This window comes from Balaenoptera ricei, chromosome 14 (assembly GCF_028023285.1).
Source record: "Balaenoptera ricei isolate mBalRic1 chromosome 14, mBalRic1.hap2, whole genome shotgun sequence".
In the NCBI taxonomy this organism is placed as follows: domain Eukaryota; kingdom Metazoa; phylum Chordata; class Mammalia; order Artiodactyla; family Balaenopteridae; genus Balaenoptera; species Balaenoptera ricei.
The window spans coordinates 53,479,470-53,551,558 of record NC_082652.1 but is presented as its reverse complement, the minus strand read 5'-3'; positions in this window follow the sequence as shown (position 1 = coordinate 53,551,558).

Below are 72,089 nucleotides of genomic sequence, written 5' to 3'. Positions count from 1 at the left end.
CAATGTGATACACCATATTAACAAATTGAAGAATAAAAACCATATGATCATCTGACTATATTCAGAAAAAGCTTTTGATAAAATTCAACACACATTTATGATAAAAACTCTCCAGAATGTGGGCATAGAGGGAACCTACCTCAACATAATAAAGGCCATATACGACAAACCCACACCAAACTGTCAATGGGGAAAACCTGAAAGCATTTCCTCTAAGACCAGGAACAAGACAAGGATGTCCCCTCTCACCACTATTATTCAACATAGTTTTGGAAGCCCTAGCCACAGCAATCAGAGAAGAAAAAGAAATAAAAGTAATACAAATTGGGAAAGAAGAAATGAAACTGTCACTGTTTGCATATGACATGATACTATATATAGAGAATCCTAAAAATGCCACCAGATAACTACTAGAGCTAATCAATGAATTTGGTAAAGTTGCAGGATACAAAATTAATGCACAGAAATCTCTTGCATTCCTATACACCATTGATGAAAACTCTGAAAGAGAAATTAAGGAAACACTCCCATTTACCATTGCAACAAAAAAAATAAAATACCTAGGAATAAACCTACCTAGGGAGACAAAAGACCTGTATGCAGAAAACTCTAAGAAACTAATGAAAGAAATTAAAGATGATACCAACAGATAGAGAGATATACCATGTTCTTCGATTGGAAGAATCAATATTGTGAAAATGACTATACTACCCAAAGTAATCTACAGATTCAATGCAATCCCTATCAAATTATCAATGGAATTTTTTGTGGAACTGGAACAAAAAATCTTAAAATTTGTATGGAGACACAAAAGACCTCGAATTGTCAAAGCAGTCTTGAGGGAAAAAACGAAGCTGCAGGAATCAGACTCCCTGACTTCAAACTATACTATAAAGCCACAGTAACCAAGACAATATGGTACTGGCACAAAAGCAGAGACATAGGTCAATGGAAAAAGATAGAAAGTCCAGAGATAAACCCACGTACCTATGGTCAACTAATCTATGAGAAAGGAGGCAAGGATATACAATGGAGAAAAGACAGCCTCTTCAATAACTGGTGCTGGGAAAACTGGACAGGTACATGTAAAAGAATGAAATTAGAACACTCCCTAGCACCATACACAAAAATAAACTCAAAATGTATTAGAGACCTAAATGTGAGACCAGACACTATAAAACTCTTAGAGGAAAAAATAGGAAGAACACTCTGATATAAATCACAGCAAGATCTTTTTTGATCCACCTCCTAGAGTAATGGCAATAAAAACAAAAATAAACAAAGGGGTTTAATGAAACTTAAAAGCTTTTGCACAGCAAAGGAAACCACAAACAAGACGAAAAGACAACCCTCAGAATGGGAGAAAATATTTGCAAACCAATCAATGGACAAAGAATTAATATCCAAACTATATAAACAGCTCATGCAGCTCACTATTAAAAAAACAAACAACCCAATCCAAAAATGGGCAGAAGACCTTAACAGACATTTAACCAAAGAAGACATACAGATGGCCAAGAAGCACATGAAAGCTGCTTGACATCACTAATTATTAGAGAAATGCAAATCAAGACTACAATGAGGTATCACCTCACACCACTTAGAATGGGAATCATCAGAAAATCTACAAACAACAAATGCTGGAGAGCATGTGGAGAAAAGGGAACCCTCTTGCACTGTTAGTGGGAATGTAAATTGATACAGCCACTATGGATAACAGTATGGATGTTCCTTAAAAAACTAAAAATTGAATTACCGTATAATCCATCAATCCCACTTTTGGGCATATACCCAGAGAAATCCATAATTCAAAAAGACACATGCACCCCAATGTTCATTGCAGCACTATTTACAATGGCCAGGTCATGGAAGCAACCTAAATGTCCATTGACAGACGAATGGATAAAGAAGATGTGGTACATATATACAATGGAATATTGCTCAGCCATAAAAAGGAACGAAATTGGGTCATTTGTTGAGACGTGGATGGATCTAGAGGCTGTCATACAGAGTGAAGTAAGTCAGAAAGAGAAAAACAAATATCGTGTATTAAAGCATATATGTGGAACTTAGAAAAATGGTACAGATGAACCAGTTTGCAGGGCAGAAATAGAGACACAGATGTAGAGAACAAACGTATGGACACCCAGCGGGGAAAGTGGCGGGGGGTGGGTGTGTGTTGTGATGAATTGGGCGATTGGGATTGACATGTATACACTGATGTGCATAAAACTGATGACAAATAAGAAAAACAAGAAAATAATAAGGTAAAATAAACTAAAATGTAGACAAAAATATAAAAAAATAGAAAAGATGAAAGTTAGTTATTTGAAAGGATCAATACAATCAATAAACTACTAGCAAGACAGATTAGGAGAAGAAAGAAAAAATAAGTTGTTAATATCAGGAGTTATCACCACAAATCTTGGAGATATCATAAGGGAAATAACAGAATATTTGAGGGACATTATGCAAACAAACTTGATAGTTTGGATGAAATAAAAGAAACTATTAATAAACAGCCTACCAAACTGGCATGAGATTAAAATAAAAATTTTGAATAGTCTCTTATTTTTCAAAGAAAATGAACTTTGTTAAAGAAAATTACACAAACACACAAGTCCAAGTCCCATCATTTCACTAGAGAATTTTACCAAACATTTAAGAGGAACTCCTTTCAGACAACAGAGTAGTAATAAAAATCTTTTAACCCATTTTTTGAAGGCAGCATAATTACTGTTGCAATATCTGAGAAATACATTTTAAAAAAAATATTAAAGACAGACATTATTCAGAAACATGAACATTAAAATATATTCAATAAAATAATATCAAATATAGTTCAGCAATACATTAAAAAAGGCAATACAACTTGAACAGGTTAAGTTTAACCCAGGAGTGCAATGTCATTTCCTATTTAAAATCCACTAATGTAATCTTTATTATAATGAAATAAAGAAGAGAAATTGCATGAGAAGTTCAATAGGTGTGGAAATAATTTTTGACAAAATTAAACACACAATCCTAAGTTTTAAAATTTCTGGGCTTCCCTGATGGTACAGTGGTTAAGAATCTGACTGCTAATGCAGGGGACATGGGGTCAATCCCTGGTCCAGGAAGATCCCACAGGATGCAGAGCAAGTAAGCCTGTGCACCATAACTACTGAGCCTGCACTCTAGAGCCAATGAGCCACAACTACTGAAGCCTGTGTACCACAACTACTGAAGCTCGTGCACCACAACTCCTGAAGACCATGCACTTAGAGCCTGTGCTCCACAACAAGAGAAGCCACGGCAATGAGAAGCCCACACACTGCAACGAAGCATAGCCCTCACTCGCCACAACTAGAGAAAGACCACACACAGCAACGAAGACCCAAAGCAGCCAATAAATAAATAAATAAATAAATAAATATTTTTTTAAAATAAATAAAAGAAATATAAAATTTCTAAGCAAACCAGGAATCGAGGGGAACTTTTTAAAACCGTTAGAGGACAACTATAAAATCATACATGCTTAATGGCGAAATAACAAACTCTTTTTCCCTAAGATCAAGAACACGGCTATGATTTTTACTTTCATCTCCTCTATTAAGCATTATATTAGAGTTCTTGGCCAAGTAACAAGGCAAGAAAAATAAATACAAATTATAAAATTTGAGAAGGGAGATGCAAAACTGTTTTTATTTTCATATGCCATAAATTTTTAAAGAAGAAAATGTTAATGGAGCAACAAAAACTATTAGAAATAGTGAGTCACATGGTCTCAGGGTACAAAATTAATACAAAAATATCAATTATAGTTTTGTATACTGGTAGCAACAACTGGGATATGAGCTAAAAATTCAATTTATGTTGGCATAAAAATACTTAAACAAAATGTAGTAAACACTGTTCAAAACCTCTAAACAGAAAACTACACATTGATGACAGGAAATAAAAAATGTAAATAAACAGAAAAATACACCATGTTCGTAGATTGAAAGACTATAGTTTAAGACTTTAAAAGATGTCAAATTTCCCTAATTGGTCTATAGATTATTAGCAATCCCAATCCTAATCCCAGCAGGTTTTGTATAGAAGTTTACAGGATAATTCTACAATTTATATTAAAATACAAAAAATATAGAATAGCCAAAATCATTTCAATAAAGAAGAAAAATATTAGAAGACTTATGCCACGTGACATCCAGAGTTATTATAAAGTTACAGTATTAAAGACAGTATGGAATTAGCATAAATATACATGCATAGACCAAATAATGTACAACCAAATTTCCAAAGCAATTTGCAGGGAAAAGGAAGGTCAAATGATCCTGCAACAATTGAATATACATACAAAAAGAAAAAATGAGCTTCAATTTCCACCCTCAAAGCATATTACAAAAATAAAAACTTACACAAAATGTTACAACTTTTATAAAGCATTTTAAGGAAAATATAGAGGGATGTTTTTGTGTGCTGGGGATAAGGAAATATTTCCTAGATGAAATCCAGAAAGCAATAAGCATAAATGAAAAAAAAATCTGAGATTTTAAATTTCATTAAAGTAACTAATCAAAAGGCCATTAAGAAGATGAATATGCAAACCACAGTCTGGAAAAAATATTGCCAAAAATTTTCTGTGACAGAGAACTTGCATACAGTACCAGTAAAGAATACATCAAACTCAAATTTAAAGTGATAAGCAACCAACTCTTTTAAAAAGCAAAGGACCTGAACAGATATTACAAAGAAAATGTATCCTAATACTCAATAAATATAAGAGAAATTCTTATCATAGCAATGTAAATTAAATCCACAATGAGATGCTACCAAACACCTACTAGAATGACTAAAATTATGAAGACTGGCAACAATAAATGTTGATGAGGATGCTGAGTAACCTCAATGGTCATATATTATTTGTGGAGTGTAAAATTACTCAACTACTCTATAAAAAGTTATGGAAAGCTTTTATAAAGTGAAACATAAACCTGCCTGTAATCCAGTCTTCCTTCTCCTGGATATTTTGCCAAGATAAATGAAAACACATGACCCTAAAAAGACTAGAAGAATAATTTTTGTATCAGCTTAATTGACATTTTCCAAACATTCTAAACAACCAAATGCCTATCAATAGAATTGATAAACTGTGATATATTCATACAAGGAATACTCAGTAATTAAAAAATAAGCTAATGATAGATGCAAAATATGAATGAATCTCAGACTAGTGGTGGTCTTTAGGTGAGGTAAGGGATTGATTTTGAAAGGACATGAGGGAAATTTCTGTGTTGATAAAATGTAATTTATCTTGATTGGAGTATTGTTTACACAGATGTATCTATTCAGCAAAAATTGTACACTTAGAATTTTTGCCCTTCAATGTACATCAATTTTATCCAGAAAATAAAAGTCGAAAAATAATTGAGTGGTGTGATAAAGGAAAAAACATAAAACATTTTTGTTTTTCTGAATTGCTGTCTAGGCATTTCACAGTATGATAACCCTGCTCACTCCCAGAGACTGGACTTGAATCTAGGATTTCTGCTATAAATTCCCACTTTGCTTTTCCCCGGGGTGTGGGGGGAGACCACTTAGAGTTAAGCCTGCAAAAAGTTAGTGACCTCCACCCCTTATAAGTAATAGGCGCTTGCTGTCCTGCTCTCCATCCCCTTCTCCCCCATGACCAGGGACAGAGGACTGCCCTTCCCCTGGCTCATTTCAACCCAACGTCCTTCTAGGATCTGTAAGTAATAAATCTTGTGACTCTAATTCCTTTTCGTGGGTATGTTGAAACCTCACCTTCAATCAAAATGCCCCATGTTTTCCATGTCCCCAAAGTAGGAGATCAGATGCTGAGGGAGATACCTGCCAACCAGTAAGGGTGGTTGGTACCCCCTCATACGGCAGGTCATAACCTGCATGTTCTTAATTCAGTACACCAACTGCAGCTACTCAATACAACTGAGGGGCAGGATGGGATTGTGGGCGCAGTTTGTACCTCATGTGATGCCTTGGAGCTGCAAATGGTTCCCTAACTTCCTCCCTCAGACCGCTCAGCCTCTCTGGGAAGGAACCACTGCTTGCCGGCAGTCAGTGACGTTGCTCTGTTCTGCTGCGCATTGCTGCTGCCGGGTGCTGCTGTGAATCCCCACCTTAAACTGTTGGTGCTTTAAAAAGTCAGACTGCCCTGCAGAGACGTCCCAGCGCGTTGAGCCAAGGTGAGTTAACAGGGACAATCCGACTCTGCCTCTTTACCCCAGGCACGGATTGGGGCGGGCTATGAAATCCTAAATTAGTGCTAGAGGGGAAGGCTCTCTGCTGGGCCCACTATGTCGGTTCAGGACTGGGTGCTGAGCTTGGGGAGCTGGCCTAACCCATGAGGAGGCAGCTCTAGCAGGGCCATCCTGGCATCCCGGGAGGCAAACGCTGTGAGGCAAGTGCACCATATGTTGCTGAAAGAGAAAGCTGGGTCCCGAGAGCACATGGTACCAGCTCCTCTCAAGTTCCCAGTGGAGGTCGAAAAAGTACTAGATGCTTGTAAGACCCCTGCCCCATGGCTCGGACGTTACTGAGCGTGGTAACATATCCACAGGTTAAGTGGTGAGTGCTACGTTTTCGGGGCTTGGGAGCTTTCCGAAATACATCGGCTAACGTTGCACTGGTGGAGGTGGACCCTGATCCCTCGTCGGAGGTCGAATGGGACACGCTAGAACAGGAGGCAGCAGCATATGAGTTAGGGAAGAAGCAAGCTCTGTCCCAGGCGTTCCCTGTTACTACCAACGTACCACGATGTCTGACAGCCAGTGTGAATGAGAAATAGAGACGCATAACTATCTCACGATAGAAATGCAAGGTTTCCTAGAAAAATAAATGTCCAAAAGGAGAGAGAGAATGGCACTGATTGGCTCTTAGGGGTCTTTGGAATTGGTTCTAAACTTTGCTTACAGCAGCTGAGATGCGCCAGCAGGCCGAATTGGACAAAGACCCCGACATTCCTAATTTGTTAAAAACACCAGGGTATTGAGGGCCCATTTTATCAGACACCTTAAAGGAGTCCCAGACCTGTCACCACAGGGAGGGGGCTTCTGAATGCGTGGAGCCACCAGGGCAGGAGATGCAGACAAAATTAAAAAGCTGATGGTTTCTGAGGAAGAGAACCCACCCCCACCTTCCAGACCTCGGGGGCCCACAAGGTAAAAAGGAAGAAGCTCCTGGTGTGGATTTTTACACCTCAGCGCCGGACCCACCATCCATGGCAGCTACTACAGCTAAGGCTTACTGGACAACCCTAGAGGAATGTGAAATTGAGGTGGTTCAATGGGTATATCTTGCTCCCACAGAACCCCCTAACCACTTGCAACCCAGAGGAGGTGCCCTGGATTCACTAAAGGCTGTTTCCCGAGTTAGCAGCCTACCTGGCTGATTTTTTGACCCTGTCCCCGTTTGCCCAACAGAAGGCATCCAACTCCTCTCTGAGGCTTGTCCTGCAGCTCTCCATGGTGCTCAACTGCTCTGTGCAAGACACTTCGCAGTACAACAGTATGGGGCATCCAGCAGGAGCCCTTGCGCCCTTTATAATGCTCCATATCTGCCCAGACACCAACACCACATGGAGGAATATGACCCACACCTCCCAAGGAGCACAATCACGCTGGTCTTGGGCTTCACAGCTCAGCCATCCAGGGAAACCCCGACTACTTTGGTTTCTCGGATCACACAGTTGGTGCCCATTGTGGGCCATCACACGTGTGGTTCTCCACACAGCACTATTCCTTCCCTCCACCTCCAACACCTCTGCCTTCCTGTGCCCTAGACTCCTGTCTGTTCACACCAGTGCACTTCAGTCTCTCTGGGACCACCCACATCACTGATCAGGTCCCCAGAACCATCTCTCTTTGTGCCCCCTCATGTCAAATGCATGTGATATTCAGCCCCATTATATTGGGAGTAGGCCTTCTACTACCCTCACAGGGACTGGACACAAAACAACATGTCATTAAGGTGAACCCCGACCTGTGAGCCACCCCAGCCAAGCACACTGGGCTGTTATACCAAAGCCCAGCCTTAATGCAGCAGCAATGGGATTCTTTACCACAGACAGCTTGGATAACTGTTTAGCTCTAGATTACTTACTGGCCCAGGAAGGAGGTGTATTGCTGTAAGGGACACTACCTGCTTCATATATATTAATAATTCTGGATAAACTCAGACAAACTTACAAAAGATGGCTCAACAGGTACAAGTATTCCACAATCCACCCAAGTTTTTAACCAAATATCTACCTTAACCTTGTCCAAGGGCTTTGATTTATTTTCTTGACAGGATCACAAGCAGTGGGGAGATGGTTACGAACAGGATTTCAAACTCTCATTTTTCTATTGATATTGTTGATCAGCATTTTTGCTCTGCTCAAATGTTTCATGTGCCAGATGACCAAAACCCTGCCAGGGGTTTTTAATATCTACACCAAACAGACAGTGCCTATGATTTTGCCTAAAGATTATTGCCAAGGCATCATGGGGTCACTTATGATGAGAAAAGCAACTTTGGTTTTACTGAGTTGCTGTCTAGGCATTTCACCTACTCACACCCAGAGTCTGGACATATAGATAATGTTTTGTGTTTAGGATTCCCACCATAAATTCCCACTTTGCTTTTCCTTGGGCACCTTTTAAGATAATGACTTAGAGTTACACCTGCAAAAGGTTAGTGACCTCTACCCCAACCACCTTATAATTAATAGGTGCTTGCTGTCCTGCTCTTCATCTCCTGCTCTCACATGACCTGGGACTGAGGATTGCCCTTCCCCTGGCTCATTGGAACCCATCCACCTTCTGGAACCTATAAGTAATGAATCTTGTGACTCTACATCCTTTGTGTGGATGTACTGAAACTGCACCTTTAATCAAAACATCCCCTAAGTGGAAACTCGGATGCCAAAGGACCTACCTGCTGACACTGTGTGAGTGGCTGGTGTCCCCTCATTCAACAGGTAATAATCTGTACATTCTTAATTCACTATACAAGCTCAGGCTTCTCAACACAAGTGGGGAGTGGGAGAAGTTACATAAAATAAGGACAGAACATTGATAGTCATTGAAGTTGGGTGATGATTACAAGGCAGTTCATTATATTATTTCATTTCATTTATATATGTTTGAAATCTCCCATAATAAAACATTTGATTTTTTTAAAAAACTTGAGCATTTTTGGTATAAAAAATTGGAATAAGTCTGGCATTGGGAAGACTAAAAAGAAGCAGGCTATGCAAGCAGTTGAATTAGAATGAATTTTGGACACGTTAAATTTTAGATGCTTACTCAGTATCCATTTGCAGATGTGTAGTTCATAGCATTCATTGATGAAGTCGGTATTTGAGACATACAGCTGAAAGTTAATAGTGTAGAGACTGTACTTGAAGACATGAGGCTGGTTTAAATCACCTGGGGAATTTGTATAGGTAGAGAATAATGGAGTTCCAAGACCAGAACTCTAAAATTTAGAGCTAATGAGACAAAGAAAAAACAGAACTTTGAAACACAGTAGTCAGAGAGTAGGAAGCAAACCAGATGAGTATGGGATCCTGTAAGACATAAAACACGTGCATAGTTTTCAGTGAAATAACAACTATAGAAGTCTAGGTTATTTATAAGAAGCAGGACATATAAAATTAATTTTTGTTTACTGAGGTAATACTTTAGCAAAAGATTTGCCTGTCTTGGAGTTTCTTAGACTATTATTAATTCAATAGAGACTGGTGGAGTGATGTAATATAAGTTTACATAGGATAAAAATAAATGCTCCATACACAAAAATTTATGTTCTAATAAGAGAAACTAGGTTAACATAAATGGGAGGGTATTCATACAAAGAAAATGAATATGAGTGCAAGCCACATAATGAGAAATGTCAGAAGGTACTAGGTAAGTATCAGATAAATGGTTCAGAAAGTCAGAAATCAGAATTTCAGAGAAATTAGAGTTCACCATGCATGGGAGTTGCCAGCAAAAACTTGGTAGAGCAAGTTTAGATTGAACTGGGCTATATAAAAAAAGAGTAGGTGTAAAAAGAAGAAAACACTAAGAAAGAGCCTTCACGATAGAGAAATGGTGAGGAAATAAAGCCCATGTGATGTACAAAAGATATTTTGGAGATGAGTATGTCGGTAATAGAAGATGTGAATAGAACAGGGAAAGAAGATGAGATTGGAAAAGTAAGAGCATGGCCCAGATTGCTGAGAGTTTTGAATGGGCAGCAAAGTATTTTGATTTTCTCTAAGAATTTTTCTCAGGGTTGTTAGACCTTGAAAGTATCAGTCATGGCTGACCCACAAGAGGGTAGGCAGACATGATTCTAGAACCATCCGCCTGGCACTGTGAAGAAAGGCTGCTAGACTGCCTATTGATTTTTAATATCAAGGCAGGAGAGATTCCATTTTAGAACTTCATGAACCAGGTGAAAGAGGACCACATTTCCATTACTCTGTTTTCCTAAAACAAAGGAAACAACTTTAAGAGACTTTTTTTTTTTTTTTTACCACTTTCTCCCTCCTCCCTTCACTACAAGAAATTGAAGCACCCTCAAGTAGAAATAGAGTTGCCCCGTGGGAGTTTTTGTGTTATTCCTGTGCTGAGTCTTGATAGAAAAAGCTGGAAATTCAGTGTAATGAAATGTGCTGAATTTTGTATCATAAGCCCAAGAAATAGCAATCTTGCCTTTCTTCCATCATTACCAGCATGGATATACCTCCTCAGACCACCTTCTAAATTTACATTTTGTTATTGAAATCATCTTGAACATATACAATCCTGTAAATGCCTTGTGATTTCCCTCTTTCCAGTTGGATATTTATTATCTTGTGGGAAAGGACCCACTCTATCTTATGTGTTTCACTTTTCTAAGGCTTTGCCCAGGCCTGGATACAAAACAGCTGCTCAAAACATCTTTGTCAAATTGACAGAATTAAACTTGAGTCAAGAAAGTTCCACACAGGAGGAGGTCTTAACAAATAAAGAAGCTGAGCAGCAGCTGTTGGAAGTTACAATGTTAACATCGATCTGAAGTTTGTTTGGAAGCTTCTTTCATTTTCTTGCTAATGGCATTAGGGGCTCTGCAGCAGATAACAGTCTCTGACATGGAGACCTTAATCCAGGCAGTCTGCAGAAGGCCTGACCTTCAAGGAGTGAAGACATTGATCAGCACGGAGAGGGTGGAGGCTCAGAGATTGAGAGTCATCAAGCCATACAGAATTGCAAAAAAATAAAATTGTTGTTCATCTATACCTTGGAAAAGGCCTATGTTCAGTCCAGCTGAAGAAGAGGCACATCTGTTGGGAGTTCCTTAGAAAAATGTAGACCACTGTTTTGCTCCCACCCTAGATACTCTATTGAAATGTATCTAGAGGCCTAGGGTATGTTAAAATGTTGGGCCACGACCACCAGGAGGAAGGTGGAATGGGGATTCTGAGATGACATCTAATCCTTCCATTCTCACCCAATTCCTGTTTCTATAGATATCAGATGGAAGCTAAATCATTTAGAATTTAGCTCTTTTATGAGAAATTATCTTTAGCCATGTTTCCCCTTTTGGATTTTCCTTATATAGGCCACATCCTCTGAATTTAATGGTCTGGTTTTCATGCTACCTATCCCTCTGAATAACATCAGCTCAGAGCAGAGGGAAAGAAAGTCTATTTACACATAATTTGATTTGAGGCTCCATCCAATACCAAGTTTCGGTGTCTTTGTCATCATCCTCAATCCCTAATAGGCCTGAAATATTTCCCTTTTGAGTCACTAATGGGCTAGACTATGAAGATTGAGAAATTACTCCATGAGAGTACAATTAATATATATGAGTTCTGAGAAGCTGAGAGAGTGGGAGAAGTAGGAATCTAACATTATTGAATGACTCTTACAGTCAACAATTGAGTGCTTTACATATTTGCATTTATTTAATATGGGTCAAGGAGAGATCTACACCAAACTTAACGTTTTTCCACTGAGCAGTATTTAAGTGAGTAAAGTTTGGTAAAATAGTTACAAAGGTCCATTTGTATTCTTACATGAATTTTTCTCTATGTTTCTCTGTCTCTCTGCCCCCTGTTTACACACACACACACACACACACACGTATACAAACAATTTATATTAGCTTGGATTGGGTTTCTACTGAAGAGAAAAAAAGAAGCAGTTTCAGTTATGGATTCAATACACTATCATAAAAATTACATATGTGGAGAAGTTTTATTATACATGTGCATTTGTGTATGTACACATATAATTTTACTTACACAAATGCACATGTATAATAAACAGAAATAAATGAAAACACCATTTTGTAAAATGTTCAAACTATACTTAGTATACAATGAAAACAAAAATGTAAAAGCCTCAATTTCATTTATAACCACCTTACTACAACGCCATTCCCACCCAACAGACTAGACCAGCAGTTTACACACCATAGACTTGTTTGCAGAGCTTAAGCAGGCCTTTTCAAGATGTTGCTCAAAGTGCATGAGTGGATAGGAAGAAAGAACAGGCAAAGTTGGAAATTCAAGGATTCTGAGAATTCAAAGTTTGAAACTAACCTCTCAGATTTCTATTTTGCTATTATTGTTAAGTTAATAGAATTTATCTTATTTAACATTTTGTTAGCTTGGTTTACAACTTTCAAATATGTTTACAAATGATATATGTATCTCCATTTGTGCTTTTATTTCAGACTCTGTTCTGAGAGGAACATTCCATGCTGGCATGGGGAATAACTTCCAAGGAGAATATGGATGTCTCACTGAGTTGAGAAGACAGATTGAAGTTCAGGGAGTCTGAGGTAATCAGAAGTTGCAGGGCAGAATTCCAAAAAGAGGAAACTATGATAAAACAATTTCAGATGGACTTGAAGACATGGGGAAGAGGGAGGGGAAGCTGGGACAAAGTGAGAGAGTGGTATGGACATATATATATACTACCAAATGTAAAATGGAGAGCTAATGGGAAGCAGCCACATAGCACAGAGAGATCAGCTCAATGCTTTGTATCCACCTAGATGGGTGGGATAGGGAGGGTGGGAGGGAGATGCAAGAGGGAGGAGATATGGGGATATAAGTTTATGTATAGCCGATTCACGTTGCTATATAACAGGAACTAACATACCATTGTAAAGAAATTATACTTCAATTAAGATATTAAAAAAATAAAAATAATTTCAGAAAACTGCATGTTTCCTCATGAACCATTGTTAAATAATAAAGCATGCTGTATATTGTGAGCAGAAGTCAGGTAAGCTGACTAGATCCCAGAAGTCATACCAGGAATTGTTTGTGTTTCCACCACAAATTGAGAAAAGAATCATCACTTGTGGTATTTAGTAAAGGGCTATGCTAGAGGGCCATACTTGAGTAATGGGACAGAACCCAATTAAAGGCTACTCTAGACCCAGTCTATCAAAGCATGATTCAAAACACCAAAGAACAGACTCTAAAATATAAGTCACGTAGCTATCTACTAAATTAAAAAACAAAATTCTTTATATAAGAACAAATTTCATACACTTAACATTTTTAATCATCTAAAAATCATAATGGAATCATTCAAACATAAATTATTAGACATGCCAAAAGCAGGAAAATGTTTCATAGTACTAGGAGAAAAAAATATATATTTAAAGAGAAAGTTTCAGAATATTTTTTTAAAAGATGGAATTAGTAGCCAAGAACTTTAAAACAGCTATTATAACCATGTTCAGGTATTTCAAAGAAAACATGAATGGATGAGAAGAAAATAGAAGATATAAACAAATGGAATAAAATGGAATATGAAGAGATTTAAAATATACTATCTGAAATAAAAAATTTCCTGGGCAGGACAAATCACACATGCAAAAGAAATGATAATTAACTTAAAGACATAGCAGTAAAAATTATTCAAAATGAAGCATACAAAAATGATTGAAAACATAAACATGAAAAGAGCATTTTTGACCTGTGGGACAAGGGACAATATTAACAGTTTAATATACTAATAATTAGAGTTCCAGAATGAATGGAGGAGATGCAAATTATTTGGAGAATTAATGGCCAATGTTTTCAAAATTTTATAAAAATTATAAACTCGGAGACCCAATAACCTTGTCAAAGTCTAATCAGGATAAACACAAAGGAAAAAATCACACCAAGACACATTGTAATTAAATCTTTGAAAATGAATAACAAAAATAAGGACTTAGAAGCAGTCAGAGCAGAAAAAAAAAAAAAAAGACATTATATACACCAGTGGAGTAAAGAAAAGTAATCACAGACTTCACATAAGAAATGATGCAAGACAGGAGACACTGGAATGATGTGTTCAAGGTGTTGAAACTGTAAAGCTAGAATTCTTTCAAATACCAAGTTAAAATAAAGACTTTTCAGGAAAAAAAAAAAAAAAGATGAGAGAATTTGTTGAAAAAAACTGGCCGGCAAGAAATATCAAAAGAACTTTTTCAATCAAAAAGAAAGTAATTCCAACTGGAAACTTGAATTCACAAAAAGGGAATTAAAAGCCCTAGAAAATTTTAAAATGTCAATGTATATGAAAATATTTTTTTCTATCTTTTCTTAATGTTTAAAATTGTGTGACCATTTACAAAAAGAGTAGTGAAAGTACTTCATTTTTATTATATAAGTAAGTAAAATCCATGAAAATAATAGCACAAAAGAAAGGAGAAAGAAATGGAAGTACCTTGTAGTTAAGACTTACATTATACACAAAATCATAAAATATCATTTGAGAATATCAGTTCTCTTCATTTCTGTTTAAAATTGCACTAGAAATTTTAGAAATAAAGAAATTAACAGCATAAGTATTGGAAAGAAAAATGCTAAAATAGCTTTATTTATTGAAAACATGATTGTTCATGTAGAAACATTAATAAATTGACAAAAAGGCCCCTAGAAGTAAGAAAAATTAAGCAAGGTCTCAGAACAAAAAGTTAATATGAAAAATGTACTCATATCCCATGTTCTTGGATCAGAAGACATAATATGGTTGAGATGAAAATACTCCCCAAATTGATCTACACATTCAGGACAATTGCTATCAAATACCAGCTATTTTTAAAATTTGTTTGTTTGTTTTGCAGAAATTAACCAGTTAATCTAAAGTTAACATGGAAATGCAAGGATCCCAGGATAGTCAAAATGATCTTGAAAAATGAACAAAGTTGGAGGATTCACACATTCCAATATCAATGCTTACTATTAAGCTAAATACAATAATCAAGACAGCGCAGTACTAGTTTAAGGATAAGATAGACATATAGATTAATGAAATAGAACTGAGCATCCATAAGCCTTACATTTATGAAAATTGATTTTTGACAAAGGTGTCAAGACTATTCACTGGAGAAAGAATAATCTTTCAACAAATGATTTTGGGACAACTGGATATCTGCATGCAAATAAATAAAGTTATACCCCTTCTTAACATCATAGAAAAACAATTAGCTCAAATTGGATCATAGACCTAGATATAGGAGCTAAAATTATAAAACTATTTGAAGAAAGTATGAGTACATTTTTGTGACCTTCAGTTAGGTAGACTCTTCTTAAATATGATACCAAGTGCACAAGATAAAAAATATAAAAACTGAAAAGTTTGATTCATCAAAATTAAAACTTTTGTTCTACAAACTATGCCATCAAGAAAGTTAAAAGTCAGAAAATGGGAGAAAATACTTTCAAATTATATATCTTATAAGGGACATGAATCCAACTTTTGCAACTCAGTAATAGAAAGATAAATAATCCAATTTTAAAAATGGGTAAATTATCTGAATAGACATTTCTCTGAAGAAAATATGCAAATGATTACTAACCACATGGAGAGATCTCAACATCACTAGCCAATTAGGAAATGAATATCAAAAACACAATGAGACGTCATTTCATACCCACTATACTGACTACTAAAAAATAGACAGTAACACATGTTAGTGAGGATGTGGAAAAATGGAAATCTTGTACACTGGTGAGAATATAAAATGGTGCAGTCACTTTGCAAAGAGTTTTTTTTCTTAAAATGTTAAACATAGAATTTATGTATAAATTTACAGAAAGATAGCTTATATATATAAAACCCAGCAACTCCTCTCATAGGTATGTAACCAAGAGAAACAAAAATATACACCTACACAAGAACTTGTATACAAATAGTTATAGCAGCAATATTCATAATAGCCAAAATGGAAAAAAAACAGTACACTAGCTCTCTAGTGTATTTTCCAATGATAATGGAATGAAATTAGAAGTCTATGAAAGAAAGCATAAAAAGTCTTCAAAAAATTAGAAATTAAAGAACACAATTATAAGTAACCCATAGATAAAGGAAACTAGGAGACATTTTGACCAAAAATTAAAATACATCATATCAAAATTAGTGTGATGAAGCTAAAGCAGGACTTAGAGTACATTTTATAGCACCAAATACTTTTATTAGAAAAGAAGAAATGCCTCAAATCAACAACCTAAGCTTCCATCTCAAGAAACTATTAAAAGAAGAGCAAAATAAACGCAAAACAAGCAGAAGGAAAAAAATAATAAAGAGTACAACTGAAAAGAATTACATGGAAAACAGAAAAACAATACAGAAAATCAATGAAACCAAAAGCTAGTTCTTTGGAGAGATCAATAAAATTAACAACCCTTTAGCAAGTAGAACAAAGAGAGAAGAAACAAATTACAGCAATAGGAAAGAAAGGGCAAAATCATTAGATACGTCCTTTAATGAGAGAGTATCTAAATCTGTATATCCATATAATTGTATACTATACAGCAATAGAACAGAACAAATTTATTTGTGTTTAAAAGTCATAGAAGGTGAGAGGAGGGGCAAGATGGCGGAACAGTAAGACACGGAGATCACCTTCCTTCCCACAGATACAGTAGAAATACATCTACACGTGGAACTGCTCCTACAGAACACCCACTGAACGCTGGCAGAAGACGTCAGACCTCCCAAAAGGCAAGAAAATCCCCACGTACCTGGGTAGGGCAAAAGAAAAAAGAAATAACAGAGGCAAAAGAATAGGGATGGGACCTGCACCAGTGGGAGGGAGCTGTGAAGGAGGAAAGGTTTCCACACACTAGGAAGCCCCTTCGTGGGCAGAGACTGCGGGTGGCAGAGGGGGGAAGCTTCGGAGCCACGGAGGAGAGCGCAGCCACAGGGGTGCGGAGGGCAAAGCGGAGAGATTCCCGCATGGAGGATCGGTGCTGAGTAACACTCACCAGCCCGAGAGGCTTGTCTGCTCAGCCGCCGGGGCGGGCGGGGGCTGGGAGCTGAGGCTCGGGCTTCGGTGCTAGCCGGGAGGGAGTCCGGGAAAAAGTCTGCAGCTGCTGAAGAGGCAAGAGACTTTTTCTTGCCTCTTTGTTTTGCGGCACGCAAGGAGAGGGGATTCAGAGCGCCGCCTAAACGAACTCCAGAGACGGGCGCGAGCCGTGGCTATCAGCGCAGACCCCAGAGGCGGGCGCAAGCCGTGACTAACAGCGCGGACGCCAGAGACGGGCGTGAACTGCGGTTATCAGCGCGGACCCCAGAGATGGGCAGGAGACGCTAAGGCTGCTGCTGCCGCCACCAAGAAACCTGTGTGCGAACACAGGTCACTCTCCACACTGCCCCTCCTGGGAGCCTGTGCAGCTCGCCACTGCAAGGATCCCATGATCCAGGGACAACTTCCCCGGGAGAACGCACTGCGTGCCTCAGGCTGCTACAACGTCACGCCGGCCTCTGCCGCCACAGGCTCGTCCCGCATCCATGCCCCTCCCTCCCCCCTGCCTGAGTGAGCCAGAGCCCCCGAAGCAGCTGCTCCTTTAACCCCGTTCTGTCTGGGCGGGGAACAGACACCCTCAGGCGACCTACATGCAGAGGCGGGTCCAAATCCAAAGCTGAACCCCGGGAGCTGTAGAAACAAGAAGAGAAATGGAAAACTCTCCCAGCAGCCTCAGAAGCAGCAGATTAAAGCTCCACAAACAACTTGATGTACCTGCATCTGTTGAATACCTGAATAGACAATGAATCATCCAAAATTCAAGAGGTGGACTTTGGGAGCAGGATATATTAATTTTTCCCCTTTTCCTTTTTTTGTGAGTGTATATGTGTATGCTTCTGGGTGAGATTTTGTCTGTATAGCTTTGCTTACACCATTAGTCCTAGGGTTAGGTCTGTCCATGTTTATTTTTTTGTTTTTTTTTACTTAAAAAAATTTTTTTTCCTAATAAATGTTTTCTTAATAATTTTATTCCTTATTTTCTATTTTTAGAAATTAAAAAAAAAATTTTAATAAGTTTTTTCATATTTTTTATTTTAAAAAATTAAAAAATTTTTTCTTAATAATTTTTTTCTTATTTTTTACTATAAAAAATTAATAAATCTATTTTTAAAAATTAAAAAAATATTTTCTCTGAATACATTTATTCTTAATAATTTTTTTCTTATTTTTTATTATAATAGTTTTATTTTATTTTATTTTATCCTCTTTCTTTCTATTTTTTTTTCCCTTTTATTCTGAGCCATGTGGATGAAAGGCTCTTGGTGCTCCACCCAGGCATCAGGGCTGTGCCTCTGAGGTGGGAGAGCCAACTTCAGGACACTGGTCCACAAGAGACCTCCCAGCTCCACGTAATACCAAATGGCGAAAATCTCTCAGAGAACTCCATCTCTACATCAAGACCCAGCTTCACTCAACGACCAGCAAGCTACAGTGCTGGACACCCTATGCCAAACAACTAGCAAGACAGGAACACAGCCCCATCCATTAGCAGAGAGGCTGCCTAAAATCATAATAAGGTCACAGACACCCCAAAACACACCAACAGATGTGGACGTGCCCACCAGAAAGACAAGATCCAACCTCACCCACCAGAACACAGGCACTAGTCCCCTCCACCAGGAAGCCTACACAACCCACTGAACCAACCTTAGCCACTGGGGACAGATACCAAAAACAATGGGAACTACGAACCTGCAGCCTGTGAAAAGGAGACCCCAAACACAGTAAGATAAGCAAAATGAGATGACAGAAAAATACACAGCAGATGAAGGAGCAGGGTCAAAACACACCAGACCTAACAAATGAAGAGGAAATAGGCAGTCTACCTGAAAAAGAATTCAGAATAATGATAGTAAAGATGATCCCAAATCTTGGAAATAGAATAGACAAAATGCAAGAAACATTTAACAAGGACGTAGAAGAACTAAAGAGGAACCAAGCAATGATGAAAAACACAATAAATGAAATTAAAAATATTCTGGACAGGATCAATAGCAGAATAAATGAGGCAGAAGAACGGATAAGTGACCTGGAAGATAAAATAGTGGAAATAACTACTGCAGAGCAGAATAAAGAAAAAAGAATGAAAAGAACTGAGGACAGTCTCAGAGACCTCTGGGACAACCTTAAATGCACCAACATTCAAATTATAGGGGTCCCAGAAGAAGAAGAGAAAAAGAAAGGGACTGAGAAAATATTTGAAGAGATTATAGTTGAAAACTTCCCTAATATGGGAAAGGAAATAGTTAATCAAGTCCTGGAAGCACAGAGAGTCCCATACAGGATAAATCCAAGGAGAAACACGCCAAGACACATATTAATCAAACTGTCAAAAATTAAATATAAAGAAAACATATTAAAAGCAGCAAGGGAGAAACAACAAATAACACACAAGGGAATCCCCATAAGGTTAACAGCTGATCTTTCAGCAGAAACTCTGCAAGCCAGAAGGGAGTGGCAGGATATACTTCAAGCGATGAAGGAGAAAAACCTACAACCAAGGTTACTCTACCCAGCAAGGATCTCATTCAGATTTGATGGAGAAATTAAAACCTTTACAGACAAGCAAAAGCTGAGAGAGTTCAGCACCACCAAACCAGCTTTACAACAAATGCTAAAGGAACTTCTCTAGGCAAGAAACACAAGAGAAGGAAAACACCTACAATAACAAACACAAAATATTTAAGAAAATGGGAATAGGAACATACATATCGATAATTACCTTAAATGTAAATGGATTAAATGCTCCCACCAAAAGACACAGACTGGCTGAATGGATACAAAAACAAGACCCATATATATGCTGTCTACAAGAGACCAAATTCAGACCTAGAGACACATTCACACTGAAAGTGAGGGGATGGAAAAAGATATTGCATGCAAATGAAAATCAAAAGGAAGCTGGAGTAGCAATTCTCATATCAGACAAAATAGACTTTAAAATAAAGACTATTACAAGAGACAAAGAAGGACACTATATAATGATCAAGGGATCGATCCAAGAGGAAGGTATAACAATTGTAAATATTTATGTACCCAACATAGGAGCACCTCAATACATAAGGCAAATACTAACAGCCATAAAAGAGGAAATCGACAGTAACACAATCATAGTAGGGGACTTTAACACCCCACTTTCACCAATGGACAGATCATCCAAAATGAAAATAAATGAGGAAACACAAGCTTTAAATGATACATTAAACAAGATGGACTTAATTGATATTTATAGGACATTCCATTCAAAAACAATAGAATACACATTTTTCTCATGGAAAATCACAAGTGCTCATGGAACATTCTCCAGGGTAGATCACATCTTGGGTCACAAATCAAGCCTTGGTAAATTTAAGAAAATTGAAATCGTATCAAGCATCTTTTCTGACCACAACGCAATGAGAGTAGATATCAATTACAGGAAAAGATATGTAAAAAATACAAACACATGGAGGCTACACAATACACTACTTAATAACGAAGTGATCACTGAAGAAATCAAAGGGGAAATCAAAAAATACCTAGAAACAAATGACAATGGAGACACAACGAACCAAAACCTATGGGATGCAGCAAAAGCAGTGCTAAGAGGGAAGTTTATAGCAATACAAGCCTACCTCAAGAAACAGGAAACATCTCGAATAAACAAGTTAACCTTGCACCTAAAGCAATTAGAGAAAGAAGAACAAAAAACCCCCAAAGCTAGCAGAAGGAAAGAAATCATAAAGATCAGATCAGAAATAAATGAAAAAGAAATGAAGGAAACAATAGCAAAAATCAATGAAACTAAAAGCTGGTTCTTTGAGAAGATAAACAAAATTGATAAACCATTAGCCAGACTCATCAAGAGAAAAAGGGAGAAGACTAAAATCCATAGAATTAGAAATGAAAAAGGAGAAGTAAACACTGACACTGCAGAAATACAAACGATCATGAGAGATTACTACAAGCAACTCTATGCCAATAAAATGGACAACCTGGAAGAAATGGACAGATTCTTAGAAATGCACAACCTGCCGAGACTGAACCAGGAAGAAATAGAAAATATGAACAGACCAATCACAAGCACTGAAATTGAAACTGTGATTAAAAATCTTCCAACAAACAAACGCCCAGGACCAGATGGCTTCACAGGCGAATTCTATCAAACATTTAGAGAAGAACTAACACCTATCCTTCTCAAACTCTTCCAAAAAATTGCAGAGGAAGGAACACTCCCAAACTCATTCTACGAGGCCACCATCACCCTGATACCAAAACTAGACAAAAATGTCACAAAGAAAGAAAACTACAGGCCAATATCACTGATGAACATAGATGCAAAAATCCTCAACAAAATACTAGCAAACAGAATCCAACAGCACATTAAAAGGATTATACACCATGATCACGTGGGGTTTATCCCAGGAATGCAAGGATTCTTCAATATACGCAAATCAATCAACGTTGTACATCATATTAACAAATTGAAGGAGAAAACCCATATGATCATCTCAATAGATGCAGAGAAAGCTTTCGACAAAATTCAACACCCATTTATGATAAAAGCCCTGCAGAAAGTAGGCATAGAGGGAACTTACCTCATCATAATAAAGGCCATTTATGACAAACCCACAGCCAACATTGTCCTCAATGGTGAAAAACTGAAACCATTTCCACTAAGATCAGGAACAAGACAAGGTTGCCCACTCTCACCACTATTATTCAACATAGTTTTGGAAGTGTTAGCCACAACAATCAGAGAAGAAAAAGAAATAAAAGGAATCCAAATCGGAAAAGAAGAAGTAAAGCTGTCACTGTTTGCAGATGACATGATACTATACATAGAGAATCCTAAAACTGCTACCAGAAAGCTACTAGAGCTAATCAATGAATTTGGTAAAGTAGCAGGATACAAAATTAATGCACAGAAATCTCTTGCATTCCTATATACTAATGATGAAAAATCTGAAAGTGAAATTAAGAAAACACTCCCGTTTACCATTGCAACAAAAAGAATAAAATATCTAGGAATAAACCTATCTAAGGAGACAAAAGACCTGTATGCAGAAAATTATAGGACACTGATGAAAGAAATTAAGGATGATACAAATAGATGGAGAGATATACCATGTTCTTGGATTGGAAGAATCAACATTGTGAAAATGACTCTACTACCCAAAGCAATCTACAGATTCAATGCAATCCCTATCAAACTACCACTGGCATTTTTCACAGAACTAGAACAAAAAATTTCACAATTTGTATGGAGACACAAAAGACCCCGAATAGCCAAAGCAATCTTGAGAACGAAAAATGGAGCTGGAGGAATCAGGCTCCCTGACTTCAGACTATATTACAAAGCTACAGTGATCAAGACAGTATGGTACTGGCACAAAAACAGAAATATAGTTCAATGGAACAGGATAGAAAGCCCAGAGATAAACCCACGCACATATGGTCACCTTATTTTTGATAAAGGAGGCAAGCATATACAGTGGAGAAAAGACAGCCTCATCAATAAGTGGTGCTCGGAAAATTGGACAGGTACAGATAAAGTATGAAATTAGAACACTCCCTGACACCATACACAAGAATAAACTCAAAATGGATTAAAGACCTAAGTGTAAGGCCAGACACTGTCAAACTCTTAGAGGAAAACATAGACAGAACACTCTGACATAAATCACAGCAAGATCCTTTTTTACCCAGCTCCTAGAGAAATGGAAATAAAAACAAAAATAAACAAATGGGACCTAATGAAACTTCAAAGCTTTTGCACAGCAAAGGAAAGCATAAACAAGACCAAAAGACAACCCTCAGAATGGGAGAAAATATTTGCAAATGAAGCCACTGACAAAGGATTAATCTCCAAGATTTACCAGCAGCTCATGCAGCTCAATAACAAAAAAACAAACAACCCAATCCAAAAATGGGCAGAAGACCTAAATAGACATTTCTCCAAAGAAGATATACAGATGGCCAACAGACACATGAAAGAATGCTGAACATCATTAATCATTAGAGAAATGCAAATCAAAACTACAATGAGGTACCATCTCACACCGGTCAGAATGGCCATCATCAAAAAATCTACAAACAATAAATGCTGGAGAGGGTGTGGAGATAAGGGAACACTCTTGCACTGTTGGTGGGAATGTAAATTGATACAGCCACTATGGAGAACGGTATGGGGGTTCCTTAAAAAACTAAAAATAGAACTACCATATGACCCAGCAATCCCACTACTGGGCATATACCCTGAGAAAACCATAACTCAAAAAGAGTCATGTACCAAAATGTTCATTGCAGCTCTATCTACAATAGCCAGGACATGGAAGCAACCGAAGTGTCCATCATCGGATGAATGGATAAAGAAGATGTGGCACATATATACAATGGAATATTACTCAGCCATAAAAAGAAATGAAATGGAGGTATTTGTAATGAGGTGGATGGAGTTAGAGTCTGTCATACAGAGTGAAGTAAGTCAGAAAGAGAAAAACAAATACAGTATGCTAACACGTATATATGGACTCTAAGGGGAAAAAAAAAAAGGCCATGAAGAACCTAGTGGCAAGATGGGAATAAAGACACAGACCTACTAGAGAATGGACTTGAGGATATGGGGAGGCGGAGGGTTGAGATGTGACAGGGTGAGAGAGTGGCATGGACATATATACACTACCAAATGTAAAATAGATAGCTTGTGGGAAGCAGCCACATAGCACAGGGAGATCAGCTCGGTGCTATGTGACCGCCTGGGGGTGGGTGGGATGGGGAGGGAGGGAGATGCGGGAGGGAGGAAATATGGGAACGTGTGTATATGTGTAGCTGATTCACTTTGTTATAAAGCAGAAACTAACACACCATTGTGAAGCAATTATACTTCAATAAAGATGTTTAAAAAAAAAAAAGTCATAGAAGGGCACAAGAGGAAACAAAGTGAATATTGTCTAGTCAATTTAAAAAAACAATTAAAATTGTCACAAAAATGTTTTACCATTTTCCAGAGTCACCAAAGATAACTTACATGTATTTCCTCAAATTCTCACCCATTGGATTATCATCATGCTTTGCAACGCCATCTATTCAATGATTATATATCTATTAATTTTAGTTTTTGTATTAAAGTAAATTTAAGCATTTTACATATTTATTTTTATTTGCATTTCCTACTTGTGAACTTGTCATTTAAATAATTGTCCCTGATTTGATTCCTCACTTGCTTTTTAATTTTCTTAATTACATTTTTGCTCATTTAAAGACATTTGATGCATCAAATTCTTCAGTAGTTTTTGATATCTGGGTTTTTATCATGCTTAAGATAGCCTTTCCCTCTTCAATGTTACCAAAACAATTCCTTGCTGTATGATTAAGCAATTCTAAATATTCCTGTAATTTTTTTTTTTTTTTTTTTACATTTTGGCTTCTTATCTAGAAGCCAGACAGATATGATTTAAGTATTGGGTTGGCCAAAAAGTTCGTTCGGGTTTTCCTGTAGCATCTTATGGAAAAACTTGAACAAATTTTTTGGCCAACCCAACAAAAGGCCTAATTTTATTTTTTCCAAATGAGTATCCAAATATCTCAAAACAATTGCTTCAGTAGTCTATTAGTTCCATCCTTATTTGAAATATCAGCTATACAACTAGATAAATTTACACAATCTTATGGCTAGGCTTCTTTATTTAGGTTTTTTCTTCCATTCATCTTACATCAATATCAATTGTTTTAGTTATAGCTCTTTACTATGTGTTAGTATCTGGAAGGATACTTTACACCTCGTTTTATTAATATAACTTTTTGAAAATGTGTTAGATATTGTTGAACATTTTCTCTATCATATGTACTTGAAAGTTTGTCAAATTCAATAAAAATGTTAATAAACGTTAAAAATTAATAGTCCCTTTGGGAGTATCAAATATTTAAATTAATTTGGGAAAATAGCTATTTAAACTATATTGTATCTTCTCATCACAGAACACAAAATGACTATTTGGATTTTTAAAAGTGTTTCAGTGAAGATTTATAATGTTTGTCATGTGCATTTTATAATTTTTAAATAGAATTAGTCCCCTGTGTTTTCTTTAGTTGATCATATGTTTCCACAATTGGAGTTATAAACACAATTCCTCCCTCAGGGTGAAGATGTGCATGGATGTATTGAAGGGTTGTTGACTGTATTACAGATTGATCCCCACCCCATCCTAATGAAAAGGAGGCTCTGACATCCCATCCTTTGCCCCTTGGGGTCCTGGAAGCTTTGTTGACCAGTACTGATGTTTTCAGAGGACATGGTTGTTTGAGTGGAGCTCTATGTTGATTTTTTTTTTTCCTCTTACTTGCCCAGATTGCTAACAACTTTCCACATTCATAACTCTTCTCAGACACTTTCCAGTTTTTCTTTTTTCATAGGGTTATTATCAGAAATGCCTTCTATCTCCCTATTACAGAAGCTATCATTATGGCAGTTGTTGTTTTCTTCATGTCCCCTCACACTGTTTTAAAGATGTAATGATGACATAATCTTGTTCTTTTTAATGTTGTTAATAACAGAGCTATCAAAATAATCATTAATTACTACTAATTTCATAGTATTTCACACGTAGCTAAGACACTTAGTTCTATAACTGAAACTTTAACTGAGAACTAGAACTAGAAGTAGATCAGAGGGGGATTCAAAAACTGGAGACATTTTCATGCTGTTAGAGTGTGCCTGGCTCCTGCCTTCAGAGAAATCAACTCACACTGGTTTTGCAAAAACCAACACATTTTATAATGACACTCTCTTCCTCAAGACCCTTCCCTTCAGAAGCTCCTGGCATCTAATCCCCACAAGCAGCGCTCAATCTATGTTTTCAGTCTTCCTCCCACTCTTGCCTATCCAATGCCTCTATCCCATACAGGCCCTCATTTTCCCCACAAAAGTCCATGTTCACTCCCATAGCTACAGCTTCAATCATGCTGTCCCCAAGCCCTACCTTCTCTTCTGAATCTCCCTAGGACAATCACAGGGTCTGCTTCCTCTGTAAAATCTTTGCCATCATTCAAAACTGTACCACTTGTTATATCACATGCAGAACTCTCCATTGAATGTGATGATTTTACAGGGGGCAAATAATTCTTATATTTTCAAGTGCACATTTATTGTCACTTCTGTGCAGTTTACCCTCCCCAAAGATAGGGATCATGCATCAGTTTTGCAATGTGCATGAGAAGCATGATAAACTATAAAGGTCATATAAAACAGCATGTATAAATGGTAAATGAAGAGAATATCTGAATCAGATATTATGGACAGCATTTTCTACTAAAAAAATAGTAACTAACATGTATTGAACACTAACTAAATGATAGACAGTACAAAGTACTTTTTAAAGTAATTAGTCCTATCAATTATACTCTAAACAAATAAGTATTAAACACCTACTGTATGCCAGATATATCTAAATATAGTTTTAAACCAGAGATGATCCCTACACTTATGGAGCTCATATTATTCTTCTACTAATAGTCACCATTTTAATAACTATAGTAATAGTAATAATAGTAAAAAAAAAAAAAATCAAGTCTAGTTTATTTAATGCTGCCTATATTTTTCAAACATTTGTACATATGTCACAAATAATTTGTACATATGTCATAAATATTGTCCCTAAAAAGTGATTATTATCATGATTTTCTAGATAAGAAATATGAGGTTTAGACTGGGCAAGTCACTTTTAAGTTCACTCCTTATTATATCTATGATAGTAAACATTATTGTCATGGTTCTTAAACATCAATGACCATGTGACTCAGTCAGCTGTGGTCCTTGCTAAAAATGCCGAAGTTTGAGCTACACTCTTTATGATTCCCTTTTAGTTGGTCTGAAGTGAGGCTAAGAGGAGATGTAAATGTTAATCCCAATTGTTTGATTAAAAAGCATTTGTCTTTGTTAGGTTGAGATTGTGAGAAATAAGCCAGACAAAGAAAGGTGAATATTGCATAATATCACTTACATGTAGAATCTAAGAAAAAAAGCTAAACTCACAGAAACAGAGAGTAGAGAGTAGAATGGTGGTTTCCTAGGGCTGGAGGGTGGGGAAAATGAGGAGAGGCTGAAGATACAAACTCAGTTTTAAGATAAATAAAGTCTGAGGATATAATAAATAACATGGTGACTATAGCTGATAACACTGTATTGCATAATTGAAATTTGCTATGTGAGTAGAACTTAAGAGATCTCAGAGAAAAAAAGTAACTGTGAGAGGTGATGGACGTGTTAATTAACTGAATTGTGAGAACCCTTTCACGATGTATACGTATATCAAATCATCATGTTGTATACTTTTAATATGTTACAATTTTATTTATCATGTACCTCAATAGAGCTGGGAAAAAATCCACCAGGCCCAGAGCAATAGCAAGGAAAGAGCCCCAGTGTGTGGTGTTATCTTGTCATCAGCGGACCATTCACTAGCCGTGTGGTCCTGAAAGAGTTCTAGATCCCCAGTCTCTATTCCCTCAGAAGTAAATAGGAATTAAACTTCTTAGAATTTTTTGTTTAATTTTGGAAATGAAAAGGACATTAGAGATCATCAAGTTCAGTATTTGCATTTTTAAAAGTTCATAAACAGTGGACCACAGAGTTTAGGTGACAATTGTGGTAGATGGGAAACTCTGGTCACAGTGTTTTGTAACTCTTCCCATTAGAGGTAGAGTCCATTTACCCAGCCGTGGCCCTGGCTTGGACTTATAACTTACTTTGTCCAATCATTTGGGGTGGAATGAGGTTGTGTGAGTTCTGGAATCTGGAGTGTAAGAAGCTATAGCTTCCAATTTTGGAATGATGCTGTCTCCCTGTGAGGAGGCCAGGCCTGGGCAGTGAATGATAGAGCCTGGTGCCAAGGCCCCAGAAATGGAGAGAGGTCATCTTGGACCTTCCTACTGTCCTAGTTGCCATCTGATTGCAACCACAAGAGTGAGTCCAAGTTTTTTAGACCATGAAGTTTCAGAGTGACTTATTATATACATAGAAATAGGTAGAAACAAAAATTCTGCAACAGAGCGGGTCATGCACCTCTGATGCAGAACTTGGTCCACAGTTTCCACTGTGCTCCAGCACCCCAGGCCTCACTTCTCTCACTAAGGTATCAGTTCCATTGAGCCAAAAGAGCTGAAAATGCTTTAGATAAAAACTAAATTTTAGAGGATTAACCAAGATGGCAGAGTGGAAGGACGTGCTCTCACTCCCTCTTGTGAGAGCACCAGAATCACAACTGGCTGCTGGACAATCATCGACAGGAAGACACTGGACTTCAACAAGGAGGATACCCCACGTCCAAGGACAGAGGAGAAGCCACAGTGAGACGGTAGGAGGGGCACAATCAGAGTAAAATCAAATCCCATAACTGCTGGGTGGGTGACTCACAGACTGGCGAACACTTATACCACAGAAGTCCACACACTGGAGTGAAGGTTCTGAGCCCCACATCAGGCTTCCCAACCTGGGGGTCCGGCAACGGGAGGAGGAATTCATAGAGAATAATATTTTGAAGCCTAGTGGGAATTGATTGCAGGACTTCGACAGGACTGGGGGAAACAGAGACCCCACTCTTGGAAGGCGCACACGGAATAGTGTGCGCATTGGGACCCAGGGGAAGGAGCAGTGACCCTGGGGGAGACTGAACCAGACCTACCTGCTGGTGTTGGAGGGTCTCCTGCAGAGGCGGGGGCTGGCTCTGTTTCACTGTGGGGACAAGGACACTGGCAGCAGAAGTTCTGGGAAGTACTCCTTGGCGTGAGCCCTCCCAGAGTCTGCCATTAGCCCCGCCAAAGAGCCAAGGTAGGCTCCAGTGTTGGGTTGCCTCAGGCAAAACAACCAACAGGGAGGGAACCCAGCCCCACCAATCAACAGTCAAGTACATTAAAGCTTTATGGAGCTCTGATTACCACAGCAACAGTCAGCTCTACCCACCACCAGAGGCTCCCATCAAGCCTCTTAGATAGTCTCAACCACCAGAGGGCAGAGAGCAGAAGCAAGAAGAACTACAATCCTGCAGCCTGTGGAACAAAAGCCACATTTACAGAAAGATAAACAAGATGAAAAGGCAGAGGGCTATATACCAGATGAAGGAACAAGAAAAAAACCCAGAAAAACAGCTAAATGAAGTGGAGATAGGCAACCTTCCAGAAAAAGAATTCAGAATAATGATAGTGAAGATGATCCAGGACCTCGGAATAAGAATGGAGGCAAAGATTGAGAAGATGCAAAAACTGATTAACAAAGACCTAGAAGAATTAAAGAGCAAACAAACAGAGATGACCAATACAATAACTGAAATGAAAACTACACTAGAAGGAATCAATAGCAGAATAACTGAGGCAGAAGAACGGATAAGTGACCTGGAAGACAGAATGGTGGAATTCACTGCTGTGGAACAGACTAAAGAAAAAAGAATGAAAAGAAATGAAGACAGCCTAAGAGACCTCTGGGACAATATTAAACACAACAACATTCGCATTATAGGGGTCCCAGAAGGAGAAGACAGAGAGAAAGGACCAGAGAAAATATTTGAAGAGATTATAGTCGAAAACTTCCCTAACATGGGAAAGGAAATAGACACCTGAGTCCAGGAAACACAGAGAGTCCCATACAGGATAAACCCAAGGAGAAACACGCCGAGACACATAGTAATCAAACTGGCAAAAATTAAAGACAAAGAAAAATTATTGAAAGCAGCAAGGGAAAAATGACAAATAACATACAAGGGAACTCCCATAAGGTTAACAGCTGATTTCTCAGCAGAACCTCTACAAGCCAGAAGGGAGTGGCATGATATACTTAAAGTGATGAAAGGGAAGAACCTACAGCCAAGATTACTCTACCCGGCAAGGATCTCATTCAGATTCGATGGAGAAATCAAAAGCTTTACATACAAGCAAAAGCTAAGAGAATTCAGCACCACCAAACCAGCTCTACAACAAATGCTAAAGGAACTTCTCTAAGTGGGAAAAAGAAGAGAAGGAAAGGACCTACTCAAACCCAAAACAATTAAGAAAATGGTCATAGGTACATACATATTGATAATTACCTTAAACATGAATTGATTAAATGCTCCAACCGAAAGACAGGCTTGCTGAATGGATACAAAAACAAGACCCACATATATGCTGTCTACAAGAGATCCACTTTAGACCTAGGGACACATACAGACTGAAAGTGAGGGGATGGAAAAAGATATTACATGCAAATGGAAATCAAAAGAAAGCTGGAGTAGCTACACTCATTTCAGATAAAATAGACGTTAAAATAAAGAATGTTACAAGAGACAAGGAAGGACACTACATAATGATCAAGGGATCAATCCAAGAAGAAGATATAACAATTTTAAATATATATGCACCCAACATAGGAGCACCTCAATACATAAGACAACTGTTAACAGCTATAAAAGATGAAATTGACAGTAACACAATAATAGTGGGGGATTTTACCACCTCACTTACACCAATGGACAGATCATCCAAAATCAAAATAAATAAGGAAACAGAAGCTTTAAATGACACAATAGACCAGATAGATTTAATTGATATTTATAGGACATTCCATCCAAAAACAACAGATTACACATTCTTCTCAAGTGCGCACAGAACATTCTCCAGGATAGATCACATCTTGGGTCACAAATCAAGCCTCAGTAAATTTAAGAAAATTGAAATCATATCCAGCATCTTTTCTGACCACAACGCTATGAGATTAGAAATGAATTACAGGGAAAAAAACATAAAAAACACAAACACATGGAGGCTAAACAATACGTTACTTAATAACCATGAGATCACTGAAGAAATAAAGAGGAAATCAAAAAATACCTAGAGACAAATGAGAATGAAAACACAACGATCCAAACCCTATGGGATGCAGCAAAAGCAGTTCTAAGAGGGAAGTTTATAGCTATACAAGCCTACCTCAAGAAAAAAGAAAAATCTCAAGTAAACAATCTAACCTTACACCTAAAGGAACTAGAGAAAGAAGAACAAACAAAACCCAAAGTTAGCAGAAGGAAAGAAATCATAAAGATCAGAGCAGAAATAAATGAAACAGAAACAAAGAAAACAATAGCAAAGATCAATAAAACTAAAAGTTGGTGCTTTGAGAAGATAAACAAAATTGATAAACCATTAGCCAGACTCATCAAGAAAAAGAGGAAGAGGACTCAAATCAATGAAATCAGAAATGGAAAAGGAGAAGTTACAACAGACACCACAGAAATATAAAGCATCCTAAGAGACTACTACAAGCAACTTTATGCCAATAAAATGGACAACCTGGAAGAAATGGACAAATTCTTAGAAAGGTAGAACCTTCCAAGACTGAGCCAGGAAGAAACAGAAAATATGAACAGACCAATCACAAGTAATGAAATTGAAACTGTGATTAAAAATCTTCCAACAAACAAAAGTCCAGGACCAGATGGCTTCACAGGTGAATTCTATCAAACATTTAGAGAAGAGCTAACACCCATCCTTCACAAACTCTTCCAAAAAATTGCAGAGGAAGGAACACTCCCAAACTCATTCTATGAGGCCACCATCACCCTGATACCAAAACCAGACAAGGACACTACAAAAAAAGAAAATTACAGACCAATATCACTGATGAATATAGATGCAAAAATCCTCAACAAAATACTAGCAAACAGAACCCAACAACACATTAAAAGGATCATACACCACAATCAAGTGGGATTTATCCCAGGGATGCAAGGATTCTTCAATATATGCAAATCAATCAATGTGATACACCATATTAACAAACTGAAGAATAAAACCATATGATCATCTCAACAGATGCAGAAAAAGCTTTTGACAAAAACACCGATTTATGATAAAAACTCTACAGAAGGAGGATATAGAGGGAACCTACCTCAACATAATAAAGGCATTATAGGACAAACCCACAGCAAACATCAGTCTCAATGGTGAAAAACTGAAAGCATTTCCTCTAGGATCAGGAGCGAGTCAAAGATATCCACCCTCACCATTATTATTCAACATATTTCTGGAAGTCCTAGCCAAAGCAATCAGAGAAGAAAAAGAAATAAAAGGAATACAAATTGGAAAAGAAGAAGTAAAACTGTCACTGTTTGCAGATGACATGATACTATTCATAGAGAATCCTAAAACTGCCACCAGAAAACTGCTAGAGGTAATTAATGAATATGGTAAAGTTGCAGGATACAAAATTAATGCACAGAAATCTCTTGCATTCCTATACACTAATGATGAAAACTCTAAAAGAGAAATTATGGAAACACTCCCATTTACCATTGCAACAAAAAATAAATAAATTACCTAGGAATAAACCTACCTAGGGAGACAAAAGACCTATATGCAGAAAAGTATAAGACACTGATGAAAGGAATTAAAGATGATACCAACAGATGGAGAGATATACTATGTTTTTGGATTGGAAGAATCAACATTGTGAAAATGACTCTACTACCCAAAGCAATCTACAGATTCAATGCAATCCCTATCAAATTACCAATGGCATTTTTTATGGCGCTAGAACAAATCATCTTAAAATTTGTATGGAGACACAAAAGACCCCGAATAGCCAAAGCAGTCTTGAGGGAAAAAAACGGAGCTGGAGGAATCAGACTTCCTGACTTCCGACTATACTACGAAGCTACAGTAGTCAAGACAATATGGTACTGGCACAAAAACAGAAACATAGATCAATGGAACTAGATAGAAAGCCCAGAGATTAACCCACGCACCTATGGTCAACTAATCTATGACAAAAGAGGCAAAGATATACAATGGAGAAAAGACATACTCTTCAATAAGTGGTGCTGGCAAAACTGGACAGCTACATGTAAAAGAATGAAATTAGAAAACTCCCTAACACCATACACAAAAATAAACTCAAAATGGATTAGATACCTACATGTAAGACTGGACACTATAAAACTCTTAGAGGAAAACAAAGGAAGAACACTCTTTGACATAAATCACAGAAAGATCTTTTTTGATCCACCTCCTAGAGTAATGGAAATAAAAACAAAAATAAACTAATGGGACCTAATGAAATTTCAAAGCATTTGCACAGCAAAAGAAACCATAAACAAGACGAAAAGACAACCCTCACAATGAGAGAAAATATTTGCAAACGAATCAACAGACAAAGGATTAATCTCCAAAATATATAAACAGCTCATTCAGCTCAATATTGAAGAAACAAACACCCCAATCTAAAAATGGGCAGAAGACCTAAATAGACATTTCTCCAAAGAACACATACAGATGGCCACGAAGCACATGAAGAGATGCTCAACATCACTAATTATTAGAGCAATGTAAATCAAAACTACAATGAGGTATCACCTCACACCAGTTAGAATGGGCATCATCAGAAAATCTACAAACAACAAATGCTGCAGAGGGTGTGGAGAAAAGGGAACCCTCTTGCACTGTTGGTGGGAATGTAAATTGATACAGCCACTATGGAGAACAATATGGAGGTTCCTTAAAAAACTAAAAATAGAATTACCATATGACCCAGCAATCCCACTACTGGGCATATACCCAGAGAAAACCATAATTCAAAAAGACACATGCCCCCGAATGTTCATTGCAGCACTATTTACAATAGCCAGGTCATGGAAGCAACCTAAATGCCCATCAACAGACGAATGGATAAAGAAGTTGTGGTACATATATACAATGGAATATTACTCAGTCATAAAAAGGAACGAAATTGAGTCATTTGTTGAGACGTGGTTGGATCTAGAGACTGTCATACAGAGTGAAGTAAGTCAGAAAGAGAAAAACAAATATCGTATATTAACGCATGTATGTGGAACCTAGAAAAATGGTACAGATGAGCTGGTTTGCAGGGCAGAAGTTGAGACACAGATGTAGAGAACAGACATATGGACACCAAGGGGGGAAAACTGTGGTGGGGTGGGGATTGTGGTGTGCTGAATTGGGCGATTGGGATTGACATGTATACACTGATGTGTATAAAATTGATGACTAATAAAAAAAAAACAAAAAACAAAAAACTAAATTTTAAAATGAGATAGGGACACAGTATGTTCTAATATAATTGATGTTCTTCTACCCTTATTGTTTTAATCTAAGACTTGCTTTTAGTTTCTGAGAATAAGCATGCACCAAGTCTTACAGTTAACTCTGGATCCACCGCTACATGACCTGCCAACAGACCATTCTTGTAGCTACTCATTTATTTGGCCATTCATTGGGCACGTACAATATTTAGAAATTTGACTTGACAGAATGAGATAAAGTCATAAATAGGTGTAGATTCCCTCAGGGTTTATTAATGAGATCCATGCCTCACTTCTTATGCAAAGACCCAAGTGTATGTCTCCAATGCCCAGAGGAAGTGGAGGTTTTTTGTTTTTTTTTTTTTTCAAATCACTCAGGTTCTAACTCACCCTCCATGCTATAACTCTTATCATAGCTCTGTCTTCACTTTCTGTTCCCCACATGCTCTTCCTACCCAAAACATGCTGTCTCTTCCCTCCATTTCCTGTCCTGGACCTCATTTTCTGCTGTTTTAACTTCCACATTTAGTTCTACACATGCTTCATCAATAAAACTTTCCCATTCACTTATCTCCCTGAATATCTCCAATTCTGCTTCTATCACTCGTAATCTTTAGAAAACTCTTAGGTTGCATGTCTGGTAGAAACTGGATAAAACCTTTCTGATTCTTTTCAATGGCATGATCCCATTTTCTCTACTTGCTGGTCACAACTCTCTCTAGTTCCCAAGGTATTGTTTTCCAACCCCTGCCCCACCTCCAACCTCACCCCAGCAGCAGGAACCTTACAGATGCAATGTAAGAGCTGGGTGCAGTCCATTCTTTGAAGCTCAGGAGAGACCCTACCTCTCTTCCAAAGAAAAAGCCTAAATGAAATACAAAACATCGATACCGTTAGATTCAAACAATCAGTTATTTTTAAAATGTGTTTTAGATTTAATTCATCTACCAATCAGTAATCAATCAAGCATGAAATATTGAGTATCTTAGTGTATAACAAAACTGCTGTGTGCTGGGGAAGATGGAAGTACCATCCATGCCTTCGGGCACTGGTGAACACAGCCGAGGGGGACAATATAGCTGACAATAAAGGGCCTACATATGTTAGTTTTCTAAAGATGAACCTATTGAAAAAGAAGCTATAATGTGAAATGATTAAATCAACCACAGAAACCATCTATAGTAAGATATATAACCTGGGCTTGCCCATAGAACATCTATTTGGGGATTACAAAAAATGTCTTCTTTAGGCAGATGAATTAGGAAAATGCACCTTTCTCTGTCTTTGAATACAGTTGTTTACCAGCACCTAGCATGCTGAGTGGAAGGCCAGCAGGACTTGCGTCTCCCCCTTGCTCCCCAGCCTGAGTCCCTCCCTACAGGACACAACTCATTTAACTCTCTCTACGGTGCTTCTGCCCTGGGCCCAGTGGCGATCCACAGATAGAGCTTCTGAGGCTCTAGAACATCCTGAAATGGAATGCAAAGTGTAGCGTTTATGAAAGTCTATGCTTATTCTCAAGAGACAAACCATAGCTTCCTTTGAATCCCAAAGAAGTCCATTCTAAAAACGCTGAAGAATTACCACTCCAGACAAAACCTTGCAGCTTCCTGGGTATTAGAATTGATAGACCTGGTTTTGCATTTTGATTTTTTCAACTTGTGAGCTGAATGCCTTTCCTCAAGCTACTTAAAATTCTCTCTTTATTTTTGTTTTGATGTTATTGTTGTTCTTGTTTCATGTGCGGAAGTCAAATAAATATTCTTAATAGGTTTATACTCACAATGACACCTCCTCTCTCTGGTCACAACCATTCAAATGTACCTGAATGCAAAAGTTTAATTCATTAGATTTCACTGTTTTTGTACTTTCTCAGAGCAGTTTCTGACTAAAAAGCAAAATCTATGTATCTGGTTACATCTAAGGAGAAATTTTTGCTCCTTTCTCCCAATTTTATCTACATACTCTGTTCTCCCTTTGAAGTCTAAAGCTTTGCTTTTAGGATTTGCATTTGGCTCTCTGCCCAAGGGTGAAACCTCACCATCTACCTCTCTACAGTGCAGCTAAAGGGACATCTAATTCATAGATTGCAAACTATTCCTACCTTGCTCATCTTTCACTCAGATCCTTGCTTCCTATTCTGCCCAACTTAATTTCCATGAAACTTCATTTTAATCACTACTTTGATAAAATCTTAATTCCCTTGTCCCTTCTATCATATTTCTTGGGCAATCCCTCAATCTGGTTAAATCTATCCTTCTGCCTATAGAGTGCCTGTATCTAAGCAACTGAAATTGTTCTAGAAACCATTGCTGGGGAGAATAAAAATTTCTACCACCAATTTGGGAAGAAATTTATTTTTTATTTTTTTTTATTTTTTTCATTTTTAACCTTTATTTTCCTCCTTGCATCATTCTGACATTAACTGCTTTTTTTTTTAAACATCTTTATTGGAGTATAATTGCTTTACAATGGTGTGTTAGTTTCTGCTTTATAACAAAGTGAATCAGTTATACATATACATATGTTCCCATATCTCTTCCCTCTTGCATCTCCCTCTCTCCCACCCTCCATATCCCACCCCTCTAGGTGGTCACAATGCACTGAGCTGATCTCCCTGTGCTATGCGGCTGCTTCTCCTAGCTATCAATTTTACATTTGGTAGTGTATATATGTCCATAACACTCTCTCACCCTGTCACATCTCACCCCTCCCCCTCCCCATATCCTCAAGTCCATTCTCTAGTAGGTCTGTGTCTTTATTCCCGTCTTGCCACTAGGTTCTTCATGACCTGTTTTTTTTTTTTTTTCCTTAGATTCCATATATATGTGTTAGCATACTGTATTTGTTTTTCTCTTTCTGACTTACTTCACTCTGTATGACAGACTCTAATTCCATCCACCTCATTACAAATACCTCCATTTCATTTCTTTTTATGGCTGAGTAATATTCCATTGTATATATGTGCCACATCTTCTTTATCCATTCATCCGATGATGGACACTTTGGTTGCTTCCATGTCCTGGCTATTGTAGATAGAGCTGCAATGAACATTTTGGTACATGACTCTTTTTGAATTATGGTTTTCTCAGGGTATATGCCCAGTAGTGGGATTGCTGGGTCATATGGTAGTTCTATTTTTAGTTTCTTAAGGAACCTCCATACTGTTCTCCATAGTGGCTGTATCAATTTACATTCCCACCAACAGTGCAAGAGTGTTCCCTTTTCTCCACACCCTCTCCAGCATTTATTGTTTCTAGACTTTTTGATGATGGCCATTCTGACCGGTGTGAGATGGTACCTCATTGTAGTTTTGATTTGCATTTCTCTAATGATTAATGATGTTCAGCATTCTTTCATGTGTCTGTTGGCCATCTGTATATCTTCTTTGGAGAAATGTCTATTTAGGTCTTCTGCCCATTTTTGGATTGGGTTGTTTGTTTTTTTTGTTATTGAGCTGCATGAGCTGCTCGTAAATCTTGGAGATAAATCCTTTGTCAGTTGCTTCATTTTCAAATATTTTCTCCCATTCTGAGGGTTGTCTTTTGGTCTTGTTTATGCTTTCCTTTGCTGTGCAAAAGCTTTGAAGTTTCATTAGGTCCCATTTGTTTATTTTTGTTTTTATTTCCATTTCTCTAGGAGCTGGGTAAAAAAGGATCTTGCTGTGATTTATGTCAGAGTGTTCTGTCTATGTTTTCCTCTAAGAGTTTGACAGTGTCTGGCCTTACACTTAGGTCTTTAATCCATTTTGAGTTTATTCTTGTGTATGGTGTCAGGGAGTGTTCTAATTTCATACTTTATCTGTACCTGTCCAATTTTCCGAGCACCACTTATTGATGAGGCTGTCTTTTCTCCACTGTATATGCTTGCCTCCTTTATCAAAAATAAGGTGACCATATGTGCGTGGGTTTATCTCTGGGCTTTCTATCCTGTTCCATTGAACTATATTTCTGTTTTTGTGCCAGTACCATACTGTCTTGATCACTGTAGCTTTGTAATATAGTCTGAAGTCAGGGAGCCTGATTCCTCCAGCTCCATTTTTCGTTCTCAAGATTGCTTTGGCTATTCGGGGTCTTTTGTGTCTCCATACAAATTGTGAAATTTTTTGTTCTAGTTCTGTGAAAAATGCCAGTGGTAGTTTGATAGGGATTGCATTGAATCTGTAGATTGCTTTGGGTAGTAGAGTCATTTTCACAATGTTGATTCTTCCAATACAAGAACATGGTATATCTCTCCATCTATTTGTATCATCCTTAATTTCTTTCATCAGTGTCCTATAATTTTCTGCATACAGGTCTTTTGTCTCCTTAGATAGGTTTATTCCTAGATATTTTATTCTTTTTGTTGCAATGGTAAACGGGAGTGTTTTCTTAATTTCACTTTCAGATTTTTCATCATTAGTATATAGGAATGCAAGAGATTTCTGTGCATTAATTTTGTATCCTGCTACTTTACCAAATTCATTGATTAGCTCTAGTAGCTTTCTGGTAGCAGTTTTAGGATTCTCTATGTATAGTATCATGTCATCTGCAAACAGTGACAGCTTTACTTCTTCTTTTCCGATTTGGATTCCTTTTATTTCTTTTTCTTCTCTGATTGTTGTGGCTAACACTTCCAAAATTATGTTGAATAACAGTGGTGAGAGTGGGCAACCTTGTCTTGTTCCTGATCTTAGTGGAAATGGTTTCAGTTTTTCACCATTGAGGACAATGTTGGCTGTGGGTTTGTCATATATGGCCTTTATTATGTTGAGGAAAGTTCCCTCTATGCCTACTTTCTGCAGGGCTTTTATCATAAATGGGTGTTGAATTTTGTCGAAAGCTTTCTCTGCATCTATTGAGATGATCATATGGGTTTTCTCCTTCAATTTGTTAATATGATGTACAACGTTGATTGATTTGCATATATTGAAGAATCCTTGCATTCCTGGGATAAACCCCACGTGATCATGGTGTATGATCCTTTTAATGTGTTTTTGGATTCTGTTTGCTAGTATTTTCTTGAGGATTTTTGCATCTATGTTCATCAGTGATATTGGCCTGTAGTTTTCTTTCTTTGTGACATCTTTGTCTAGTTTTGGTATCAGGGTGATGGTGGCCTCGTAGAATGAGTTGGGGAGTGTTCCTCCCTCTGCAATATTTTGGAAGAGTTTGAGAAGGATAGGTGTTAGTTCTTCTCTAAATGTTTGATAGAATTCGCCTGTGAAGCCATCTGGTCCTGGGCGTTTGTTTGTTGGAAGATTTTTAATCACAGTTTCAATTTCAGTGCTTGTGATTGGTCTGTTCATATTTTCTATTTCTTCCTGGTTCAGTCTCAGCAGGTTGTGCATTTCTAAGAATCTGTCCATTTCTTCCAGGTTGTCCATTTTATTGGCATAGAGTTGCTTGTAGTAATCTCTCATGATCGTTTGTATTTCTGCAGTGTCAGTGTTTACTTCTCCTTTTTCATTTCTAATTCTATGGATTTTAGTCTTCTCCCTTTTTCTCTTGATGAGTCTGGCTAATGGTTTATCAATTTTGTTTATCTTCTCGAAGAACCAGCTTTTAGTTTCATTGATTTTTGCTATTGTTTCCTTCATTTTTTTTCATTTATTTCTGATCTGATCTTTATGATTTCTTTCCTTCTGCGAGCTTTGGGGGTTTTTTGTTCTTCTTTCTCTAATTGCTTTAGGTGCAAGGTTAGCTTGTTTATTCGAGATGTTTCCTGTTTCTTGAGGTAGGCTTGTATTGCTATAAACTTCCCTCTTAGCACTGCTTTTGCTGCATCCCATAGGTTTAGGGTCGTCGTGTCTCCATTGTCATTTGTTTCTAGGTATTTTTTGATTTCCCCTTTGATTTCTTCAGTGATCACTTCGTTATTAAGTAGTGTATTGTGTAGCCTCCATGTGTTTGTATTTTTTATAGATCTTTTCCTGTAATTGATATCTAGTCTCATGGCGTTGTGGTCGGAAAGGATACTTGATATGATTTCAATTTTCTTAAATTTACCAAGGCTTGATTTGTGACCCATGATATGATCTATCCTGGAGAATGTTCCATGAGCACTTGAGAAAAATGTGTATTCTGTTGTTTTTGGGTGGAATGTCCTATAAATATCAATTAAGTCCATCTTGTTTAATGTATCATTTAAAGCTTGTGTTTCCTTATTTATTTGCATTTTGGATGATCTGTCCATTGGTGAAAGTGGGGTGTTAAAGTCCCCTACTATGATTGTGTTACTGTCGATTTCCCCTTTTATGGCTGTTAGTATTTGCCTTATGTATTGAGGTGCTCCTATGTTGGGTACATAAATATTTACAATTGTTATACTTTCCTCTTGGATCGATCCCTTGATCATTATATAGTGTCCTTCTTTGTCTCTTGTAATAGTCTTTATTTTAAAGTCTATTTTGTCTGATATGAGAATTGCTACTCCAGCTTACTTTTGATTTACATTTGCATGGAATATCTTTTTCCAACCCCTCACTTTCAGTCTGTATGTGTCCCTAGGTCTGAAGTGGGTCTCTTGTAGACAGCATATATATGGGTCTTGTTTTTGTATCCATTCAGCCAGTCTGTGTCTTTTGGTGGGAACATTTAATCCATTTACATTCAAGGTAATTATCGATATGTATGTTCCTATTCCCATTTTCTTAAATGTTTTGTGTTTGTTATTTTAGGTGTTTACCTTCTCTTGTGTTTCTTGCCTAGAGAAGTTCCTTTAGCATTTGTTGTAAAGTTGGTTTGGTGGTGCTGAACTCTCTCAGCTTTTGCTTGTCTGTAAAGGTTTTAATTTCTCCATCAAATCTGAATGAGATCCTTGCTGGGTAGAGTAACCTTGGTTGTAGGTTTTTCTCCTTCATCGCTTGAAGTATATCCTGCCACTCCCTTCTGGCTTGCAGAGTTTCTGCTGAAAGATCAGCTGTTAACCTTATGGGGATTCCCTTTTGTGTTATTTGTTGTTTCTCCCTTGCTGCTTTTAATATGTTTTCTTTATATTTAATTTTTGACAGTTTGATTAATATGTGTCTTGGCGTGTTTCTCCTTGGATTTATCCTGTATGGGACTCTCTGTGCTTCCAGGACTTGATTAACTATTTCCTTTCCCATATTAGGGAAGTTTTCAACTATAATCTCTTCAAATATTTTCTCAGTCCCTTTCTTTTTCTCTTCTTCTTCTTGGACCCCTATAATTCGAATGTTGGTGCGTTTAAGGTTGTCCCAGAGGTCTCTGAGACTGTCCTTAGTTATTTTCATTCTTTTTTCTTTATTCTGCTCTGCAGTAGTTATTTCCACTATTTTATCTTCCAGGTCACTTATCCGTTCTTCTGCCTCATTTATTCTGCTGTTGAGCCCGTCTAGAGTATTTTTAATTTCATTTATTGTGTTTTTCATCGTTGCTTGGTTCCTCTTTAGTTCTTCTACGTCCTTGTTAAATGTTTCTTGCATTTTGTCTATTCTATTTCCAAGATTTTGGATCATCTTTACTATCATTATTCTGAATTCTTTTTCAGGTAGACTGCCTATTTCCTCTTCATTTGTTAGGTTTGGTGTGTTTTGACCCTGCTCCTTCACCTGGTGTGTGGTTTTTTGTCTTCTCATTTTGCTTATCTTACTGTGTTTGGGGTCTCCTTTTCACAGGCTGCAGGTTCGTAGTTCCCGTTGTTTTTGGTATCTGTCCCCAGTGGCTAAGGTTGGCTCAGTGGGTTGTGTAGGCTTCCTGGTGGAGGGGACTAGTGCCTGTGTTCTGGTGGATGAGGCTGGATCTTGTCTTTCTGATGGGCACATCCACGTCTGGTGGTGTGTTTTGGGGTGTCTGTGGCCTTATTATGATTTTAGGCAGCCTCTCTGCTAATGGTTGGGGCTGTGTTCCTGTTTTGCTTGTTGTTTGGCATAGGGTGTCCAGCACTGTAGCTTGCTGGTCGTTGAGTGAAGCTGGGTCTTGGTGTAGAGATGGAGATCTCTGAGAGATTTTCGTCATTTGTTATTACGTGGAGCTGGGAGGTCTCTTGTGGACCAGTGCCCTGAAGTTGGCTCTCCCACCTCAGAGGCACAGCCCTGATGCCTGGCTGGAGCACCAAGAGCCTTTCATCCACACGGCTCAGAATAAAAGGGAGAAAAAAATAGAAAGAAAGAAAGAAAGAGGATAAAATAAAATAAAATAAAACTATTATAATAAAAAATAAGAAAAAAAATAAGAATAAATTTATTAAGAAATTTTTTTTTAATTTTTAAAAATAGTTTTATTAATTTTTTATAATAAAAAATAAGAAAAAAGTTAAGAAAAAACTTTTTAACAAAAATATTTTAATTTTTAAAAATAAAAAATATTAAAAAAACTTATTATTATTTTTTTTAATTTCTAAAAATAGGAAATAAAGAAAAAATTATTAAGAAAACATTTATTAGGAAAAAAAAATTTTTTTAAGTAAAAAAAGAAAATAAAAAAACGGACGGACCTAACCCTAAGACTAATGGTGAAGTCAAAGCTATACAGCCAAAATCTCACCCAGAAGCATACACATATACACTCATAAAAAAAGGAAAAGGGGAGAAATTAATATATCCTGCTCCCAAAGTCCACCTCCTGAATTTGGGATGATTCCTTGTCTATTCAGGTATTCAACAGATGCAGGCACATCAAGTTGTTTGTGGAGCTTTAATCTGCTGCTTCTGAGGCTGCTGGGAGAGATTTCCCTTTCTCTTCTTTGTTCATACAGCTCCCAGGGTTCAGCTTTGGATTTGGACCCGCCTCTGCATGTAGGACGCCTGAGGGTGTCTGTTCCCTGCCCAAACAGAACGGGGCTAAAGGAGCAGCTGCTTCGGGGGCTCTGGCTTACTCAGGACGGTGGGAGGGAGGGGTACGGATGCGGGGCGAGCCTGTGGCAGCACAGGCCGGTGTGACATTGCAGCAGCCTGAGGCGCGCCATGTGTTCTCCTGGGGAAGTTGTTCCTGGATCATGGGAGCCTGGCAGTGGTGGGCTGCACCGGCTCCCAGGAGGGGCGGTGTGGAGAGTGACCTGTGCTCGCACACAGGCTTCCTGGTGGCGGCAGCAGCAGCCCTAGTGTCTCCTGCCCGTCTCTGGGGTCTGCGCTGATAGCTGCGGCTCGCGCCCACCTCTGGAGTTCCTTTAGGCGGCGCTCTGAATCCCCTGTCCTTGTGCGCCACGAAACAAAGAGGCAAGAAAAAGTCTCTTGCCTCTTCGGCAGCTGCAGACTTTTTCCCGGACTCCCTCCCGGCTAGCACCGAATCCGGAGCCTCAGCTCCCAGCCCCCGCCCGCCCCGGCAGCTGAGCAGACAAGCCTCTTGGGCTGGTGAGTGCTGCTCGGCGCCGAGCCTCCATGCGGGAATCTCTCCGTTTATTCCTCTGCACCCCTGTTGCTGTGGGATCCGTGCTGATAGCCGCGGCTCACGCCCGTCTCTGGAACTTGTTTAGGTGGCGCTCTGAATCCCCTCTCCTTGTGCACCGCGAAACAAAGAGGCAAGAAAAAGTCTCTTGCCTCTTTGGCAGCTGCAGAATTTTTCCCGGACTCCCTCCCAGCTAGCACTGAAGCCCGAGCCTCAGCTCCCAGCCCCCGCCCACCCCAGCGGCTGAGCAGACAAGCCTCTCGGGCTGGTGAGTGCTACTCGGCACCTATCCTCCGTGCAGAAATCTCTCCGCTTTGCCGTCCACACCCCTGTTGCTGCGCTCTCCTCCATTGCTCTGAAGCTTCCCCCCTCCGCCACCCGCAGTCTCTGCCTGCGAAGGGGCTTCCTAGTGTGTGGAAACCTTTCCTCCTTCACAGCTCCTTGCCACTGGTGCAGGTCCCGTCCCTATTCTTTTGTCTCTGTTATTTCTTTTTTCTTTTGCCCTACCCAGGTACGTGGGGATTTTCTTGCCTTTTGGGAGGTCTGACATCTTCTGCCAGCATTCAGTGGGTGTTCTCTAGGAGCAGTTCCATGTGTAGATGTATTTCTACTGTATCTGTGGTAAGGAAGGTGATCTCCGCATCTTACTCTTCCAGCATCTTGCCTCTGAATCTGGGAAGAAATTTAGCATTAACTTTAAACGCATGTCTACTCTATGAGCAAACAATTTCATTCTTAGGTGAGTAACTCAGAGAAATTGCACACATATAACAAGATTTATGCATATGAATGGCCATACAGCACTTCTGTAATAGCAAAAACAAAAGCTATACATCGAGCGGAAATAAATGAATTACATCTCTAAGCAACAGTATGGATGTAGCTAATAAATATAATATGGAACAAAATGAAATCACAGAAGAATACGTTCAATATGTTTTAAAGCTCAAAGCCATGCAAATTAAGCAGTTTTGGGTTTAGGGCTACATAGGTAGTTATTGACACTATATATATACACACAACATACATATACCCACAAGTGTAGAATAGAGATAGAATTCAGAAGAGTGGTTATAGCTTCAAGAAAGAGAAAGGGGAAGGAAGGAAATGTCACGTAATTACTCACAAGATTTTCCTACCAACTTCTTAACTGGTTTCACTTTAAATATAAGACCATACACTTCAAGTGGGCCTTCAACATTATCCAGAGGTCTATGTATTTCATTAGTCAATTCACTCTTCCACTTTTTAAGGTAAGTATGTATAGAATTTTCTTTCTTCTCCTTTGCCATCATATCGCCAACATACCTTCTCCTCATTCTCAGATCAGAGAGATGAGAAACTAAACTAAATATGGACTAATTTTGAATTTTTTTCTTTTAAAAATTCTATATTTTTCTTATGTAAAGTATTTCATCTTTAGAAGCCTAAAAGAAAGTTGTATAAATAAAAAAAGTTAACTTAAGATAATGGTTAATTCAGATTTGACTGTATCCGAGGGTTAGAAATTGGAGGTGACAATACACTAGCTGTCTCTTAAGCATTTCTAGAACTCTTTTTGATAGGAGGAGATGCTAGGATGAAATTACCGGTTTCTACTGATCCCTCAGAAACTGCAAGTCACCAGACCTAGGAACAAGATCAGGCATTTCCCAATTGTATGTATCTCAGTGTGTATATTCTCCTGAGAGATTCTGTATAGATTTTATTTGAGGGGTGGAGAGGAGGAGATGGCATGTGGTGAGGAAGGAGATGAAGAAAACTGTTGACTCAAACCAAAACTTAAACAAAGGACTTTGCCGGTTGGGAGTTAGGGCCTCCTGAGGCAAGTAACACAGGTGATGCCTTTTGTTTTGAAATGTCTGGAAGTCATTTATGGCTTCCGTAGGGGTGTTTCACTGCAGTCCTTGACTTGGTTCCCATTGTTCAAAACATTTTGTGTGTATAAATGCCTTACCTTTAATGAGTGTCCAATTCATATTAATGGAGTGATTGCATGAAAAAATATATGACTGAGTAATAAAAAGCAGAGAGTACTGAGGCCTAATCAACCAGGTCATAAGGTCACATGCAAACTCTGACGTTGGTTTATGGGATATTTCATGTGGAAGAATCTTCTCCCCCTTTTGAGATTTGGACTCTCTAAGAAAAGGAATATGAGTTTGTCTAGTCCTATACCCTTTTCCCCCAAAATAGCTTGTCAGGAATAGCTCTTGGTTCAATATGAAACAAAGGGAATGTGCTTCCAAATATCAAAAATCCATGTCCTCCTCTCTCTTTCTCTATCCCCATCGTTTCTTTGCAAGAATTTGTGATGACTTCTGGAGTAGGGAGGTTATGGTCAGGAGTAAATGAGATATTTTCCAGAATCAGTATGAACTTAATGGCTGAACTCTTCTTCTGATCCAGTATCTCACTGTGTACTAGTGACCTGAAGTCTGGAAACACACAGTACTCCAAAAACTCATTAACGGGCACTGTGATGTCTCCACGTTTGCTTTGGTTGAGACCAAAGTAGCTCCAGATTTGTTCCAAATGACTCCAGTCCAATATCTCTACAACCAAATAAAGATTTTGATAGCCTTCTCTTGTTTGGCAGTGCTTCTGCTTCAAAAATCATTTTCAGTTTTCAAAAAGGTAAACACAGTCCAAATGGCTCCGTTATCAAAGCTAAACTTACCAGTCCACAAGCTTCAGAATGGAAAATAGATGGTTATTTGAAATGGCAACTTAAAACTTTATTCTCTATACCTTTCACACAACCCTGTCACTAAATCATTGGAGTAGGTTGCCTGTTGGCTTCTATTTCATCTTCATTTTATATTCTGAGGATAACTGAGCTCTAAGAGGATGGGTGATTTCTTTAAGACATAGATTCCATCTGGCTCTAGGTTTTATAACTTTGTATCCCTTATAAATCAATAAATCTTTATGTTATAATATTGAAAATAATGATGACCCATTGTTCTGATGTAAATCTTATGGCAACCTAGAATTTTAACATCAGGAATAAAATCTGGAATTAAATGAAAGGTAGCTCATTGGTTTAAACACTGATAATCAGATATCAAATCATAACTCTTTTAAGTACGGTCATCATGACACAATGGCACTTAATTTATTACTAAATCTTACAAGGATAACATTTAACTCCCCAATCCCAAAGCAGATTAAAATCATCAGACTGAAAGAAAAAGGCAGCTCAATAAATCACACTCAAAGCAGGAGGTGCTATCAATGGCCTTAGAGTAAGAAAAGAGAAAATTTTAGAAATTTTCACAAGAACGCCAAAACACAGCCCCGGGGTCATTTATTCTAGAAGCAAATTGCAAATTATATGAAGTAGATGACAATAATTGTTTTGAAAGCTATTTAGTATACTACCCTTTTTAATTAATCAAAGAAGTAGAACACATTTTAACTATATAATCATCAAAACGAGTAAACTATTCTAAAAGTTCTGGTAAATCAAGTATTTATTTTTAACACATTTTTACACATTTTGGAGAATGTTATTTATATGTAATAGATATTTCCACAGTTGTTACTGATCAACAGAGTTTAATATATAATTTTTATATTATATATATTTTTTATAACATATAGATTTCTGGATTTTTTAAAACTTGCCATTCTCCTTTCTAACTTTCTGGGCTCAATTCCACTTCAATCCTTTCTATACATCCATTCTTGGCTTCATTATGAGCTCTCTCTCATCCACAGTGTGGTTTAAATTTTGGGGTTCTGGTAGACATGGAAAACCTTAAGAAAAACCCCTCTAAACCATTTCATTTCACTAATTAATTCTTCACCTTTCCAACTAACTAATGGCAGCTATTCCAAACATAAGATACTATCAGATATCAAGAAAGGACTGCAGGGCGGCATTGGTAGTTCAGAAGACGATGCAAAATTCCAGGTGGGTGGAACCTTGGTGGGGCTGGAGTTTTCAGTGCTTAGGTAGGTCAGGAGAAGAAGCAGGATCTACCCTTGGTAATGGCAGATGTAATCAAGAAGAGAAGAGCTGGAGGAGGTTGGGTATGGAGGGAGGGTGAGGACCATGAATTGTTTCTTCGGAGAAAGCAGAATTGAAAATGGGAACTATGGCACCTTCCAGATTGTAAAAACTCTGGGATGGAGATGATAAGGAGGGTGGGGGCCTGCCTTAAAATTTTGTCAAAAGGACAATTCTGCAACAATTTAAAGCTTAGCTCAGCCTCTTACCACTGCACAATCTAAAATCTATGTCTGGGAAATAGATGCTGTCCACACATTCCCCTCACGGCCCAAGGGCACATTTTTGACAGTTAATTGGCGATGGTTAACATCAGTCTTTAGGTGCAGGAGAAGATCAGTTGGGACCAAGGTTAGGGGATAACCTTTTCCCAGGGTTAAGAGACACTATTTTTATTTTTCCTGGGGAACAGTGTGAAAGTATCTACCCGCCAACAACAATTCTGATATTCTGAGTTAACTGGCCATGAGTTGACCACAGATTTTTTCCCAAAATGGTACGGATGAACCTATTTACAGGGCAGGAATAGAGCCACAGACATAGGGAACGGATGTGTGGACAGAAGGGAGAGGTGGTGGGGGGATGAACTGGGAGATTGGGATTGACATATGTGCACTGCCATGTGTAAAACAGATAACTAGTGGGAACCTGCTGTAAAGAGCAGGGAGCTCAGTTCTGTGGTCTGTGGTTACCTAGATGGATGGGATGGGGGATGGAGAGAGGTCCAAGAGGGAGAGGGTTTATGTATACATATAACTTGTTAACTTCGTTGTACAACAGAAACTAACATAGCATTGTAAAGCACCTATACCTTAATTAAAAAAAAAAAAAAAAGTTTATTGTGGAACCCACTGGTGTCCTACTCTTGAACAGAATAGACCAACTGCTGTTTGTGGTTTGGCTTATCTAGACCTGGTCAGATCTGCTGCCATTTGGTGGAGAGCAGCTTTAGAAGAGGAGCTTGCTGAGAACAGTGTGTATGTAAGAGAGATTATGTCTAATTCTGGAACTGGGAAGGGGGGTTGGTTTCTAGAAGTAAGAAATATTGAGTCAGTGTATCCCTTCCTCCTACTCTCCACATTCTCTAAGCTCAGATATCACTTCCTGTGAAAAGCTTTCCATTATGCTCAAGTCCAATTTAGATGTCTCTTCTTTGTGCTCCCGTGATGTTACAGTAGTTTTGATGCCCTCTTATAATTGCCTAAGTGCTTGTCACTATCTGTATTCTTCACTAAGATGTGAACTGCCTTTGGACAGAAACTGGCTCTTTAACAATGTTGGGTCCCTAGTTCCTCAGGTATGCAATATTTATTGCATACCTTAGGAAGTGGGTAATAAATATTTGTTGAGTGTGTGGGTACCTAAATCAAACCATCTCCATGGCTGCCTACTCTCTCTATACATCCAGCCATCTGGCCATGGCCTCAATTCTGTCAGTCTACTGAGATTGAAGATGATGACAGTGTCACCGCCCATGTGTCACCATGTAACTGACCACAATCTGCTCTCAACCTACCTCTTCCTCATGTACCAACTCAACCACCACCTTTTCTGTTGAGCCATGCCCAGCTGCTCCAGGTCAAAATGATGTCTCCCTTCTCTGATTTCTGGCACTCAGTGTTTGGAATTTATATAACTAACTCTTGATATGGCACACTTTCTTCTGTGTGATGTCTGTAGGTCTGGTTTCTGTGAGCACCTCCCATGTAAGGTCCACATCTTATCTTTTTCTTTTGCTCCTTTTGTGCATCTAAGCACTGTCTGGGCACAGAGAGCTCCTCCAAACAGTACTGACTGGCATAAAATGATCCTAGTCTACATGAAAACGTAAATTCTCAGGGCAAGCAAGTTCCACCTGGATTTGCACTGGAGAGACTGAATTTCTGGTGATGAATAAAGCTGCTGTGGCAATGGATACTCGAAGAGTTGGAAAGTAATTGGCAGAGGCAGAACTGTCCTTTTGTTATTTTGTTATAAATAAACTCCCACAGTGGAAACTTGTTAACCTCAGTCCTTGCTTTCACATCTACTTATATGCAAGACCTCCCTCAACAAATCAATCTTTACACTGCAGTGGCACTCTCTTGACAAGATATGTTTGGCTTAGCCACTGTTGATATTTGTTCTTGAAATCTCGGTTGTATGTCATGGTACACTCTGAGAGCAGAAATGGAGACGCTTAGTTTATATGCACAGAGGACGGCCAAGATGCAAACAGAAAAAGACGGTCCACAGCAGGGCAGCAGGGGTGGCGGGAGCTGAACAGCACTTAATATGTTGTGATGTATTGAATCTATGAAACTCCTGTTCAATAGCTAGTCAAAGTAAATTTAGAAGGACACAGGAAAGGGACTTATTTTTTCATCGTTGTAAAAATTATTTCGTATGCTGTTGGTCATGGTCTAATGGTGCCCTTTTGAGGTCCCAGTGCTCTTAGAATCCCAAATAGCACCATTGACAGGATTAGGTGAGGTTTGTTCAATATATTTAAGTCTCCAGAGAACTACAGTTTTATTGGTACTTTGGGAGTGGGCTCTCTTGCTGTGTTTTATTCTAAAAAGAATGAGCTAGAGAGCTTGACACTCTCTCAAGGTAAATTACTTGATCTCTTCTCCTCTAGTGCATAACTTTATTGGAGAATTTCCCAAATTGGGCTACAATTATTTACATACATGTCTGTTTTGCTCATCAGACAGTGAGTGTTTTGCATCAAAGACTGTATCTTATTCATTTTGTTTCCCTAATAGAGTGGCATAGTGCCCAGCACATAGGAGACCCTCATGAAATGTTTGCTGAACAAGAAGACATCTTAATATCCATGAAAAAACTGCCTATGTAAGGGAGGAGACAAAAAAGGTAGATGAAAGCTATTTTGAGCCAACTTAAGAAAAATGCAGACACTATTAGATAATTAATTAAATTTTAATTTTCCTGTAAGTAGTCTCCAGAGAAACATGCTATTTTAGAATTGTACCCCCTAGATTAGGATACTGTGTAAATATCTCCTGTGGGCTTACTTTTATGCTAGATGGCATGGGAGAAAAATTGAATAAAACATGGCCTCTGCAGCAAAAATATTGGGTACCATCTGGAGAGAAAAGGCCCAAGAAAGAACCCAGTGAAGAACTCAGTGAAGTATAATGGGAATCAAAAGAGGTCAGAATAGGAGAAAATTACATGAGCCACTGCTATCAGGAAGGCATTAGGAGGAGCTAAAAATGCATTGCAATGAAGTTTCAGCTGATAAATGATGTGGGTGAGCATTAACTGAATCATGCTGCTATTTTATAGAAGATTCAAGATAGGAATGTTAGACATTATTTCTTGCAAAGAAAATGCTCTTCAGTGCTGTTGGAGAACCCTCAGATCATCAGGTTTTCTTTGGGTATATTAGTGAACAAACTTGTCTTCAGAAAGACAGTGTGGTATTCTGCTAAGGAAAGCTGTGCTGAGTCTAAAGACCTTGATGCTTTCCCTCAAATCTACTGTTAGCTGTGTGACCTTGATAAAGTTAGTTAACCTCTCTGGACCCCACTTTCCTCTTTCAAAATGTTGATATCAGAAAAACCTGCCCAGACTTCACCTCAGGACATGGCAAACTTTAAATTATGAAAGAAAAATCACCTGTATAAAGACAGGAAGTGACCTCATCCTTCAGCCTTTATAGGACCATGTCTCAGTCAAAAAGTGAGAGAGCTGTGTAATTGCTGTTCTTCTGCACAGGTACTGATTTTTCAGGTATTCAGGACACTTTCTCCCACCACTCAATTTTTATTTACATTTGGAAGTCAGAAATTCTTAGAACACATTCAAGCATTTATGTGTGCATATTCTGGAGTGAGGAAGAGGGTTCTCCACAAGCAGAGTCTCACATGTCACAAGGGAGCGGGATCAGGGGGAATGTCAGAAGAGCCTGGATTAATGGATACATTAACAATTTCACTTTTTTATTCATTTTTCAGTTTGGAATATAACTAAGACAATAGGGATAGGAGTAAATTCAGATTCTGTAGCAGTAGTGTGCAGTAAATGCATGTCTGATGGAAGGTAAGAACTGGAGTCAGAACTGCTTTAGAGTAAACCAAGAGAAATCTGAAACAATATATATTTGTAGTTAGTTCCGTGTGGCTGAAGTCCACCTACTCAAAGATGTACAAACAGGAAAAAATAGAAAAAAAGAAGGAGGATCTCTGGAAATCATCAACTATAGAATCAAGACATAGGGTAGGATACAAGAATGTGTGGCTTCTTCTATAAAGAGCAGAGGTCCCTAAGGAGAGATCTATCAGGCTAAGATGCAAATTCTAGAAAACAAAAGGAAAGGAAGATTGATACGATATTAGTGCATAGAAGGAAATAAAAATAAAATTCAACAGCCTGATATAACATGTAAAAAAAAGAAATGATTTTAAATAACTAGGATTCAATCACTGATTTGAAGGACAAATTAAGAAAATAACACAGATAGTAAAGACCAAAGTCCTAAAATAGATCATAACACATGTAGAGAACCCAAAATAGGCACGACATGTACAGATAAAAAGTGTTTCTAAAAAAGAGAAAAGAACAATGAAAGCAGAGAAAAACATCATTCCAATTGGATTTTTTTCTTTGAACTTGACAAAATGATTCTAAACTTCATGTGGATGAGTAATAGAAAATAATAGCCAAGAAAAATTAGAAAAAGAAGAGTATTGGGGGGAATTTGTCTCACCATATAATAAAACATTATAGATTTCTAGTACAAGATTGCACACCCAGCAGGTTCTCACTTCACGTTTCTCTAAAATCTCCACTGAAATACTGAGATGAAAGCTTTGAGGTATGACAAGGAATAAACCAATAATAGTGATGAGGAAAGGCAGCAGCAAATATGAGAGAGCACAGAAATTTGGGGAACATGAAAATGAATGGGAACATGTTAGCAGACAATATGAGAGGAATGAAACTTACATGTCCTGGCAGAATCTAGAAAGGGCTGTGGACAACATGGAATATGGTCTGCCTTTCAGAATCCTGAATGGAGGGTCTTTGGGCTCAGTGGACACACACACGGTAGATAGCAGGTGTGACAAAAAATAAAATAAAATAAAAAAATAAGGGCTGATTAAAGTTTTGTGAATGGAGCTGTTGAATAGGGTGACATTTCCACCCTTGACCCCATCTACTCTAATGTGTTCTCCTCCCTTGAGTTAGATAAAGGCAGCCCGACGTGTATCCCTAGGCACAACAATAGAATATTATTCTCAACAGAAATGGAGTGAATCATTGAAGATACTTAGAATTGTGATGTTGAAACCTTGGAGTAAATCCTTCCTCATCTGGCATTTGGGAGCCCTTAACTTTAGAGTCAGTTATCATCTCATTTGGGGGAAATTAAAAGAAAGTTATCAAGAGAAATTAAATAGCTCAACAGACAAAACATCTAATACTGGTATGTAAGGTCTTTCTATCATAACAAAAACCCTAAAGCAAAATCTTTGCTCCAGGAAAATGAGGGTACAAAGCAAAAACTGGAAACCAAGAGACCATTCAAGACATATCCTAGACTGACAGCCTTGTAAGCAGGCTTAGAGAAGACCCAGGCCAGGATAGACCAAGAGGACAGGGATCTTCTGAAACAAAGGCAATTTGGAAAAAAGTGGTAATTGATAGAATAACTGATATAGTGGTGCCTGAGTCCATGCAAGCTGCTACAACAAAATACCATAGACTGTGTGGCTTATAAACAGACTTATAAATTAATTTCTCACAGTCTGGAAGCTGAAAAGTACAAGATCAAGTCAGCAGAAAATTCAGTGTCTGGTGAGAGTCCACTTCCTGGCTCATAGACAGACATGTTTTTGTTAAGAAGATGAAGAGGCTAGAGGAAGGTAATATAAAAGAATTAAATTTCCAGTCTTAAGAGCAGGAAATTAGTTGATAATGTCTAAAATAATAAATAAAAATTATTCTCTGTGTTCTTTGAGATTGGGAGTTTATAAGAAATATACCCCCCCAAAAGAACTAAAATTGGTTCCCTCTGGAGAGCAGAACTGGGGGATTGAGGAGGATGGGCCAGGGCAAATGACTTCTATTATAAATAATACTCTTACTTTATGAGATACTTTCCAGACATTTTTGTTTCTTTGATGTTTTAGTATGAACTAAAAATCTACTTTATTAAAATTAGTTTTTATTTTTATTAGGATCATGTTAATTTTCAGTTTAATTTAGAGAAAATTCCCATGCTTATGACTGTGAGGAGTCCTATCCAAGAACATCGTTCCTTTTCAAGTCACTTTTATGTCCCTCAGAAGAATTTTGCTATTTATGTGAAGAAACACCAAAAAATAAATGAAAATAGAGTTAAGCCCTTAAAATAAATTTCATAAGATAAATAACATAACAATGATCAAATAGATCCATCATCCTCATTAAAAGTAAACAACTGAGTTTAATACACCCATGGATAGAAACTTCATTTAGAACATAAAATAAAACCCAAACCTCTGTTGAATGAAAAAGAAACACCTACAACAAAGTGACTTGGAACTGATGACAGAAAATATGGGCAAAGGCAAACCAGACTTATACAAAGAAAAAGATAGCAAGTATCACCTTCCATGATAGATAGGTTTGAATTCAAGGTAAAAGCATTAAAAGGGACAAAAAAGGCACTTTTTAATTATTGAATGATAAAAAGTCAAATGTACAGAAATTTTTAAGAAAAAAAAATTAATTTAAATTATCCATTAATTTCACATACACAGAGTATAGAGCAAAAACCACTGGTAGTATACCAGGAGATTGAGGAAAAAACATATTCATATCAGGAGACTGCAATTTACCTCTCTCAGTCTATAAAGGCTGCATATACTCCAGACCAGTAATTGTTCTCCAGCATGTTTGCACTAATCTACTTTCTCACCAAATGTGCAGGAGGGACCTGCCTGTCCATGCCATTCACTACCAATATTTAGGATTATCTAGCTTTTCCAATTTCTGCTGGCTCTAGTAGATGCAAAATAATATCTCATGTTTTGTGTTTTATTTTACATTTCACTGTTTTCTAATAACTTTGAATATATTTGCTTATGAATTTCAGTCTTTTGGCTTACCTCATCCACAAATTTCCTATTTTTATTCTTTTTCCATTTTTTACTTGAGTTGCTGACTTGTTCTAATTGATTTTCAGGAGTTACTTACAATTCCTAGATATATGATCCTAATCCACAACCAGTATCAGATATCCTAAATATCTTCCCGATTGTGTCACTTGCTCTTTATTTTTGCCTATGGTGTCCATCATTGAATGGATAAACAATTTTAATTTAATCAAATTGATGACTTCTTCCTTATGGTTTGTGACTTTTTTTTTTACTTTCTCATTTTACTTTATTCAGGTATAAAGTATATACAACAAAATGCATTCATGTGTAACTACTACCACAATCAAGACATAGAGTATTTCCATCAACCCAAAAGGTTTCTTTATACCCCTTTTCAGTCACTCTTCACCATTCCCAACTCCGGAAGACTTACTGATGTGCATTCTCTCACTGTAGGTTTGTTTTGCCTGTCCTAGGAATTCATATACATAAGGAAATCATACAGTATGTACTCCTTTGTGCCAGGCTTCTTTCACTTAGCATAAGAGGTTCAAATATATTGTTTTGCTAATCAGTGGTTTCTTTTTTATGGATACAGCACAATTTGTTTATCCATTTGCTTGATGATAGACATTTAATTTGTGTCCAGTTTTCAGTTATTATTATTAAAGGGACTTTGAATATTTTTGTTTAAAAAAGTTTTCATTTCTTTTTTAATAAACACATTTTATTGTCTGAAAATGTATGTATAACTTTATAAGAGACTATCAAAATGTTTTCCAAAGTGGTTGTACCACTTTAACTCCTGCTGACAAACTAAAAGGACATTAGTTTCCCCAGATTCTTGCCAAGATATGGTATGATTAGACTTTTAAATTTCATTACATATAGTAGGTATGTACTGCCATCTCATCGTGATTTTTAATTTGAATTATCCTGAAGACTGGTGATGCTGAGGATATTTTCATGTGTTTATGATTATCTTCTTTTATTCTGTAATTAGGTCTGCACAAAAGCTCTTTGATAGATCGTTTTGCAAATATTGTCTCCCAATCTGTGTTTTGCCTTTGAATACTTTAATGTTATCTTTTGGAAGACAGACTTTTAAATTTTTTATTGTTGAATTTATCATTTTATTTTCTTGTATAGTTCTAGGAAATTATTGCCCTACCACAACTTCAAAAAGGCACTCCCTATGTTTTATTTTTTTTTTTTTTGAAGTTTTATAGTTTTAGCTTTTAGATTTAAATTTATGAAACATTTCAAGTAAATTCTATAAATGGTGTGAAGTCAAGGTCAAGATTCATTTATTTTCCCAGGGGATAACCAGTTGTCCCAGGAGCATATGGTCAACAGCCTCACTTCTCAACATTGGGAACATTTGTCCCATATTTATTTTGTTTAATACTGTCTGCTGATCTATTGATCTATATCTTAGACCTTAGGCAAAAAGCAAACTCTTGACCGATGTAGCTTTATAGTAAACTTGAAATCAGATAGTGTAAGTCTTCCAATTTGTTCAATTTTTTAAAGCTTTTTGGCTACTATATGTTATTTGTATGGCACATAAATTATAGAAATATCATGTCAATTTATGAAAAAATCTTGCTGAGATTTTGATTAGAACTGTGTTGAATCTATAAATAAATCTGGAGAGAATTTACATATTAACAATATTAAGTCATGATCTAAGAACATGGACTATCTCTCTATTTTTTTTTTTTTTAATATTTATTTATTTATGGCTGTGTTGGGTCTTTGCCTCTGTTGCGAGGGCTCTCTCCAGCTGCGGCAAGTGGTGGCCACTCTTCATCGCGGTCACGGGCCTCTCACTATCGCGGTCTCTCTTGTTGCGGAGCACAGGCTCCAGACGCGCAGGCTCAGTAATTGTAGCTCATGGGCCTAGTTGCTCCATGGCATGTGGGATCCTCCCAGACCAGGGCTCGAACCCGTGTCTCCTGCATTGGCAGGCAGATTCTCAACCAATGCGCCACCAGGGAAGCCCTATCTCTCTATTTTTAAAAGTCTACTTTAATATCTTTTGTGATGTATGGTTCTCAGTGTACTGGTTTTGCACATATTTTGTTAAATTGATCCTTAATTATTTGCTGTTTTTAATGCTATAGTAAATAGTTTTTAAACTTTATTTTCCAAGAGTTTTTGCAAAAATATAGAAATTGATGGTTATATTGACTTGGTATCCTGAGACCCATTTAAACTCTTATTGGATTTTGGTATATCTCCTAGGATTTTCTAAATAAACAATCATATCATCTGTGAATAAAGACTGCTTACTTCTTCCTTTCTAATCTGAATGTCCTTCTTTGGCATGCCTTATTGCACTGATTAGCACTCTCTGTACAATGTAAAATTCAAGTGGTGAGAGCAGACAACTTTACTTGTCTCTATCCTAGGGAGTGAACCATTCAGTTTCACTGTTAACTCTGTTACCTGTATGTTTATCAGATTGAGGAAGCTTCTTTCTAATCCTGGTTTACTGAGAATTTTTAAAATGAATGTCTGTTGAACTTTGTCAAATGTTTTTCTGAATCTATTAAGAAGATTATTTGTTTTTATCTTTTTTTGTTCCAATAATACTGAATTATGTTGTTTGACTTTTAAATGTTAAACTAACATTATATTCATAGAATAAACTTCCCTTTGTCAAATGTAATATCCTTTATCTATATATTGCTGTATCTTTCCATCCCCTATGATTTCTGCTTTTAAATTTTTACTGTTGAATTCGCTATCAGTTGTATATCACAGACATTGAACTACACATTTCTAATACCTTAATATTTTTACTTTTATATATAGAATTTTAATCTAGAATCCATTTTTGTATGTGGTGTTAGGTAGTGATCCAGTGTTGTTATTCTCCATGGTATAGACCAGTTTTCCAAAGCTGTTTAAGAATTTGTGTTTCCTCCCATTGATTTCTATTGCCACCTTCATTGTATAGTATGCTTCCAAATATATGTCAGTGTCTCTGTTACTAACGATGTTTCACTGATCCATTTTTTCAGTCTTTATAAGAAAACCATACTCTTTTGTTTCACTATTTTAATATAGCTTTATTTTTTTCTTACTTACTTGCGTGATTATGTACTCCCTCTCACAAACTTTAATTTTCTTTTATAAATTTATTTAGTTCTTCTTGGACTTTTATTCTTTGATCTAAATTTTATATTGTTTACTGAGTTAAACAGTAAATGTAACTGAATATTTTAGTGGAATCACATTTTAATTATAGCCTAAATTGAGAAATAATTTACATACAAATAATGTTTAATTATCTCATCCAAGAACAATGACTTTTCATTTACTTAAGTTATCTTCTGGGTACTTTCTTCACATTCTAAACTTTTTAAATGAGAGGTGTTATTATTTTGATTAATTCTTATGTATAATATTGGGTTTCTGGGGAACTGTATTTTACTTTTTACTTATAATTTCCAGGTGATTATTGCTGATGGTAAATTTTTACTAGTTTATCTGGTTAAGAAACTAGTGTACTTTGTTAAATTTAAAGTTCATCATATATATGCATATACATGATAAAAGTTGCTGAACTTTCTAAAAAATACCAGTAGCTTTATTGGGTTTTCAGAATGATAAGCACATTATCTGAAAATAATGACATTTTAATTTTCCCCTGATTTCATCACTCTCCTTCCAGTAAATTCATTTAAATCTTTATGTTTTCTTCAGGTATTCTTTCACCTGCTTCTTCCATGTTTTCATATATTGAACTCACATCATTAGTTATAAGTAGCTTTCAAATTCCATTTATATCTATGCCATAATGTGTTATTTAAAGGCATGTCTGTGAATTTGTGTGTGTATGCATGCACTTACAAATGTTTGGGTGTTTTAATTTTCAGATGTATAGATTTTTATTAGACCAAAAATCTGAGATGATAATTATTTTTAAATTGTTGTCAGAAAACTCAGTGTGAATGACATTAACTTCTAAAAATTTCTTTAGATCTGAGTGAGAAGAGGGCTGGACTGTCCTGGTTATTCTCCTTTTATTTCCCTATATCCCATCTTTATTTCTGTGCTACTGTGTGCCTTGAGAGATTCACCTTTGTGGACTAAGTCACTCAGGATCTCTGGCCTCCAGCTTCTAATTAGGTTTGTCAAATGGGAAATACTGGCAAGAGGTTACAGTGAAGGAGCAAAGAGAGAGATAGGGTATTTACTCCCCACTTCTTCCCTGCTCTGCTACAGTTGCACTGTGTCTTCATTCCTCTAGGGCTATAGATCCTGAATTGTTTCCCCTTGACTTCACTCATCATCCATGACAATGCACATCATTTTCTCTTACTGACTTTTCAGACTAAGGGCAGTAATTCCTTTCTGCTGTTGCTGGTTCCTGGGTGTCTCACCAACATTTGTTGATTTCCCTAACTCCATCCACATGCCTGTAAAAATTGGGTAAGTCCTTTTTCAGTGTGTCGTGTGTTTCCTCTCAAAACTCATCCTGATCCATACTCAACAAGAAATGTCAAATAAAAACATGGTGGTACAATTTAGAATCATCAAAACACTTGATTAAAAACAACAAAACAAAGGAAAGGTGATGAATTCCATTCCAACATTCCATCCCCTTAAGCCTTCTCTACACATGTCGGGCAAGCTGTGGCACCTCAAGCTTGAGAACTATGGACCATTTTTCAATGTGTGCTTTAAGTAACCAACTCAACAGCAGTTAACAACACTCCCAGACACTTGAGCTAGTATAGTAAATATGGAATTTTAAGGATGTGCTTCTTATCTCTATATATTTGCCTAATTCATTCCTTTGGAATCTAATTTGGCAAGATCCTGAAACTCTTTTTGGTGCATATATTCAATATTACCTCTTTCAATTCTGTGTTCAGAATTTACCTTCTTACAGTACTATAAACAATGGAAATTGGTGCAGAGGGCTGTGAGGGAAAAAAAAAAAAAAGCATTCATGTGTAAGTCAACTGCTCTAGGTAATTCCACCAATTTTTAAAAATTTTCTTTCTGCCCCCCAAAGGATCATTCAGATTATGAGAAGACCTCCTTCCAAAGAGACATAAGGATTCAAAATTCTCAGATTCATCTTCATCTGCTCAAATATTTTCTTCCAAGATTACAAATTATACTTTTCCCCCAGCCAATGCCCTTACTTAGCATATGAGCTTGATGTGGTATCTATCGCAACTCAGAAATGTGTACATCCAGATCTTATGTCTAGTTTTTTTCTACGCCTTGTCTATAGCTGAAAAACAAAGGGTTTCCCTTAAGACCACCTTAAAAGCTTTCTGATTCTTTGTCATGCCCTCCATGTCTTGAGGTAAGAGGTTAAATCCTTAAGCTTCTTTTTTGTAATCTTTTTGTAAGCTTTTTAGAACAGTTCGAATCAGTTGCCTCACCATCATATCCCATGTAATCACCATTATCACTATAGTAATTAAGTACCTCAACCTCAATCTCCCTTTACCTTGCCCTCCACTTGTAATTCATTCTCTCTTCATCAGTGATCACTTTAATAACTGTAACCATAGATTATCAGTGCCCTCAGGGAGATTAACTGTACTTTATAAATATGAGCAATTTTATTCTAAAATTCCATCTTTTAGGATATAGGTGGAATGACATTCTGGGTGCCAATAATTCTATTAGTTAGGGTCCCTTCAAAAAAGAGATGCTATACTTTAAATGGACAATATAATACAGAAGTGTGGGCAATCTTAGGTATCACCAAGTGATGGTTAGACAACCAGGTGCCAGATACAGTGGAAATACGTTATCTAGGTCTGAAAGATCAAGGAAAGAAATTGGGGTTACTAGATGCTTGTGAAATAAAAAGGCACCATCCATAGGGATAGAATTAGAGGAATATAGGTCCTGACAGTCTCATCAAAATAGAAGGAAATAAGGAATAAACACTCATATTTCTCTCTCTTTCAGCCCTCTGTTCTCTTGCTGGTTACTTCCAATAGCTGAACCCCACAAAACCCCAGAGAACAGGGAAGGCTGGGTGATGTATTCTATTTCAGTCAGTTTCTGGGGACAACAGGGAGGATAGAGAAGGGCATAAAATGGATCTGGGTGGAAGGGTGCTTTATCTATTTATTTGTCTAATCTGCTTGGTTGAATTTGGTAGCTATTGACATTGCTATACAAGAAAATAAGATGGTGAGAAAATATTAGACACAGTGGTATAGCAACAGTAGTGGCAAAACATTCTGACAGTTAAGGTTTCCACTCCACCCAGGCATCACCAGTCACTCAGAGAATTGCTTTTCTCTTCCACTCCAGCTACTAGTATACCTTCCTTGAGGCAGATATCTTTGATACTTCATCCTAGCCTCAGGTGAGGCAAATGCTCAGAATTTGATCAGCTGGATTTCTTCAGTGAGGTACCCCAATTGATCAACCTATGAGGTGGCTTTATCTGTCCTCCTGTTCCTAGCTGTCACCACCTCTGGGCCTCAGACATTTTATATGCAACTCCCAACCTTTACAGCAGCAATTCCTAGGCATATCCTTGGCTCTGGTTTCCCTCCAAAATGTGATCCCTTGACTCTCTTTCATTAGTATTGTATAATTTCTCTTCCACAAAAAGTCTTCCCTTTTTACTTTTCTTCATGGATAAATCTTTGTTTATTCACTTACACTTTTTCTATAATTTCTAGGAAGTCTATATTTAAGAGACATTTTCAGTATATTCTCAATTTGCCATCTAGACACAGATGTCCCCATTGCTACTAATATTCTAATAAGTTTGCCATGAAATGAAAAGTTCTTAATTAGGAAATAGGAACCCTATAATAGGGAGAACTCATAAACTGGTCAACTTCTCAATTTTCTTCACTTCCTCATGTATGCAATTCATGTTTATGGGGGAGTATATCAATCTAGATGAAAAGCATTAGCTTAAAATAAGATTTAGATGAATGGATAAAGAAGACACGAAATATATGTATGTATACAATGAAATATTACTCAGCCATAAAAAAGAATGAAATTTTGCCATTTGCAGCAACATGGATTGACTTGGAGGGCATAATGCTAAGTGAAATAAGTCATACAGAGAAAGACAAATACTATATGATATCACTTATATGTGTAGCCTCAAAAATACAGCAAACTAGTGAATATAATAAAAAAGAAGCCGACTCATAGAGAACAAACTAGTTGTTACCAGTAGGGAGAGGGAAGGAGGAAGGAGCACTATAGGGGTAGGGGATTAAGAGGTACAAACTATTAGGTATAAAATAAGCTACAAAGGTACATTGTACAACACAGGAAATATAGCAAATATTTTATAATGACTATAAATAGAGTATAACCTTTAAAAATTGTGAATTACTGTATTGTACACCTGTAATTTATATAATATTATACATCGACTCTACTTCAATAAAAACATTATTTTTAAGGTTTATTCAAATAACAGATATTTGCTTAGTAACTACTTTTGTAAGGTCCTGTGCTCATTAGGTTGAAGAAGGTGATTGCTTTACCCTAAAAAAGACCAGAGTGAAAAGGTATTTGCTTTTCTTAACCAAGCCACTTAGAGGACAAAATGTTTCATATGTTCAAAAATCAAACCAGTGTAGAGTAACCTGTTTACCCTAAGTTTAGGGTAATATGCTTGCTAATACAACTTGAAAATACATTTATCCACTTCAAATCTGCAACACTGGTAGTTCAATATGGTTGATACAGTGTTTCCGATATTCATGACACTAGTCATAACACATCTAGAAACTGCACTAGAAACTCAGCCGAAAGACCTGAAAGTAGGTATTAGTAACAGACAAATCAAAGGATATTCCATCAGTATGGATCACGTTTTCTAAATAGTTTCAAACAATTCTGTATTGTGAAAGACAACTTCACCTTATGAAACTTAATATCTGATAAAAGAGCAGTACACAGCTGAAGTCCTCCTACATTGTGGAATCTTACAAGTGGCCAATGAAAAATACCTTTCCAGTGAGCACACTCCCTTGAATTGCCTTAATCCTAACTATCCTTCAAGACCCAACTCAAAACTCTTTTTTTTTTATCATGAATTCTTCTCTGACTAGTACGCAACAATCATTTCATCCTTCTCCCGATGCCCAAATTTTCTTCTGGCTTCGCTCATTTGGTATGCTAACCTTATGAAATGTCCACCATTTTTGTACGTTTTACAGCTTGACATTAGTGTACCTATCATCATAAGCTGCTAAAGGGCAGCCAGATAGTGGCTGACATGATAATGTGTGCACTGCAAGTACACAAATGTGTGGTGAAGAATTGATGGATAAAACTGTTTGCCTTTCTTACCTTTCTATTTGTAGCTGGTAACATCTGAAATTCAGATTTTCTTTGATACTACGTTATTTTCCCAAAAATATTCTCATAAAATAAATATACATTTATTTCTTATACAACTTCAGTACAATGTATGGCTTAAGCCTATATAGAATCTACCACTTCTTTGCCAGTTATGAATTCTATCTTCTTTACTTCATATTTCAGAAGACATTTTGAAAAGGGGTAAACTCATCCTCTCTCCTACTTTACCCTTTGAGTTGACCTCAGGTAAATTACACCCATAGCAATATGATGTTTACCTCATATTTTCACTTCTGAATATACGAAACCCAAAATTTTATTAAAGAATATCTACTACTTCCTAATATTTCTATGTAATTTATTTTCTTAGATTATGAGCTCTAAATTTAAGAACTGAGTCATCTTTTATACTATCCTTCTACCCACATACTATGTGCTTTAATATACAGGTGAATTAAAAGCACTTTTCATAATTACATAGAAACCTTTCATTCACATCAAATGAGACACAAAATAGTTCTTAAGAAAGCATCACTGGGTTGATTTTCAGCAGGGATCTATTCCGGAGGTACCACGTTTACTTAAATCTGACCTAGTGGTTAATAGCCCATTGGTCTACTACTTTTCTGTCTTCATCTCCTTCATCTTTCCCATTCTCCATTAGTTGTTTCTTGTCACTAGGCAGTCAATATAAAGTAGATATTTCTATGGCTAAAGTTTCTGCTTTGGGGATCATAAAGTTGTCACCCAAATAATTTAAGGATTCCTTAGAAGCTATTTGCCTATAAGATATAGCTTGATAATTGCAGTCATGTAAGGCAGCTAAATGTTGAGGGTACCTTGAAAGTTGGTCTTGAATCTATTATTTCATTTCCTTCTAATCGTATCCATTAGGATTGTCCAAAGACCTGGTTCACATTTTCTTTACGTATTGACCTTTAATTATACTGGTATTTCATCTCCCATATTTCTTTTTGCCATTGATACTTATAGCCATGTCTGAATTGTTCTTTCTGAAACTATAGGTAGATACTACATGAAAAAAAGAGGCGCATATAATGTCCCATTTATATATTAGTTGAAAAAAGAACACTCTGTTTTCATCACTGATTCACTCTGGCATGAGTCATTTGTTATTTTTTTGCCATTTTCTCTCTTCCAACTTCTTACACCCATCTTTCATTCTCCATGTTTTCAGGCTTCATTGCCCCATACTATTTCTTTTTCCTATAAAATTTGTTATAAAATAAACACAACCCAAGATGTTGTGTTACCCTTCCAGGGGCATTTGCTGTATCAGTCTCCTCCAAACTAAAATTATTTAAGACATAAGAGTATATTTCCAGTGAAAAGAAATATGACATTCTGAAACAGAAGCAGAGGGAAATCTTTTAGTCTGAGAGCTTATTTTAGATCTTTAAGTCATATCAAAAAGCAGCATCCTCGCCACAGCAGGATTTGAGGAATAACGTTTTGATGCAAGAAATCCATGAGGAGGAAGCTTGTGTTTCCTGAAAAAGAGGCTCCCACAGAACCTGCTTCCTAGACCCAATCATGTAAATGGAAGAAATTTTCCCTTCAACCTTCAAAGAAATCCTAGCATGCCCAGCAAAAAAAGATTACTTGTTGTGTCTCAAAATACAGGTTTCTGGCTTGCTGTCAAAAATGTTATAACCATGTTGTTTGTGACTTTAATTAGTTTTCTAAACATATGACAAACTAAATTGAATAAATCAAACTGACCTTTAAATTTCTAGAATTATAGCCTATTTAATTGTCAATAATGCTTCAATAATAACCCAAGTTAATAACCATTTCACTTTCCTCCCTGAGAGGCTCTCTGGGTGATGCACAATATTATTAATTTTGGCGTGATTACAAATTATTCCTATAGTTCAGGTTTAATACAGTATTGATGTTGTTATTAATATGGATTTGTCAGTAAAAATACAAAACTGAGTCAGTCTCAGCTAATGTCAGTTTTAAGGTTAAAAATAAAAAATAAAAAAGCCTGCTTATATTGAGGAAAGTCAGGAAAACCCATAAGACTAGAATTTCATTGTAAGGATACTTGGCTTGGTATGAGAAAGGATTCAAAATTATAAAACAGCAAAATAGGTACTCTAAATCTGTCTGTTAGCAATTTAATTTTTTTTAAATGTATATTGGTCATTTCTGTATTTTTCAAAATTTCTCAGGGGATTGATTAAATCATGTGACAATTCTATAAGGATTGTCCAAAAGTAAGTTTAGAAAGATAATCATCAGAGTTGAGTGAAGAATGTAATAATTTTACTCACAGTACACTATTTTGTGAAGCGTGAGGGGCAAACTTGTTATAAATGTGTGACTTGGAGTAAAAGAGAGAAAAATATGATGTATGAAAACTTGCATGGCAAGACAGTCTAGCACAGTGGTGAAGAGTTCTACCTGAACCCATGTGAATTTACTTTAATCTTTGGACTTTCTTGTGTTAGTTTTATAAATTACTAAGTGTCTTTGTGCAAGACACTTCATCCAAAATGTTACATTAAAAATATCTTCTCAGAAAGTTTGCAATAAGTAACTGAGATAATGCATAAAAAGTGTTTAATACCTGGCTCATGGTAAATGTTCAGAACATGTAGGTTCCTGTTAACAGGCTACCACAACGTGCAAAGGGGAACATCTCTTTGATCATTGTATTTTCATACTTGGAGAAATAATTTCCGTAAGGACTCACAGTTATCAAAAATTTGTGATGGGATTAAAACCATGTCATTTCCAATTACTAAATTAGTTACCATACTGTCCCATCTGCTTCGATTGTTTTTCAAGGTATGATCCCAAGTAAAGTGTATATGAAGTTTGATTTTTCACATAAAAATTAAGTCTCCCAGATATCTACTTTCAGTGATTAAAAGCAACTCTTAGAATAGAGCAATTAGAAAATCTGGACAGAAAAAATTTTCTGCTTTAGGATATCATACATTTAAAATAAAGTGGACATTTATGGGTCAAATATTGGGGGAATAGAGTAATTCAAAGAGGTTAAAACAGCATCTTGATTTGCTTTTTCTTTATAAAACTCTACTGATGTTAGAAGAGGCAATTGAGAAGCTGCCCAATACTATTCTTTCTACTTATGTATGTATTTGAATTTTCTATGCTATATAAAGTAAAAAAAAAAAAAAAAAAAAAAAAAAAAAACAAGAAAGCAAACAAAAACCTTTCCATAAATGTGGCCTAACTTGCCTTTTCAACTCCATCTCCCACTGTTCACTGATCCTTGAACATTATTTACTGTTTCCTTTGCCTGGAATGTCCAATGTTGATTACGCCACATAACAAAATATTTTCATTCTTTAAATTCCAAAGTTATTTCCTCCATGAAGTCAAGATATCACACAAATGAAACTAGCCTCCTGTGTTCGCTCACCACTTCCTTTGACCTTCCCATGACAATGAATAGATTCCCCTTTATGTGTACATATTTGAGAATACACCTGTCTCTTCACAAGCATTTTAGATTTTTGGAAAGTACTACAAGTCTTATATTTTTATTCCTCTGCTAAGGCAAACGCAGGGATGAGTTAAGTTTTTGGGCCTAAAATCTATGCAATTGCTTTAAACTGTAAAGAATAAAAAAATCCACAAGTTAGGTAGAGTGGCTTGGAAGACCCATGCCAGCTATGGCCCCTAAAGCTTCAGCTTCAATAGCTTTACTGTAAAGCTATCTGTAGCAAAACATCATGCACACAGTGTTTGGTTTGCCATAATAAATTCTTATTAAGGGGACCATGTTCATCATTGTTTCGCGATTCTTTTTCTGTGATGTTTGAGACTTTCTTCTCTTCCTCCATGTTTAGAGGTCAAAATAATAGGAAACAGAGGAAGTGGCACCAGTGGTCCCAACATTTACACTCTGGGCTCCCTCATTACCCTTGTATTTCTTTTTCTTTAAAAGTAATTTAGTCTTGGATATGTAGCCAAAAAGAATACAATCTTCCTTAGAAAAGTCAACATGTAAATGCAAAGTAAAGCAGGGTATAAAGAAGATTCTTACTCCATATTTTATTGTTGAGAGCTTTCAAGCGTCATTCCTCTCCTTCCCCTTCTGCCCCACATCTGGGCAGGCTGATAAGAAAGACCAGGTGATCTCTTCTTTTTCCTCAGCAGAAAGCTCAAATAATAATAACTTCAATTCTCACATGTATGGGACCCCTCATTCCAGCCCCCTAACCACAATAAAATCCCAAGCCAATCTCCATTTCCTGCTCTCTCAAGCCATTTTCATATCTGCTCGTGAGCCTGTTCTACTCTCCCCAGAAAAGCTTATTAAGGGAATATTAATCCTTTTCATAACTTCTCGATGGGCATGCATGTGGCATCATCAGCCCTGACATTCAAATCAATGTTGATGGGATGGTGGACCATTTCATTTCTGTAGTATAACCACAACATGGGAAAATTTCTTCATGAATATAGGAAAAAGTGATTTGTTGGACAGAAACTAGAACATGCATTCATGGAAATTGCAGGAGATATTATTTAAGAAGCAGGATGTTGAAGGCCATAAATTTCAAGCTGAAACATTTGGATTTTATCCTATAGGTAGTAGGAACTCATTTTGAAAATTTGACCAGGAAAGTGACATGATCCCATACATGCTTTAGGAAGATGGATCAGACAACCACATGCTAATTGGTAGTGAGAAGGCTGTAATTTCTCTCAAAATGGGGATGGATACAAGAAAGATCATGGGAACTTTGACAACATAGAACCTGGGGGATAAAACAATAGGCTTAGGGGAACCTCCACATTGCCGATGCTCCAACAAGGGCCATGGGTGGTTTAATGCACCATATTCAAAGGGCATAGTAAGCTCAAACTGGACTAGTGCAGTCATGTGGGTGGGACCAGAGTTGTACAAACAGGGATAGAAGCAGTTATCCAATAAGAGTGTTCAGTGTCACAAGACCTACCCGTACACAACAAGAAGTTTCATAATAGTGATCTGATATATAGTGACCAGGATCCAGACCTGAGAAAGGTAACTTTCCACAAGGCATTCAAATCCCCTAACATTAGGTTCCCATGCTATGCAGCGTCTAGGGATCTAGACAGATCAAGCAGAAAGACTATGTATGGAGTATTTAAGTAGAATTCCAATGTGAAGAAACGGGCCAACAGAAGAAGGCCACCAAGAGTGACATAATTTGGGGCCACTAAGGAAACTGTGCATCCTTGTAACCTTTTTGAGGTATGACTTTATATTTCTGAAAATGTATGAAGCATCAGAGAGAAGATGAGGAAGACTTTGGTTGAGGAAACCCTGGCATTCCATGGTTTGCTCAGGCCACACGGCTGTGGGTCTGGAGAGTATGGCTATATTTTAGGCGTTCATGACAGTGAAACTAAAGTTAACTGAGGACCAAATCTTAAAATTCTATTTTGTGCAACACTTTCTAAGGGGAATATTTCATATGTTGATGGCTACCTAGCTGTCTAACTTTCTACCAAATATTCCAAAGACCTTTCCATTTGGGAGAAGTCCTTGAACACACCTTGTATATTTACATCTTTACTTCTTTACATATAGGAAAAGAAAACTAATAATGTGAAGAATGATCAAAGTAGTGCCACCTGAGAAAGACTACAAATGCTGAGGGATATCAGAAGAAAGAGGAGTCATTCAAACACAACACTCCTGCTCTCAGCTGGAGGGAGATTCAGAGAGTTAAGGTATTAAAAGCAAGTTTTAATAGTGGGTTGTCAATTAAGGTGTCTAATAGAATAGTGAACTACAAATGGTTTAAACAAATGAGATTTATTTTCTCACCCTACAGAAGGTCCAGTGGTCAACAGTCGTTATGTGGACATCAAAGCTTGGAGTCAGGATCTCTCACCCTCGCCCTCGCCCTTTCATGGTCACAAGATGGATGCAGCATTGCAGGCATCATTTCCTCTCAAGACCTCATAAAAGTCAAGAATTGGGCAAGTCTGTCACCTTCTATGTCTCTCACTCAACAGAGAGGGGAAAATCCTTCTAAGGACTTCCTTCCAGCAGAAACTCCCTTACATGTCTCTGGCCAGAACTGAGTAAACTGCCTACCCATAAGTGAGCTGATACGCCAACCTTCCCAGAAATCCAATAATATTCACCCAGTACCTGAACTAAACTGGGGTATTGTTAGCAATGAAGAGGGTAACGGCCCATGTATGAGCTGACTACAGTATTCACACAATAGGCTTAGGCACTTCCCTTCCCAGTTAGGCTTTGCATTTAATGCTGGTGATCAGTGCTTCAATTTAGAATTTCCTGGTGACAAGGGTGTCTGATACAGTGATTGGCCAGAATTAAAGATAATTTGGGACAATGAGGCCTGCCGAGAGTCACACTTCACAAGCAACCATCTGCTTTACTTAGCCTGTCTACAAATAGGGAAAAATCTGTCCTTCTTTAAATACCTTCTCAGAATTTGCTTCTTCTATCTACCTTTACAAGACTTACTGTCTCTCTGATAAATCCAGACCTTATTTCTGTTTCCTTGGTTAGCTCACATTTTACAGGGCTATGTTTGACCACTTACCATCACTCTTAGCAGGCAGATACCTGTCAGCTTGTTCTGTCAGGGACTGTAGCCTTTTCTTAGGCCCTCTAAATAACTAATAAAAATGATTCAAGTCAACCTATTGTTCAGCAGATAATAAACTGATCTGTCTTCTATACATGGATTTCAGAAACCATTGCTCACAGATATCCAGGGATATAGTTCAATTACCTAAAATCTTCGGGAAGATATTTTAATTATTTTTATTCATAAAGTATATAGGGGGAAAAAGAAATACGTAAAAACTATTTTCTTCCCTCTTCCTCTTCTCTCTTTCCCAAAGGCCAACACTTTGTAGATCAGAGACTGGTTTTTCCATGTGATGTTCAAATCCCAGTATTTTTTTTCAAATATGGCCTAAGTACAGCTTAATAATTTTGAACATAATATAAAGGATAAAAAGAACATTGTATTGCATCTGCCTTCCCTTATTTAATGCCCAAGAATAGAGAGTTGAGTGCATTTCATTCTGGTGCTCATAAAAGTCATAACAATGAAATGTGTGAGAACACAACTATACTTTGAGAGCCATCTCTAATTGGAGACCCATCCTTAAGTCTCACCAACTGCTGCCCCCCTAATTAGCTGAGGCTAAGTTGTGGCCAATCACTTTAAGGTAGAGGTAGTATGAACTCTGCCAATGAGACCCACTGGTTTGGGGTCTTTATCTGCATTTGTCTCTCTTTGGTTGTCATTCATGGGTTGGACTTGGTGTTGTATACTCAGGAAGGCACTCAACTGTCCAAGACGATCATTCTATATGGAAGTACAGTCAGCACTGTGTATTGTAGGATAACTTGAGTAGCACTAGGAGTTATATGCTGATCAAAATCAATAGCTCTGAAAGCCCCATTGCTACTGTCACTATGGGCTAGTTAATACAGGCAATCCATGCATTAAGTAGATTATCCATATTAGTCCTCCTAAAGTCCAATAATATCAAACATCTGCTCAGAAAACTTCTGGCTCCCCCTTACTAAAGTTTTTTTTTTTTTTTTTTTTTTTTAAACTATATGATTTAACCTGGTAAATATTTTACTATTATTTTTCTTTTAACTAATCAAGGTACAAACATATGGTTAAAATGAAGCAGTTAAACCAATTATAAATATAAATGATTATTAATAGCATTACAATGACTAGAAGAAAATTTGAGTTCTCAACAAACTGATGTACCCTCAAGACTCTCATCAACACATTTTTTTGTATATCTTGATATTTGTCTTTTTTTTATCGACTACCTTGAAGTTACACAATCTCAAGATTAATGCCCAGAATAAATTAGGAAGATTGTTCTGCCCTTTCCTTGTAAAGTATCAGAGATAGATGTTTTCCTCATACAGGCAGAGCTTCAGGAATGATATGAAGATTCCAAGAACCTCTTAAGGACTTTCCAATTCCAGTAGCTTAAACAATAGGAAAAAAAATCGAATTGTGTAAATCCAATAGTTCTGTCATTGGCTGGCATCTGTATTTCCACAAATTCCATTTGAGTAAAGAAAGAACTCATGAAGAAAGAGAAGATGGCAGAAGAGTAAGACACGGAGATAACCTTCCTCCACACAGATACATCAGAAATATTTCTACACGTGGAACTGCTCCTATAGAACACCCACTGAACACTGGCAGAAGACCTCAGACCTCCCAAAAGGCAAGAAACTCCCCCACATAACTGGGTAGGGCAAAAGAAAAAAGAAAAAAACAGAGACAAAAGAATAGGGACGGGACCTGCACCAGTGGGAGGGAGCTGTGAAGGAGGAAAGGTTTCCACACACTGGGAAGCCCCTTCGCAGGCGGAGACTGCGGGTGGCAGAGGGGGGAAGCTTCAGAGCTGCGGAGGAGAACGCAGCAACAGGGGTGCGGAGGGCAAAGCGGAGAGATTCCCGCACAGAGGATTGGTGCCGACCAGCACTCACCAGCCCAAGAGGCTTGGCTGCTCACCCGCCGGGACGGGTGGGGGCTGGGACCTGAGGCTCCGCTTTGGTCGGATCCCAGGGAGAGGACTGGGGTTGGCGGTGTAAACACAGCTTGAAGGGGTTAGTGCACCACAGCTAGCCAGGAGGGAGTCTGGGAAAAGGTCTGGACCTGCTGAAGAGGCAAGAGACTTTTTCTTCCCTCTTTGTTTCCTGGTGGATGAGAAGAGGGAATTAAGAGCGCTGCATAAAGGAGCTCCAGAGAAGGGTGCGAGCCGCAGCTATCAGCGTGTACCCCAAAGACGGGCATGAGACGCTAAAGCTGCTGCTACCACCACCAAGAAGCCTGTGTGCAACCACAGGTCATTATCCACACCACCCCTACCGGGAGCCTGTGCAGCCCGCCACTGCCAGGGTTCTGTGATCCAAGGACAACTTCCCAGGGAGAACGCACAGCCTGCCTCAGGCTGCTGCAATGTCACGCCA